This window comes from Myotis myotis, unplaced genomic scaffold (assembly GCF_014108235.1).
Source record: "Myotis myotis isolate mMyoMyo1 unplaced genomic scaffold, mMyoMyo1.p scaffold_m19_p_3, whole genome shotgun sequence".
In the NCBI taxonomy this organism is placed as follows: Eukaryota; Metazoa; Chordata; class Mammalia; order Chiroptera; family Vespertilionidae; genus Myotis; species Myotis myotis.
Genome location: NW_023416335.1, coordinates 8,838,401 through 8,910,489, shown reverse-complemented (window position 1 = coordinate 8,910,489; position 72,089 = coordinate 8,838,401). Strand labels below are relative to the sequence as shown.

General features: G+C 40.4%; 1 protein-coding gene across 3 annotated transcripts; it reads right to left on the bottom strand.

Annotated features, from left to right (window-relative positions):
* Positions 1–30,509: 30,509 nt before the first annotated feature.
* On the bottom strand, positions 30,510–39,199 carry ZFP42 (ZFP42 zinc finger protein). Of its 3 annotated transcripts, XR_004966308.1 has the most exons (4): positions 39,125–39,199; positions 36,886–36,956; positions 34,680–34,995; positions 30,510–30,688 (listed from the first exon to the last, which is right to left on the bottom strand). XR_004966308.1 is itself a non-coding variant. In XM_036300924.1 (3 exons), exon 3 carries the CDS (start codon positions 34,903–34,905, stop codon positions 33,991–33,993), a length of 915 nt encoding a protein of 304 aa, XP_036156817.1. In that variant the 5' UTR covers positions 34,906–34,998; positions 36,886–36,956; positions 39,125–39,199; the 3' UTR covers positions 33,759–33,990. The 3 variants fall into 3 exon arrangements, 2 of the variants coding, with proteins under 2 accessions (XP_036156817.1, XP_036156816.1); XM_036300924.1 differs by lacking the exon at positions 30,510–30,688 and having other exon boundaries at positions 33,759–34,998; XM_036300923.1 differs by lacking the exon at positions 30,510–30,688 and having other exon boundaries at positions 33,759–34,995.
* Between the last annotated feature and the right edge of the window lie 32,890 nt (positions 39,200–72,089).

Here is a 72,089-nt window from a genome sequence, read left to right as displayed (position 1 = left end):
ATATATTTAATATGCACCTCTAGCAGATAAGGAAAATATTTTCATTGCAATCATACCATTATATCATCCAACCAAATTATAATCATTCATTCCATATGATCTTTACGATAATGTGTTTTTTTTCTTTAAATAATTTTTTGTTCTTTGTGTTCTCATGTGTTCTTGGTGAGAGAACAAATTAGTAATTTTCTGGAGTTGTAAACCTATAAATAGACAAGCAGGGAGAGGAAGGCACAAAAGATACTTTACCAGGAAGCATTCTTTTCTGGTCTAGCCCTCAATGTTTTGAGCTAGTAGCATTCTTAGTCCTTGTAATGCAACACAGCTCTTAATTTTCAATTGTGGGCAATTAGGCCAGCAGGGGAAGGCAGTTGGGAGGGACCAGGCCTGAAAGGGAGGGCACTGGGGGGAACCAGGCCTGCAAGGGAGGGCAGTTAGGGGCAACCAGGCTGTCAGGGGAGAGCAGTTGTGGGCGATCAGGCCAGCAGGTGAGGGCAGTTGGGAGGGACCAGGCCTGAAAGGGAGGGCAGTTGGGGGGGAGGGGACATGCCTGCAGGGGAGGATAGTTAGGGGTTACCAGGCCGGAAGAGGAGGGCAGTCGGGGGCGACCAGGCCATCAAGGGAGGGCAGTTGGGGGCGACCGGGCCAGCAGGGGAGGGCAGTTGGGGGTTACTGGGCTGGCAGGGGAGAGAAGTTGGGGGCAACCGGGCCTGCAGGGGAGGGCAGTTAGGAGCAATCAGGCCAGCAAGGGAGCTGTTAGTCATCGATCAGGCTGGCAGGGGAGTGCTTAGGGCAGGGGTGGGAAAACTTTTTGACTCGAGGGCCACAATGGGTTCTTAAACTGGACCGGAGGGCTGGAACAAAAGCATGGATGGAGTGTTTGTGTGAACTAATATAAATTCAAAGTAAACATCATTACATAAAAGGGTATGGTCTTTTTTTTTTTTTTTCAGTTTTATTCATTTCAAACGGGCCGAATCCGGCCCACGGGCTGTAGTTTGCCCACGGCTGGCTTAGGGGGTGATCAGGCTGGCAGGCAAAAGCAGTTAGGAACAATCAGGCCGGCAAGGGAGCAGTTAGGCATCGATCAGGCTGGCAGGGGAGTGCTTAGGGGGTGATCAGGCTGGCAGGCAAAAGCAGTTAGGGGCAATCAGGCAGGCAGGCAGGCGAGCGGTTGGGAGCCAGCAGTCCTAGATTGTGAGAGGGACATCCCAGATTGGAGAGGGTGCAGGCTGGGCTGAGGGACACACACACGCACGCGCGTGCGCACACACACGCGCACACACCCACGTGCACGAATTTCGTGCACCAGGCCTCTAGTATGTACACAACAACAACAACATAAGAGGAATTGTGGAGATTGCTAGTTGATGACCAAAATTTATTTTCTCTTTTGTAAGAGACAGTGAGGGTCCAGGAAAGGCCTGACCCCACTCCAAGTCATGTAAAGGACATGAACTTGGCTTGCACCCCAGTTCTTGTGATCTAGGCAAGCAGACATTTGTCATAGCAACTGATTGTCATAGTAACTGTCAAACATAGATGGATCTAGACAAAGCTTGCCCAGTCTTGCCCAGCCTGTAACGATCTGCTACTTTCCTATGATAGGCCAAGCCCTAACAGTGATCTATGAAGCATGACCAGCCACAGCTTAGCTATAAAACAGTGTGTGTAAAAAATAAAGTTGCTGGTGCTTTGTGCTAGTCCTCCTAAACCCCGCTCTCTGGTGCTTTCATCCCACGCCGCCATTACTCCACGGGACCATTTGGGAGCGGGTCTCCACACTCTTCCTTCAGTTGTGATAGAGAAACTGCCTTCCTATTGGGTATGTATGTGCAGCTAATTACTTATAAGTGGAATGAGAGAGAAACTACTTTGTGGCACTGTTCGACTGAGTTTTAAGGCTCATTTCACCTGCCCATAGGCTATCACAGAGATACTGTGGCAACCCAGCCTTAGCCAGGTAGATGAAAACAGAGGGGATGGAAGAACTAAAGGAGGGAAGGATGTTGCATACCCGAGTGACCATGTGGAACAGAGATAGTACAAGAATCTGAGTAGCGCACATTGAGACTATAGAACAGAGAAATAATGTTTATATTTTATTTAAACCAGTGGGGGATGGAGATGAATATTCTTTTTTATTATCACTCTTTATATATATATATATCTACCCCTGTATAAAAACGAGTATATAAAAACATTCCTACAAAAATTTTCTGCAATCTTTAATATATAGGGAGCTTTAATTATTTTTATGTGTACTTACCTACATATTTGAGTACTTATGAATAAGAAGTCTTAAGTACTATTAATATTTAAAGTCCATTAATTACATAGGTTGTATGTAAAGCCTCTATTTTCACACCTATTTCCAAAGATATTTTAATGTATAACAATTTTTAAAATTTCTGTTTATGATAATATTTTGGTGGCATTATTTTGATATTCATTGGACATAGTGAACTTTCAATTTTTCAACAATGTAAATGAGCTTAGGATTTGAGTTACACGTACTTTGTTTTGATAAAACTCACTAGAAAATCTGAAGAAAGATATAAGGTTTTATTCATAAAACCTTTTATATTTTTGTGAAGTTTAGAGAAATATATGCAAAGTGTATTCTTAGTAGATAATCACACTTAAATGACAAATGTTTAACATGTTTTTTTTTTGGTACAGTAGGTAGTCACAAAAAGGATGATTTTAGAAAGAGGGGAAAACTTTAATTAAACATATAATTTCAATTATAGATTCTAATTAGCCTTTCAGCAATTATGTTGAAAATCTTTTTACATTTCCATATATAGAAAGTTGTTAGTTTTTTTCTGTCTTGATCTTAGTAGGAAACAGTTAACTGTATCACAGTGGATTCAAATGATAAATATATCTTGAATGGATGCTAATATTTTAAGTCAAGAAGATAGTTTTATTAGCTTTAATGAAACAGAAAGCTTGAATCTCTTTTCCTTGTGATCTCTGAATAAAATAATCTGAGAAGTCAGAAGTAAATATTTTATGGACATTAGGGGAAAGAGTGTGTGAACCCAAATGTCCATTGTAAGAATCTGCTAAAAAATTATAATATGTCCATAAAAATATACAGGAGGCAGCTGAACAGAGAATAGGATGCTCGCAAGGAACTAATAGAGAAGAACTCCAAGAAATATCATTAAGTGAAAAAAGTAAGAAGCAGAACAGAGTGCAGTGGCCTTCCATATCTGCAGATTCCACATCCTCAGATTCAACCAACTTGGGTGGAAAATATTTTCTAAAATTGTTACATTGTTGCTGACGTGCACTGTGTAGTTATAGGCCTGATATGTGCATCTGTACTGAACATGTACAGACATTTTTTCCTTATTATTTGCTAAACAATGAAGAATAACAAGTATTTGTACCTGTATACTATTTGACATTATATTAAGTATTATAAGTAATCTAGAGATGGTTTAAGGTATACAAGAGGATGAGTGTAGGTTATATGCAAATACTATGCCATTTTATATGAGACTTGAGAATTCTCAGCTTTCGGTATCGGTGAGTGTCCTGGAATCAATCCCCTAAGGATACCAAGGTGCAACTATAGATAATATGCTGTATTTACATTAAAAAGAATGGGAAGGATAATTTTTTTCTGGTGTTTGAACTACATGAGTAAATTATTGTATAGTTTTATAAAAATTTAAAAATTTTTAAATTGTGCTAAGACAACCACAAAAAGAAACAGTTAACAAAAGAGACCTATTTCAGTAAGTTATTAAATTCAGTTGATTTATTTTTTTAAATATTTTTTAATGTATTGTTATCTGTTTCAGAGAGGAAGGAAGAGGGAGAGAGTCTGCAATCTGGGCATGTACCCTGACTGGGAATCGAACCGTGACCTCCCAGTTCATAGGTCAATGCTCAACCTCTGAGCCACATCAGCTGGGCTAAACTCAGTTTATTTTACCAGAAGGTAACCTTTTAAATAAATTTAAAAAAAATAATACTGAACCTTTATTTCTTTTTAAAAAAATACATTTTCATTGATTCTAGAAATAAAGGAAGGGAGAGGGAGAGAGAAGAAAATAAACACATTGACTGGCTGCCCTCTCCCCAACACCCCCTCCCCCCCACACACACACACACACATGCACACACCCCAACGGGGGACAAAACTCAGAACCTGGACTGTGACCCAACAGGGAATGGAACTAGAGACCCTCGGGCACAGTGGATCATATGATGCTCAACCAACAGAGTCACACCTGCCCAGGGCAATATTGACCCTAAAGGAGTGAAAGATAGAGGGAGACAAGAAGAAACCTAACTTCATAGTATCCTAGTAACCCTGTTTTAGAAGAATATTTTAGGCCCTGGTGCAGTAGCTCGGAGCACTGTCCAGATATGTATGCCAAGGTGTCAGGTTCCCTGGTCAGGGCACATATAAGAATCAACCAATCTACACTAATAAAAGAGAAACATGGTAATTGGCGTACGACCGCTACCCTTTCCATTGGCTAATCAGGGCAATATGCAAATTAACTGTCAGCCAAGATGGCGGCCGGCAGCCAGGCAGCTTGAAACTAACATGAGGCTTGCTTGCTTCAGTGACGGAGGACTCCAACGTTCCCCGCAGGCCACTGCAGGTCTCTGAGCCTGCAGTTTCAAACATTGTAACAAATACAGACACTAAACAAAACCCCAGAAACCAGCTTTCAGCTGGCTGAGATCTCAGAGCTGGAGTTGATACAGAGTTTCGATTGTAGAACCTAAACAAACCAGATACCTGCTTTCAGGAGCAGAGGACTAAGAGCTGGAGCCTCAGAGCTAAAGTTGGCCCAGAATAAAAAGAAAAAGAAAAAAAGGAGCAGTTGGGAGCTTCAGTCACCTGCCAGCCTGAAAACAGCCCTCAGCCCCTCACCCAGACTGGCCAGGCTCCCCAGTGGGGACCCCCACCCTGAAGGGTGTGTGACCAGCTGCAAACAGCCATCATCCCCTCATCCAGGCTGGCCAGGCACCCCAGTGGGGGCCCCCACCCTGATCCAGGACACCCTTCAGGGCAAACCAGCCAGCCCCCACCCGTGCACCAGGCCTCTATTCTATATAGTAAAAGGGTAATATGCCTCCCAGCACTGGGATCAGCATGACAGGGGGCAGCGCCCAAACTCCCTGATCACCCTGCGGCTCTGTGTGTGACAGGGGGTGGGGCCACAACCTCCCTATCCACCCTGCTCTGTTCGTGTCAGGGTAAGGCGGCCCAACCCCCTGATCGGCCCTGCTCTGTGGGTGATAGAGGGCGGCGCCCCAACCCCCCTCCTCCACGGGCCCTGCTCTGTGTGTGATGGGGTAGAGCCATAACCTCCCCATTGGCCCTGCCCTGAGTGTGACAGTGGCGGTGCCCCAACCCCCTGATCCGCCCTGCTCTGTGTGTGACAAGGGGCGGTGTGCCAACTCCCCTATCGGCCCTACTCTGTGAGTGACATGGGGGAGCTCCCCAACCCCCTGATGGGCCCTGCTCTGTGCGTGATGGGGGGGAGCTCCCCAACCCCCTGATCGGCCCTGCTCTGTGTGTGACAGGGGGTGGTGCCACAACCTCCCCATCGACTCTGCCTTGAGTGTGACGGGGCGGTGCCCCAACCCCCCAATCGGCCCTACCCTGAGCGTGACATGGTGGCATCACAACCTCCCGATCCGCCCTGCTCTGTGCATGACAGGGGGCGGCGCCCCAACTCCCCAATTGGCCCTGCTCTGAGCCCAACCAGGGGCTGCACCTAGGGATTGGGCCTGCCCTCTGCCACCTGGGAGCAGACCTAAGCCAGCAGGTCATTATCTCCCAAGGGGTCCCAGACTTCGAGAGAGCACAGGCCTGGCTGAGGGACCCCCCTCCCCCCCGAGTGCACACATTTTTGTGCACCGAACCTCTAGTGAATGTATAAACAAGTGGAACAACAAATCAATGTTTCTCTCTCAATATCTCTCTCTCTCTCTCTCTCTCTCTCTCTCTCTCTCTCTCAAAATAAATTTTAAAAATTTAAAAGGACACTTCAGAAACTCTTCTTAAGAGTATTTCATTTCACTGTTACATCAATGTCACTCATACTTTTACATTATTATTACGGTGACTTTGCCTTTCAGCACTTTTTAAACCTCTTCACAGTTTCTGTTTTGACCAGTCCTCCCTGTGTGCTAATTATCCAGCAGGGTATGAAGGGCAGAAGGTTCAGGTTTCTTTATGACACAAACGCTCACCGATTGGAGGATTTTTGAAGTCAAAGCAATTCTCCTTCCTGGAGGAAACTAAGCTGGAAGCTTCAATCTATACAATTTTTCAGTTGTCTTGTCACGTCTTCCTAGAGAGACTTGTTCTTTCATTTGAAGTGCCCTCCTGACTTCTCAGATTATTAGACATGAACATATTCAATTCAGAATCAAAGACTCTTGAGGAAAGAGTCATTTTTTAATCTTTACAAACATATCCTATCCATTTTCATTCAGCTCAGCTCATGCAAGGAAATACTAGCAGGGTTGTTATAGTACATATGTGGAGGCTATTTTAACACTTTTTGTGGCCATAGATTTTCTGCAAGGATGTTTTCCTAGGGTTTTTTTGCTTTGTTTTTTCCCCACAAAGGAATTTGATTACCCAGATGATCACTCAGTTGATATTTGTCAAATACTGTTACTTGGGCTTTGCTTCTAGATACTATCTTTTTTCTAATTTGCCTTCATAAAAATACTTACAAATTTCTACCCAGCCACCGTAAATAAAATAACCAATTTCTTTTTCTTCAGCAATCTACTCTTGGCCCAGTCAAACTAAATGATTTCTACTAAAGAATCCTAAGCCAGTTGAGTAATAACATCTTCGATTTTTTTTTCAGCAAACCTTAAGAATGGAGATTATCAGCCAGTCTTCAGCATCAAAACTCATATTTTTAAAATTTTACACTTTTTATTAATCACTGAGCCATATTGACTTTTACCCACTCAGCCCCCATTGGAGCCACTATAATTAACTTGTGGCTGGTTTTATTGCCTCCAGCCTCACTCCATCCGATTCATTCTTATCAAATCCATCTTTTTGAAATTCTGCTTCCATCATGTCATTGTCTGCCGCAAAACCTTTCAATAAACCTTCATCCTAATTCTGATGACAGTTATTTTAAAAGGTTGAGCTGATGCCTGGCCAGCGTGGCTCAGTGGTTGAGTGTTGACCTATGAACCAGGAGGTCGATTCCCTGTCAGGGCACATGCCCAGTTGTGGGCTTGATCCCCAGTATGGGGCGTGCAGGAGGCAGCTGATCCATGGTTCTCTCTCATCATTGATGCTTCTGTCCCACTTCCCCTCTCCCTTCCTCTCTGAAATCAATAAAAATATATATTTAAAAAAATATAAAAAAAGGTTGAGCTGGTAAAACATCATGATGTATCCACAAGCAGGGGTTAGTTAAATAAGTTGAAGCATCAACGGCTTTTCTGAAACCAAAGCCTAGATTCTTTTCCTTTCCCCTCTCGCTAGAGTGAGCCTGTTGGCAGAATTAACTATTTGCTCAGTTTCCTTGCAATCATTTTAAAACATGTCCTCAGTTCTTTGACACTCTTTCCTTGCAAAGATGGAGCCAGATTCCCTGTGCTTGAAGGTGGGCTGGAGTCAGTGGCTCCCCGTTAGCCCACAGAACAGTGGAAGTCATGCTCTCCCACTCGGAGTGCAGGCCACGAAATGCAAGCTTCTCCTGGGCTCTTGCTCGTGCTCTGAGAGAACCCAGCCAAGTTGTTCCGAGGACCAGCTATCAGCCGCCTGGTAGCGAGGTCCCTGTGTGGAAAGGAATCAGCTTGCCAGGGCCTGCTTGCCAGTGCCGTGAGGGAGCCCCTGGGAGAGGATCCTGCAGCCTCAGTGATGCATTAGGCTGGGTTCAGCTCTCCAGTCCTGAGTCTCCCAGCTGAGGACCTGGATGTGGAGCCAAGACAAGCCACCACTCCGGGCCCTGTCTGAACTCCTGACCCACAGAAACTATGGCTAATAAATGATTATTACCATCTGTAGGTGATAAGTTTTAGTGCAATTTGTTACATCGCGATAAATAACTAATGCATTCCTCAAAACACACTGTGGCAGACAGTAAGGGCTCCAATATAATTAAGACAATTTTTCCCTTCAATGGTATCTGATCCTTTCCTTAATATTTTTTTCTTTTTACTGAAGGGCCTCTGGCTTTTGGCTTTGTTATAGTCATTTGTTAAATTACCCTGGGTAGGTAATTTAAAGCTCCTGGTTTTATAATTTTACTTTATGGCATATGTTTTATATATTATATATAAGTTCATTTTATGACTTTATTTTATATCTTCCTATATATGTGTGTATGTGTGTTTGTATATATATTTTGTAGTGACAAGTTATTTTTATGTTTGTTTTATTAATCCTCAACCAAGGATAATTTTTTACGTTGATTATTAGAGAAAGAGGAAGGGAGGGATGGGAGGAGGGAGGAGAGAGAGAGAAACATCAATATAAGAGAGGCACATTGATTGGTTGCCTCCTGCAGGCACCCTGACCAGGGCCAAGTATTGAAGCTGTCCAGGTACGTGCCCCTGACTGGAAATCGAACCTACAACCCTTCAGTGTGTGGGCCAATGCTCTAAGTGCTGAGCCACATCAGCCAGGGCTGAAAAGTTAATTTTAGAAGAAAGAAAATATAATATTTTCAAATTTTATACAATACTTTTTTAAAGTGATATTTTTTACATCTGTGCATGCTGTTCTAAGAAATGTAATTATGAAAAGATAAATTTTAAAAGAGGATGTAAACATGACTTTTATACAAATTAAAATGAAGGTTTTTTTAAACTTATTAATTGAAGGCTCTACTGATATTTTAATCATATTTACCGATATTTTGACATTAGGTTTATTATAAATATTATTTAATAAATATATCACAACAAAAGAGAAAAGAATACTAACCCAAGGTGACATCATCTCTTCTAAACAAAGGGGGAAAACAACTAGCATACTGCTATCTTTTTTTCAAAAAATCTTCACTCATGAATTTTGCATTTTTTTTCTATCCCTGAGTTGATATCCATATGTTCATAGGGCCCAGAGCAATGAATAATCTAAACTTTCATGAATTACTAATTTTGCTATACCTCAATCTCTTTGAATATTTATTCTTCAGTTTTCCTCAATCTTGAAGAAATGTTTTCATAACAGATGACTATTCTCTTACAAGATTCATTTTCATTGCGCATAGTACCAAATAACATAGAATATAGTCTCTTTATATCCTTGGGTATAAAAATTGTAACGTAAACTATTCTATTAAGAAGCTACAAATATTTTATCCATCAAATATTGTGTCTTATAAGATGCTAATATTCTTGAATCCTTTAAATATATAATAGCATTCAAAGAATTTTATGCATTTGTGTATACTTTGGTTCCAGTCTAAGAGCTCTATATTCACTTACAGAGAGTAAACAAATACAGATCTCACTTGTATTAGCTTGCTTGAACTACCATAATAAACCAACACAGCTTAACAGGAATTTATTTCTCATAGTGCTGGAGACTGGAAGTCCAGGATCAAGGTATGAGCACACCCTATTTTCAGTGGGAGCTCTCTTTCTGCCTGGAGACCAGCATCTTCTTGGCCTGTGCTTCTTGGCCTTTCCCGGCTGCCTGTGTAGAAAAGGGAGAGCTCTCTGGAGTCTCTTTTTATAAGGACACGGATCCTATCTGATCAAGGCCCTACCCTTATGACCTCAATTACCCTTAATTGCTTGCTCAGAGGCCTCATATCCAAATACAGCCACACTGGGGGGTTAAAGCTTCAATATATGAATTTGGGGGGATAAGATGGGTCTATAATACAAATATTTAAATAGGTTTTCAGCCATGGCCAGTGTTCTCATGGCCCACCCAATGAAGGGTCTCAGGTTAGATTCCCGGTCAAGGGCATGTAGTTGGGTTGCGATTCGCTTCCCACCCCAGGTCAGGTATATGCAGGAGGCAACCAGTTGATGTTTCTTTCTTTCCTTCCATCCCTCCCTCCCTGCCTCTTTACCTCCCTTTCTCTCTCTGAAAAGCAATAGGGAAAATAACCTCAGGTGAGGATTAAATGAATGAATGAATGAATAAATAAATAAATAAGTTTTCAAATACCTGAAGTCCATTCTTTGGGTGCTTTGGTAATGAAGGAAAAAAAATAAAAATTCATTTTGAGAGGGTTAAAAAGGGCAGCAGAGTAAGTAGATGCTGTGCGGATATGCTCCAAGGAACAAACTGGAATTACAACTAAATTTAACAGAAAAACTGAAAGGATGAGGACTACGCCCTCCACCTTGCCCCAAGGTAAGGGCTATGCCCTCTATCTTGCCCCAGGGTAAGGGCTATGCCCTCCATCTTACCTTGGCCAGGTGCCTCTGCTAGCCACACCCAGGACTTCTTTAAACTAACCAATGACAATATAGGGAAGTCGCCATAGATATGACCACATCCTGTGTAACAAGACACCGACTTGCGCCTGGCCAGTCAGCAGGGCCCACAGTCCTTTCTCCTCCCCTTACCTCAACCCCCTATAAAACCTCTCTCCACACAGAGTTTTCTCTTTTGGCCACTTGGCTTGCCATTGTGTCGGTGAGTGTGGTGGACAGGGAGCTCAAGCTAGCTTGAAATGAAGAACTCTTTGCTTTTGCATCGGACTCGCTGGCTCCCTGGTGGGCCCTTGGGAATCTTGAAATCTGGGCACAACAAAACTTCCTGAATAATCAATGGAAAACTCACAGGAGAGAAGCCTGACACTCGTGGACCGAAAGTGGAGAGCGCATATAGACTGATTTATTTTGTATATTGAAAAAAAAAATTCATTTTGAAATATTAGTGAGGTTTTATTAATTGTTCAAAATTCTAGACTAACACAAGAGTATACATTTACATCATTTGCAACATCAAAATTAACAACATCACATACCAGTGTTTATCATGGATGGCATATTTTTCTTCATATATAAGTTTTAAACAAAATAGAAAATGACACCATAAATACAGGGAGACTGATCTAGAATTTCTGAACTACTTTATTAGAAGGTAAAAAGAAGTGGTTCAAGCATACTTTGTTTTCTCAACACATTAAATATTCTTCTTAAAACTGCCTTTCCTCCGATAAATAAACACCCTCATGGTACAAACATGTACCTACCTTTCTTTTCCTCGTGAAACAGATGCTAAGCTTTGCCCTTGGCTTACACATGGAGCCACACAAAACCAGGGTGATATTTATACTTTCAGTGAAATAGCACTGAAACCAGCACAGTGAACACAAAGCAATGTACGTGGCTTTTGGTTTCCTCTTTATGATAAAAGAAATCTTTCTTTTGTTCTCTCATTTAATGAGCTTGACCTGAAGTACAGATGTGACTTGAAAATATTAATGCTTAACAGGAAAATCTAAATGATCCACCTATTTTCTCTAATTTTTAAAAGTTCAATAAATGAACAAAAACAAAAGAAATGGGCAATCAAAAAAAGGTTTCCTATCTGGAAAAGATAACTATATAAGAGGATTATTTTACTTTGCCAAAGTATTACCTGCTTTAACAAAACCATTAACTAAAGCATTTTTTTACATCACAATCCACCTATGATTAAAATGAAACATTGGAATGATAAACATTTTCAATTAAATGTGCCAAAAATCAACCTAACACACAAATTTTAATGAAAGAAAGGCAGCGCCGGCGATTCAGTGCATAAATGAAATGTAAAAGATAAAGGGAAGAATATCTGTGAGACCCAGAAAAACTAATTTACTCCGAATGGATCTCAAAATCAGGAACTCAGCAGAATCCCCCATTCAAAACTACATTATCATACAAATTAACGGATAATTTAAGAAGAGCTAAAATTTATATTCCTCCCTTTAGCTTTTTAAAAATTAAGTTTTCATTTTCTAGAGCAGTTTTAGGTTTACAGCGAAACTGTGGGGAAGTATGACATTTCCCATGTTCCTCCTTGCCCCCACACGTGCACAACTCCCCCTATCATCAACATTTCCCACCCGAGTGGTACATTTGTTTTTTTTTTTTTTTTTTTTTTTTTAGGTTTCCTTACAACTTTATTTTTTTTTAATTTTTTAATTTTTTTTTTTATTTTATTTTATTTTTTTATTTATTTTTTTTTAATTAAATCTTTATTGTTCAGATTATTACATTTGTTCCTCTTTTTTTCCCCCCATAACTCCCCTCCTCCCAGTTCCCGCCCCACCCTCCGCCCTCACTCCCCACCCACTGTCCTCATCCATAGGTGCACGATTTTTGTCCAGTCTCTTCCCGCATCTCCCACACCTTTTTTCCCCCCAGGAATAGTCAGTCCATTCCCTTTCTATGTTCCTGATTCTATTATAATCAACAGTTCATTCTGTTCATCAGATAATTTATTCACGTGATTCTTAGATTCACTTGTTGATAGATGCATATTTGTTGTTCATAATTTGTATCTTTACCTTTTTCTTCCTCTTCCTCTTCTTAAAGGATACCTTTCAGCATTTCATATAATCCTGGTTTGGTGGTGATGAACTCCTTTAGCTTTTCCTTATCTGTGAAGCTCTTTATCTGACCTTCAATTCTGAATGATAGCTTTGCTGGATAAAGTAATCTTGGTTGTAGGTTCTTGGTATTCATCACTTTGAATATTTCTTGCCACTCCCTTCTGGCCTGCAAAGTTTCTGTTGAGAAATCAGCTGACAGTCGTATGGGTATTCCCTTGTAGGTAACTGAGTTTCTTTCTCTTGCTGTTTTTAAGATTCTCTCTTTATCTTTTGCTCTTGGCATTTTAATGATGATGTGTCTTGGTGTGGTCCTCTTTGGATTCCTTTTGTTTGGGGTTCTCCGCGCTTCTTGGACCTGTAAGTCCATTTCTTTCACCAGGTGGGGGAAGTTTTCTGTCATTATTTCTTCAAATAGGTTTTCAATATCTTGCTCTCTCTCATCTTCTGGCACCCCTATACTTCTGATGTTGGCATGCTTGAAGCTGTCCCAGAGGCTCCTTACACTATGCTCGCATTTTTGGATTCTTTTTTCATTTTGCTTTTCCGGTTGGGTGTTTTTTGCTTCTTCGCATTTCAAATCATTGACTTGATTCTTGCGCTCCTCTGGTCTGCTGTCGGGAGTCTGTGTAATATTCGTTATTTCAGTCCGTGTATGCTTAATTTCTAGTTGGTTCCCCAATATAAGATCGAGGGTCTTATTAGTTTTCTTGTAGATCTCATTAAGTTTATCGGCGGCTTCTAAACAGTTCTTGAGAGACCTTAAAAGTGTGGTTCTGAACTCTATATCTTCCATTGACAATTTTGTCCTGTTTCTTTGTCTCCGCATTTTGTTATGCTTCCTTGGTGCACCCCCTAGTGGTCTTTGTTCGCAGTCTTATAGTTAAATCTTGATTGTTGTAGCTAATTCCAGGGAGGGTTTGACCTCCAGGCCAAGTGGCTATGAGAATCAGCTGTGGCAGCAGTGAGAGAACTTCTGTCCTCTAGGGAGGTGCTAATCTAGCCTTTGCCTGAGGCTATCCGGCAAAAGCCTCTGTGCAGGGCTTGGGCGGGGCGGGTCGCACAGGATCAACAGGGTGGGCCGGAGAGAGCAGTTATGGCGGCTCTCAGTCCTGTCCCCAGGGGCTCTGCCTCTCTGAGTCCCAGCACCCGCTGCAAAGCTCAGAGAGAAAGCTGCACTCGCTCTGACCGAAGCCAGACAGTCCCGCTTCTCCCGTTTGAGTCTGGGTCCCTAAAGACTCGCCCGGATCTGGAGCTCAGATTCTGCGACTCCCTCCCGATTGAAAACGCCAACCGCGCCCTCCGCCGCCAGCCCGCTCTGCGCACTCCGCACCTCAGAATTTGACTTCAGCACTGCGCCTCCTCTGAGTGTCCGTATGCGTTTCTCTTTCCTCCTAGTTGTAGGACTTCCACTCAGCCAGCGTTCCTGTGGTTCTGGGTGATGTCCCTTCCGTTTTTTGGTTTCACTTTTGAAGTAGTTGTTCAAAGCAGCAAACTCCGGCGTTAACCTATGCCGCCATCTTGGTTCCCAATTCCCGAGTGGTACATTTGTTACTATTGAAAAGCCTACATTGACATATCATAACCACCCAAAGTCCATAGTTTATATTATGGTTCACTCTAAGTGTTGTATATTCTGTGGGTTTAGATAAATTTATAAAGATATATGTTCATTATTATAACATCATGCAGAATATTTTCACTGCCCTGAAAATCCTCTGTATTCTTTTCATCTATCCCATTGGCAACCATTGATCCATTGTCTCATAGTTTTGCCTTTTCCAGAATGTCATATAGTTTATTATTATTACTAGAGGCCTGGTGCACAAAAATTCCCATTAATTATTGCTGGCATACAGAAAAGCAATCAAATTTATATGTTAACCTTGTATCCGGAAACCTTGCTATAATTGTATATTTACCTGCTTATATCTAATAGAAAGCTTGTATACACATATAAAATTGTGATATGTTAGCCATATCAGAAACAAATGCTTAAATTTTCAATGAATCTTAGCTTAGGAGTTACTTATATTGGGGAGTGTATTTTATTATTGAAAATGAAGCATAAAATTACCACTTTTGTATCATGACTATGTAGTCATGTACAAAAAAAATCTCACCAGGTTGGCTGGTGTGGCTCAGTGGTTGAGCGTTGACCTTATGAAGCAGAAGGTCACGGTTCATTCTGATCAGAGCACATGCCCAGGTTGCAGGCTCAATCCCCAGTGTGGGGAGTCAGGAGGCAGCTGATCAATGATTCTCTCTCATCATCGATATTTCTATCTCTCTCCCTTCCTCTCTGAAATCAATAAAAATGTCTTTAAAAAATATCTCATCAGATGAAATAGTGTCTTTTGTTCTTTATTATTATTATTGTTATAAGACGAATTTGTTTCTCATTGGGTTTTGCACCGAACCATGGAATTTCAGGACAGCTTTGGGATATATTTGAGAGAAAAAAATATGGGTAAAAGCATATTTGAAATACTGTCAGGAGAATTGGGTTGTATTCCCATGTTGGAGTCTGTCCGTGTGCCCATGAAGAAATCCCTTTATCTGTCTGAGCTTGGTGGAGTGAGGACACACAAAAATGGACAAGATGAGGTCCTCTGTTGTAGGTGCCATGTGACACTATTAATGATTATAATAAAGCTCACCATCACCTGCATGACAAATATCCATCTACATCTGAACATGTACAGGAGGGATTTATTTCTCTACAGGGTAGTCAAAAAATCTTTGGGAAGGGGTCAAAGGCTGAACTTAATCTTTGAAAATATGAATTTTGATAACTAATTTGCAATTTTAAATATTAGCCAGTAAGATACTATATCATGATTGTTTGAGAGCAAGGCGTTTCGTGGTAATTGAAATAAAAATGTAGATTGTATAGCTAGTTGTCTAACTAAATTTTTCATTACAGGCCAATCTTTCCAATTTCATGGTTCAGACTTTCCTATAATTAATAAACAAAAGTAATTGGGGTCACTTGCTATTGGTTTGGTAATCTAATTAATTCTCTTTCTATCAAATATCCATTTTCTGTCTGGTATGTGTTAGGTCAGATCAAATAATTGAATGGAATCCTCCACCCCTGGGAACTGATCTTTAGACCACTTGACATTCCCTTTTGCTAAGACCACATTTCACTTGCTAAGACCATTATCTTTCCCCTCAGGACCCACCCAGAGAATTCTCCACCCAGAAAAAGCCCACCTAGAGTCCTTTAAAACCTCTGACTGCCCGTGTTTCGGTGCTGGTGCCATTTTGGGGCTCAGCTCATCTGGGTTTCCAGATGACCTAATAAATTCATAATTCTTTACCCCTTTTGGCCTTGTGCGTGCCTTCCTCTTTCTGAGGAGGAAACTGGTCTTGCAAGGTGTGTCAGGCCATAAAAACTGTGAACAGGCCTAACCGGTTTGGCTCAGTGGATAGAGCATCGGCCTGTGGACTGAAAGGTCCCAGGTTTGATTCCGGTCAAGGGCATGTACCTTGGTTGCGGGCACATCCCCAGTTAGGGGGTGTGCAGGAAGCAGCTGATCAATGTTTCTCTCTCATCTATGTTTCTAACTCTCTATCCCCCTCCCTTCCTCTCTGTAAAAAATCAATAAAATATATATTTAAAAACAAAACAAAAAACTTGCTGTTTACTTGTCTGTCTTGCCTAGATTGTTAGAGAATCCATATTTATCATATTCTGTGTTATATGCCCAGTGCTTAATGCGATACCTGACACATGGTAGTAATTATTTGCTAACTAAATAAACCTCTGAAAGATTCTCTGTGTGATAAGAGATATAATTCTATTATTATAGAATTATAATAATAAAATAAGACACTGGGTATGAGTATGCTTATATATCACTATGCTTAGCAGGTAACAGGCATTCAACAAATGTCAATGAAATCTACATTTCTCTAAGTTACAGTACAACTGCTTTTAAATTTTGTTGTAGATTCAGTTCCAACTCTGCATGTTATATTCATTATCATTCCTTGTTCCCTTTATATAGTTGGTTCTTTTTTAGGGGGTGGAGGTTGTTAAATGGATTGGAAAATATGCTGAAAAATTAAATGCTCCTTTCTGTAGGGTGGGATAACTCTGATCTTTTACTTTTTTTAATATCTCAAATATATTTTGCTCAATAAACCCTCAAAACTCATTTTGTGAAGTACATTTTCCATGATATTCTAAGCAAACATATTTTACAGAAATTGAGGTCATACATTTCTGATTTGTTTACAGTTAGAATACAATTTACATTCTCTTCAAGAATTGCCTTAATACTCCTGGCCGGTCTGGTTCAGTGGTTGAGCATTGACCTATGAACCAGGAGGTCATGGTTCAATTCCCAGTCAGGGCATATGCCCAGGTTGCAGGCTCCATCCCCAGTGTGAGGTGTGCAGGAGGCAGCCAATCAATGGTTCTCTCTCATCACTGATGCTTCTCTCTCTCTCTCCTTCTCCTTTCCTCTCTAAAATCAATAAAAATATATTTAAAAACAAAGAATTGCCTTAATAGTTCACTGTCATTTTACGTATGTACAAACTGTTCCTTCTCTCATGAATGTATACTAAAACTACTGGGTGAAAGTCTGCTGAAGAATAGGATATACATACAGTCTCCGAGATTTCTCTAAGTTACTTAGGAATGGCAAGGGGAAAACAGTAACTTTCCGTCGAGAAACACAGCAGACACTATCTTAACCAAGTGCTCAAAAATAACTTGGCCTTGGAACACACTCACATTATGTAGCTTTTGATATAATGCACAGTGAAGGCCACACCATCACTATGATTATATTTCTGTCAGAAATGTACAACTTGAATCTAATCACAAGGAAACAATAAGTGGCCTGTACTCTTCAAAACCATCAAGGTCAAGAACCACAAAGAAAGGCTAAGAAACTTCTATATTAAAGAAAACCAAAAGGTCATGACAGTTGTCATGTAATATAATATATGGTTCTGGATTGGATCCTCAACCAGGGAGAGGGGACATGGTAGCTATGAATTTGAAAGAGATTATGGATAATAGTTTTTAGCAAAGTTATATTTGATCATTGTAATGTATATATGTAAGTAAATATTCTTGTTCTTAGAAATACCCATTGAAATATTCAGGGATAAAGGGATATGGCCTTTCTAACTTATTTTCAAATGGTAAGAGAACAATGACAGAGAAGGAAAGAGACAGAGATATATAATAATAGAGCAAATATAACTCAATATAAAGGAACTACGGAAATTTCTTGTTCTAATCTTGCAACTTTTCTATGAGTTTATAATTATATCATAACAAAACATTACCTCAAAAATGCCCCGCTCTTAAATAAACTTCAGGTAGTTTGGTATTAGACATCTAAATACAATGGTTGAGTGGTTGATTATTCATTGGTTACCTTTAAAAAGTTAAAGCCTCTATCAGTTGCTGAGTAATTTAAAAAATCCCAACTTTGTGGCCTAAAACTAAAACACTTTGTGATTTAAAAAAAGAAAAAAATTATGGTCCTGCAGGTAGACTGAGCTCAGCTGGGCAGTGCTTCTGCTCCATGTGCATGGGCTGGAGGCACTCCTGCTGCTGCATTCAGCTGGCAGCTCGACTGTGGCCGGTTCCACCATGGACTCTCATTCCCCAGACTTTTCTTTATTCAGTAGTTGGCCTGAGCCTCTTTATAATTAGAAGCTAGCTCCAAAAGGGAGACATAAAAGCTGCCAGTTCTCTCTAAACCTAGACTCAGAAGTCCTAAATGTCTCTTCCATGGAATTCAGGTAGAAACAAATTTCAGTACAGCCACATTCAGGAGGAGAGGAAACAGGCTCTACTCTTTTTTTTTTTTTTTAAATATGTTTTTATTGATTTCAGAGTTGAGGGGGGCGGGGGGAGAGAGAAACATCAGTGATGATAGAGAAGCATTGATCAGCTGCCTCTTGCACGTCCTACACTGGAGATCAAGCCTGCAACCCAGGCATATGTCCTGACCGATAATTGAACTGTGACCTCCTGGTTCATAGGTCATCACTCAACCACTGAGCCATACCAGCTGGGCAGGGTCTACTTGTGATGTTAGGAATGGCTTGTGTTTAAAAAGCTGTGAAGAAGTGTTTGCAGCCATATTGGAAGGCTATCTTCCACAGAGCCAAAATAAAGGCATTTACATTGCTTTGAAGGTACTTATCTTAGAAATATTAGCATATGAAATAAATGTCAAAAGAATTTAAATGTGAATGAAAGTTAGCATAATTCCTTGTATATCTGTATTCAGAACGATCTCTCATAATCATGGATTCAATACAATTTATTATAAATTATATTTTCATCATAAAAATGTCAGGGTGTTTTAGCTTGAGCCTCTCTTAGGATTTAAACTAATTTGGTTCATTCAGGCACCGGGTGGCCATTTGTATAATGGACTTTTGAATAAAAGGGAAAAAGCAGTGATCTCTGCCTCAGATATGGTCTCATTGCCCTGGAACAATAGACTTGTGTTGAGAAATTCATTCAATTTTCATTCATTCATTCCATTTTTCCCTCAGAACCGACCTATTAGAATCATCTGTATAATGCTCATCTGTCATTGCTCCCATCGTAGTCGCTGCTACAACCGATGAACAATGTCCTGCTAAATCTTCATCATCCTGTCACAGGACCTATTGAAACCTGTAATTTCCAAAAATGTTCTGCTCGCTCCACTTGGAATCATTGTATACTACCTGGTTGAGAGCGCCTTTCGAAGATCTTTGAGCTCCAAGCAATGAGCGTACCGTAATTTTCTGTCATTTAAATTTTCTGTCAATAAATATTACAGAATTTACATAAATGCCAAAGATGTGAGTGGCATTTCCTTCTTCATTCTAGAAGTCTTTGGCATTTTAATATTTCTTTATTATAGAAAACTTAAAACATACACAGAAGCAGAAAAAAGTAGTTTAACATGTTTACATACCTATAACCCAGCATCAACAAGTATCAACACATGACAAATCAAATTTTATCTCTACCCTTCACTACCTTTCCCAGACACCTGTTGGATTTTTTAAACAGCAAATTCCAGATACCATAATTTTTACCTATAAAAGCATCAGTGTGTATTAGTAAGACCTAAGGACTTTTATTTTATTTTTTTAAAATATATTTTATTGATTTTTTACAGAGACGAAGGGGGAAGGATAGAGAGTTAGAAACATCGATGAGAGAGGAACATTGATCAGCTGCCTCCTGAGGCACACCCCCCCCCACCGGGGATGTGCCCGCAACCAAGGTACATGCCCTTGACCAGAATTGAACCCGGGACCCTTCAGTCCACAGGCCGACGCTCTATCCACTGAGCCAAACAGGTCAGGGCAAGAACTAAGGACTTTTAAAGCATCACAACTACAATATATTCTTGTACTTTTGGAACAATTAATAATTTCTTTTTAAAAAAAAAACAAAACACACTTTTATTGATATCAGAGAGAGGAAGGGAGAGGGATAGAAACATCAAGGATGAAAATCATGGATCGGCTGCCTCCTGCACGCCCCCTACTGGGGTTGGTGCCGGCAACCCCTGAACATGCCCTTGACCCGGACCCTTCAGTCCGCGGGCCAAGGCTCTATCCACTGAGCCAAGTGGGCTGGGCGGTTGGACACTTTCATGCTTTCCGAGGTGATCCCACCTAACTCTAGTTCCCCGGCACCGTCCAGGTGCTGAGCATTGACTATTTCCCTTTGCTGTACTGGACATCTCCCTATTTTGTAACTGACACTTGTTACTTCTTACCCCCTTCAGCTTGTCCACCCAGCCCCCACCTGTCCCGGTTCCCCTCACCCCACCTATTTGTTTAGCTCTGCAGGGTCCCCTGTGCCCCTCTGCCTGGATGGACACCCTCTGGCCAGGGCCACGAGCAGGGCAGCAAGGCCTGTGGGCTTCACGCACAGCCTGACGCCCTTCACACCTCACCTGCAGGTTCTCCAGCGACTCCCGCTTCACCTGTGGGGCGGTGGGGTTTGGCCGGACTGGGGCGCTAGCCAGGTATACAGTAGGTGCTCAAACACTGAAAGGAATCCCTGAAGTACCTGCCCCCTGCTCATGTGGGGGGCGGATTCTGCCGCACCCTTTGCAGGCCGTCACTGGGGAGTTCGGAAAGGCGCTGCCACTGGCCCGGAAGCCAGCAGATCACCCCCTCCAGGCTGCACCACCCCCTCAACCTGCCCCAAATCCCTAGGGGCCACCCCTGCACTGGAGGCAAGAGAGGAGCAGCCTCCCTCTGCTGATGCAGGGCTTGGTGACAAAGCCTCACACCCAGCAGGCAACCCCAGGGTCCTGGCTGCAGCTCCCACACCTGCCCACCCAGCACTGCAGACATGGCCTGCCAGGGCAGGTGTGTTAAATAATAATTTCTTAATATCATGTACTCTCTAGTTAGTATTCAGTTTCAGAAACATATTTTTGGAGTCGGTGTGTTCCATTCTCTCCCCTTTGCTTCATCACCCCCTTTATTGATAACTTACCTGACTGGCCCTTGTAGTGTTCTTTAGTGTGTCCCTCTGGATCTAATCTTTTTGTTTGTTAGAGAGAGAGAGAGAGAGAGAGAGAGAGAGAGAGAGAGAGAGAGAGATTTGTGGACAATAACTAGACTGAACCTGACTGATGTGGCTCAATGATTGAGTGTCGCCCTATGAACCAGGAGGTCACGGTTCGATTCCCAATCAGGGCACATGCCCAGGTTGTGGGCTTGATCCCCAATGGGGAGTGGGGAGGGGGTGGCAGGAGGCAACCGACCAATGATTCTCTCTCATACCTGATGTTTCTATCTCTCCCTCTCCCTCTCTGAAATCAATAAAAATATATTTTAAAAAATTAAACTGGAAGGTTGTGAGTCATTTGACAAACTAGAAACTATGTAGTAGTGATAAGGTGACCAGAAGAAGAAAATGGAAGGCGATGTGTGTTATTGTTTTTGTTTTGTGTGTGTACGTGACAGTAAATGAGAATGATAATCTAAAATTAATCAATCAGTCAAAAAGCCTCATAGCATCATCTATTATACTACCACATGTACCTGCGATTTCAAAAAGTGTAATGGTTAAAGTGAGATCTTAGTGATCTTGTGATATTTTTATTATTGATTCTACCATCTGCATGCTCTCACCATCTCCACATAGCCATCTGTTCTACCCTACTTTCAAGTACAGTCCCAGACACTTCTAATGATTTGTGACAAATCACCAAGACTTGTCTTGGCGCTTCTGTAATAGAAGTTTCATTTACTTCTTTATACCACATTTGAATCTGAATGAAATTTTGTTTCTGATAGAACTAACCAAATTAAGAATTCTTATATATTTTTAAACTATATTAGATACATTTAAAGTGTAGATTTTGACCTTGGAAATCCTGGAATGATTATTGTGTTTTCTCTTTTTATTTTTAAATACATTTTATTGATTTTTTTACAGAGAGGGAGGGAGAGGGATAGAAAGTTAGAAACATCAATGAAAGAGAGAGAAACATTGATCAGCTGCCTCCTGCACACCCCCTACTGGGGATGTTGCCCGCAAACCAAGGTACATGCCCTTGACTGGAATTGAAGCTGGGACCTTTCAGTCCGCAGGCTGACACTCTGTCCACTGAGCCAAACCAGTCAGGGCATGTGTTTTCTCTTTTTAAAATAAAAAATGTCACTAAATAGATAGCTAGATTCTCATATCTGCTGCATTCAATCTGTTTTGATATGTTTATTTGAGTGATGTATATGAAGAAAATCCAGTCTCATATAGATGTGTGTTAAAAAATGAAGAATTTTAATGGCTATTTTAAATAATTGAAGCTATTCTTTGAATCTACACCAAAGGTCCATAGGTTTAGTTTTTTAAAAAAACATTTTTTGAATTACAGTTCACATGCAATTCACATGTAAGTTTTAAAAAATTATCTGTGTCCTGGAATCCAAAACTGTGGTAGTAAACTTCATCTATCTTACACTGTGCATAGATCTTTTCCTCATGCATAATTTTGTAATATGAAGAACTGGTCATTTGAAAAATATTGGTTCACTGAGTTATGCAGATCTTTCAAATGTTGACACATTTCATCAGACAATATAAAAAATCACCTTTATCAGTAGCACCATTAATCTCATCAGAAGATCTTGAAGTATAGGCAAACTGTCAAGTTCACAGTGATAGACACAAGGCTTCCAAAATTCGAATTTTCTTGTGAAACCCCAAATTTTACCATTGACAAACACTATTCAGTTGTTTTCCCTGCTGTGACAGGCTTACTTCATTCATATTTGAGGACAACTATAGCTTGTCTCTCAGTTGTTTTTGCTTTTTTTTCTTTCAGTTGTTTTTTTTCAAGTAAAATTTATGTTCCATAAGAAAACCAGCTAATTCAGCTTTCAAGTTAACTAATTCCACAGGTGTGTTTTTTTAAGACAAGCATTGTACTTAGGTATGCAATGGCAGTGCTTTATGCATACTTCCATTTCATAAGATAGAATAGTAAAATGTACACTACTGCCCTGGCTGGTTTGGCTCAGTGGATGGAGCGTCGGCCTGCGGACTGGGGGTCCCGGGTTCAGTTCCAGTCGGGGGCACATGTCCTGGTTGCATGCTCGATCCCCAGTGGGGTGTGTGCAGGAGGCAGTGATTCTCTCTCATCATTGATGTTTCTGTCTCTCTCTCCCTCTCCCTTCTTCTCTGAAATCAATAAAAATATATAAAATAAATAAAATAAAATGTACACTACTGAGATTTAATAAAATTGATTATTTTTGCTGTTCCATTTTATTTATTTATTTACTTATTTGTTTATAATATATTTTAATTGATTTCAGAGAGGAAGGAAAAGGGAGAGAGAGAGAAACATCAGTGATGAGAGAGAATCATTGATTGGCTGCCTCCTGCATGCCCCCCACTGGGGATCAAGCAGGCAACCTGGGCATGTGCTCTGACTGGGAATCGAACTATGACTCCTGGTTCATAGGTTGATGCTCAACCACTGAGCCACACCAGCCAGGCAGCTCTTTTCCTTTATACAGGAGTAGATGGTAGAGGAATTAAAACATAGTGAAAACTGATCTGATAACCCTTCATTAATCATGTATACCACTGTATCTGTACTTTGTTGTTTTGTTTTACAGTGAAAATATTCTTTTTCATTTCTCTCTTTACATTTCTAAATTTCTTTGAACATAGTAAATGCATGCCATATCTCATACATACTATACTTTTCTAAAATATGAAGAGAATTTGGTCTGATCTTTGTATAGTGTGTAAAGTTCTTCAATGTCTGTTTTGATTCAAGGAAGATAGTGAGAAAGGTTAAAACCCCAAAAGGTAATGAAAGTCTATAAATGAAACAAACATTTTAAGCTGTTTTGTGGAATCTATGAGAAGGCGTCACATTATATCGACAGAAGATTATTTTTGTGGGCTACTTGTAAGACTATATTTGTATTACATTTAATTTCAAACTATTCATTAATATATTGCAAAAAAATTTTAGTAAATTTATGCATTCACTCTGTATATGTTTTTTTTTTGGTGGGATACAGAGAAAAGATCAAAGCAAAGTTACTGAACTCATGAAGAATACAAAAGTGAAAAAGCATTTCTGCCTTCATAGAATTTACATTTCAGAGGAAGGAGATGGAGAATAAACCAAATAAGTAAGTAAAATCTATTGTAAGTTGATGAGTGCTTTGGAGAAGAATAAAGTGGAATGGGAGATAAGAGGTCCTGGCAGAGAAAGTGGGATAGGAGTCCCTTTTAAAGAGAGTAATCAGAAAAGAACTCGCTGAGGAGATTCCACCTGAGCAAAGACCTAAAGATTATGGGGTGACAGCCACTTGGGTGGATATTTGGAGTCTTCCAGGTAGAAGTAATAGGCAGCAGCAAGTGGCAAGCCCCTGAAGTGGGAACAGACCCTTAAGTTCAATGAGGAATAAGGAGATTCCTGCAAAGGAGAGTCTGGCAGTACAAGATCAGATAAGAACACAGTGGGAAGAGGGGGATTTGAGGTGGAGCGATGTGGACGTGTTGAGTTTGAGCTGCAGATAAGACATTTAAGTGGAGATGATGAGTAAGCAATATAGATTTGAGGAATTACTTCATCTACAGAAGATATTTAAAGGCATGCAACTGAATGAGATAACCGAGGGAAAGCAGACCAAGAACAGAATGTTCAAAGACTGAGTCCGGGTCAGGGATCTAATCAAAGGAGATGGGGAAGGACTATCCCAAGTGTTGTGATGCACACATCTGATAAAGGACTCCTGTCTGGCTCTTAAAAAAAAATCTCTGTAGAGCCCTACCTTGTGTGGCTCAGTGGATAGAGCGTCTAAAGCAGTGGTTCTCAACCTTCCGGATACCGCAACCCTTTAATACAGTTCCTCATGTTGTGGTTACCCCCAACCATAAAATTATTTTCGTTGCCTAGGCCTTCCTTCATTCTGCACCGCCTCCTGGTGGTCAGCGCACATCATAGTGAGTGGTCGAACTCCTGGTCTGTCAAACTTCCAAGGGGAAAATTTGCATATTAGCCTTTTATTATATAGGATACTCAGCTAATACTTCAATAAAGGTTTTGCATTGAAGAAAGAATTTGATGAATGAATGGTTCTTACTCTAAGAATACCTGCTACTTCTTGTCAATATATGTCCTAGAATTGACATTTTCAAATTTTATTTTTTTAACATATGGTCAGTTCCTGCCTACTTACTATGTGCTCCAGCCGTGGGCAAACTACGGCCCGTGGACCGGATCCGGCCCATTTGAAATGAATAAAACTAAAAAAAAAAAAGACCATACCCTTTTATGTAATGATGTTTACTTTGAATTTATATTAGTTCACACAAACACTCCATCCATGCTTTTGTTCCGGCCCTCCGGTCCAGTTCAAGAACCCATTGTGGCCCTCGAGTCAAAAAGTTTGCCCACCCCTGTGCTAAACAATATGTAGGTACAGGGAATACAGAAATGAGTATACTAGTATTTAGCTTTTCTCTCTTCATGAAGTTTGCAGTGTAGTTTATTTGTTTTGAGCAAAGAATATTACTGTCACCATTTCCATATGAGGCTGGACCAGAATTCATTGAAATGCTCTCTGGCCCAATTTATATCATTTTAATTCCTTTAAACTAGTCCCTGTAGCCATTCTTTATATATAAGAATGTCCTCCTCATCTCCAGAGGCTTAGGATGTCCAATTTTCTGGTTTCTAATAAGACATTGAAATTTGACCATATTTAAGCTCCACAAAAGGATAACATTTTATTGAGACCACATTTCATCAGGGCTTTTTCCTTAATGAGTGACTTACAAAAATGTGTGCTCTATATTTTCTCCCTTTAAGACTTATATGCGACACTATCAGTCCTTCATATTTCTTTTGGAAGGTCATTATCTCTCCATCTTTAAATGTGAGAAGCATATGTCCAATTCAATCTAGTGCCTCCTCAAAAGAAAAAGAAAATCTAGTGCTTCCTCTTCACTGTTCTACATGAGTAATTGACCTTTCCAAGTGCTGACATCAGGAGGGTCTGGGATCCCCCTTTCTTCCAAGGGGAAAATGAAATGAACAGAACTGACGCTTCTTTAGAATTTTCTTGTTAATCACTTTGAAAGATAGTCAATAATAATAAAATACACGTGTTAAAATTTAAGATGTTGATTCTGAAAATTTGTGTTGTTTATTCTCTGGTGATAATGATCTCATCATTAATGTGGGCTTCTCTAAGGTAATAATGTGCTCTAACGCAACCATTTAGGACAATATGATCACCAATCTACTTTCATTACTCACATGGGAACCTTATAAATCAATTTCTATGATCTTTGCAAATGAAGCTTGCTGGATGCCAGCTGTGGTAATATCTGTTCATTATCATCCTTTTAAACCTCATTCTTTCTGTAAGAAGATATGCACTTTATGACTTTTTTAAAAATAGTTTAAGTTGTTCTGCTCATCCTCCTATGGGTCTCCTACAAGATTTTTGCCCCTCTAAGTTGATTTATAATGTAACCTTGAAATAAGGAGAAGCATTAGTCGACTGCTGTTTTAATAAATGGCTTGTCAGCTATTTTACAATGAAGGGTATTTTTTTGACTAGAGAATTTTCTAGTTAGCAGACCTTTGAATTCTTAATTATTTAAAAAAATCTTGGCTGAGCATTCTTGATTATGTCTGTCTTCTGTGCAAACAGATACTGGACTGTTAGGGAGAAAATTGCTTTGATCTGTTTTGATTGTAGATATTTTGATTTTGTCATGAACTTGCTGGTGATTAGGGGAGCTGGAAATGTAATAAAACCACTTTACATTTAACCTGTCAAGTACTTTTTTTATTGGTTTCGTTTACTTGTTTTGCAACCAAGTTAAATTATCTTAAGAAATCAAAATTTTTTAATGTGAATCTGCATTACTCTTAGCTTCTACAGTCAAATTTGATTAAGCTCACTTTTCAGTGAGTTTTTTCCCAACATGCACAATTGTCATTTCAAAATAATTCTCATCTATGAAACTTATCATTTAGTCTCTCCTTGATTCTGTTTCCACCTCCTTAACGACATCACAGTCTAGCTACTCCACTAAGTAGAAAACTTCAGGTCCATTCAAGATGTTCCCTCTTCCTACATGTCACCATGGCCTGACATTTTACCTGAATATTTTCTCTCTCCTTTATTCCTGTATTTGCTGCCTTTCTTTCTTTTTTCTTTTTTTAAATATATTTTATTGATTTTTTACAGAGAGAAAGGGAGAGGGATAGAGAGTTAGAAACATTGATGAGAGAGAAACATCGATCAGCTGCTTCCTGCACACTCCCCACTGGGGATGTGCCCGCAACCAAGGTACATGCCCTTGACCAGAATCAAACCTGGGACCCTTGAGTCTGCAGGCCAATGCTCTATCCACTGAGCCAAACCGGTTAGGGCATTTGCTGCCTTTCTTAAGGTTTTCAGTATTTCTTGCTTCTTTCTCCAGTCTTTTCCCTGCTTCCCACAAACTCACATCCATAGGTTACACCATCGTGTTTGATATAACATGCAAATCTGAATTTATTGCTCTTCTGAGTAAACGCATTGATTTTTTTTTAAAGATGTCCTATTTTATATATTTTTTTAAACTATATTTTAGTGATTTTTTACAGAGAGGAAGGAAGAGGGATAGAGAGTTTGGCTCCACTGAGCCAAACTGGTTAGGGCTCACATTGATTTTTTTAAAAGAATGTATTCACCAACATGGTTTCTTTTAGTTGGGGAAATTTTTAGTGTGTTAATTTATTTTTAAAAAAATATGCATTTTTATTGATTTTAGAGAGGAAGAGAGAGAGATAGAGAGAGAGATAGAAACATCAATGATGAGAGAGAATCACTGATCAGCTGCCTCCTGCACGCCTCCTACTGGGGATCGAGCTTGCAACCCAGGCATGTGCCCTTGGCCAGAATCAAACCCAGGACCCTTTTGTCCACAGGCTGTCGCTCTATCCACTGAGCCAAACCAGCTAGGGCTAGTGTGTTTATCTTTTATTTACGCTTTATAATTTGCCACATTTCTTGAAAATGAACTGTTCTTGCAACAAAAACAATAAGCAACTACAAAACAAACTCTAAGTACACCGTCGATGACTAGGCTCTATAGATGAGAAATTAAAGCTCCTAACTAAGTACAGTATAAACATCCCATTAGCACCAGGCCCCCAGCCACCTCTCCAGTTTCTCCTCTTGCAGTTCCTCTTAGTCATTTGCTGCCTGTCTAGTGCTGACCCTCCCTATGCTCATTGTTTTTGTATTGGATTATTTGTCTTTTGATTCTTTTGTGTCAGTGATATTAAGTTTGGTGCATTGGTCACTTTTTTACTTTTACTACTACTATGACTAATCAAGCATTTATTCAAACACCCAATAATCATTTATTATGTTCTGTGCCTGTACTGGAAATATAAACTCCAATAAGACTTTATTTATGTATTTGTTTGTTTATTTATTTAAATTCTTTTGTTGAATTTATTGGAACTGCATTGGTTAATAAAATTATATATTTCAGGTGTACAATTCTATAGTACATCATCCATATATTGTATTATGTGTTCAACACCCAAAGTCAAGTTTTCTTCTGTCACCATTTAACCCTTTAGCCTCTACACCCCCTCCCCGCTTTCCCTCTGGTAATCACCATACTGTTGTGTCTATGAGTGTTTTTTTTTTTTTGCTTAATCCGTTCACCTTTTTCACCCCAAACTCCCCTCCCCTCTAACAGCTGTCAGTCTGTTTTCTGTACCTATGAGTCTGTTTCTATTTTGTTTGTTAGCTTATTTTGTTCATTAGATTCCACAAATAAGTGAGAGCATGTGATACTTGTCTTTCTCTGACTGGCTAATTTTGCTTAGCATAGCACTCTTCAGGTCCCTCCATGCTGTCTCAAAGGTAAAAGATCCTTTTTTTTTTTTTTATATATATAGCTGCATAGTATTCCACTGTATAAATGCACCACAGCTTTTTTATCCATTCATCTACTGATGGGCACTTGGGCTGCTTCCAAATCCTGGCTGTTGTAAATAATGCTGCAATGACCATAGGAGTGCTTATATTCTTTTGAATCAGTGTTTTGGGTTTCTTTAGATATATTCCCAGAAGTGGAAAGACTTTATTTTAATAAGGCAGATCATCTCAACAGTTGCTGTTTTCCTACTCCCCAATCCAGCCCTTATTCTGATTCCCAAATGATTTTTCTAAAAAAGTGAATCTAATCATGTCACTCCCTTAATCCCCTCAATGCTTCCATGATTGGCTACAAGGCAACATTCTAACACTTTAAAAGGGTTTACAAAGCCTTCAGAATTTGTCCCTCGCCCTTCTCTAGAAGGTTCTCTCTCTTGTATCCATCCGTACCTAAAGACTAAGTTTCAGGAAATAAGTGGGTCCTCAGCCAGAAATCTAAACCAGGTTTTTGGTGAAAATGAAAGAAATCCCGGGAGCTTTTTCTCCTAACTCTGGATCCTGAAAGTGATCTCTGAAACCTGGGACCTGAGAAAACAAGCTGTAGTGTGTTATCCTCTTGGCTTTAATGGGATCTTTAAATGTTCCAGCCTCACCTCATTTTTACTGCTAAGCAATAAAGGAAGAGCTATGCGCTCGTGTGCGGGTCGCTGTTAAAGTGGAGCGTGACCCTTTAAGGACAGCGGTGGCAGCAGCCGTAATGAATGGCATTCCTCCCCAGGAGGTGACCTGCTCAGGATGACAGAACCAGCTTGGTCCAGCGATATTGTTTCTCCCAGGTGGAGATGCTTCCTGCACCAGTCTTTACAGAGACTGTTTTCGTTTCATTAAAGGCAGCTGCAGTTTCCTTAGCCCACAGGTAGACCAGTCTCATCTGGTCTAGAAAGACAAACTCACTACCTCACTGTGATGACTCTTTTATTTTTGTTTATATTTTTATTGATTTCAGAGAGGAAGGGAGAGGGATAGAGAAATAGAAACATCAATGATGAGAGAATCATTGATCAGCTGCCTCTCGCACATGCCCTACTGGGGATTGAGCCTGCAACCTAGGCATGTGTCCTTGACTGGAATCAAACCCAGGACCCTTCAGTCTGCAGGCCAATTCTATACCCACTGAGCCAGACCAGCTAGGGCTGCAGCCATCATTAATCTGCTATAAGTGTAACACCTATTAGGCAAATGTACCTGGTAAAATGCAAGATTTCACTTATCCATCCCCACACAAATATTAGTACTACGCCAAGTCCTTAGCAATTTACAATTGGTTGCCTTAAAGATGAGGTACTATTACTCATATTGTGTATAACTGTAACAATGTTTTGTATATTTAATGGTTGATAATCAAAGTTCTCTAGTTTTATTACTTCTTTGATTTGTACATGTGCATTTTATCACCAACATTTTGAGTTACAGGAAGCATGTACTATGCTTTTTATGACGCACATCGGAGATCTTAAGAGTATTAAAAACTTTATTAATGCCCAGGGTATCATTGAGCCTACCTAATACCTTTGATTTACTAAAGTCACAAAAGTTATGTTGGCCTGGTATGTGGATATAACTTTAGCCACATGGCGAAGCATGCCTTTGTACAGGTGTTTTCATATGTCTGGTCCACTGACATCTCAGAAATTCAACCCCGAGGTCAGAGAGAAGCAGCAGAAGACCTAATAAAAACCACATGTTAATCGTTAATGTTCATTTACCAAATCCTACTTAAACTCTTGTACTCTCAAAGCTAATTTCAGCCAATTGCCTTTTAATTATAGTCTCTTGCTCAGAGTTGCAAATATAACGGCTTTTTAATGTAACGTGCACTGTTCTGTGTCCAATGTAGGATGTAATCATGCAATTTATTCAGTCAGAGTTAGTGCATTAGGTAATTAAAACATAAGCACATACAAATTTCTATGCATGCATATTCAGTAGGAAAGTAATATATGATAAACATGCTTCGGATAGAATTCTTTGGGGATAGAAATTCTATGTCTACCAATATGCTATACCATTGTATATTATATAGCGAAATGCAAAAATCAAGTATAACTCCTTGGGAGACCCGTGCACATATCACACAGAATAAAAGAAACTAGTGTAAAGTAAGAATGTAAGTGGTTTGACACACTTTTTACTATCTTATCAGTCTTGGTTCATATACTTAATCAATGCAGGATAGTTCTCCATTATCTAAAATGTTAGGATGTGAGCAGACCCTCAGCCTTCTATCTCAGAAATGTAGAAATGACCAAAAGGGTAATGAGATTTAAGATAATTTTCACTAATAAAAATAAACAATGTAACTATTTTTAAAAATTTTTTTAAGAGAGGTGATTGCTTTTGAGTAAGAATTGACATATGCATGGGTAATAGTTCTGTTTTTTTGTTTAGCGAGCATGTATTACTTTAGTCAATTTATCCACCTTTATTTCTCAGTAACCAGATTTTATGTAAAAAAAAAAAACACAAAAAACATGCTTCTTTTATTAGCTGTTTTTAAATTATAATTTTGATAACTATGTTTTAAAAATTATATTAAGCTATTTTCCCTATTTATACCATAATGTATTAATTGCCATCTATGCCCTATGTGTTTGTGGTACTGAGAAAGCAATGAGCATTTCTCTATTGTTATTGTCCTATTTGTCTTAATTTTTTTTTTTTCAGTTTACTTCCTGTATTAGTTTGTATTGGTTTCAGGTGTATAGCATAGTGATTCGACAATTATATACTTTAAAAAGTGTTCCCCCTGATATTTTCAGTACCCACCTCGTCCCATTCATGGTTATCACAGTATTATTGACTATATTCCCTATGTTGTACCTTACATCCCCATGACTATTCTGTAACTACTAATCTGTTACCTTCTGACAATTAATGTTTGGGCCATAAAAAAAGGCGGGGGGGGGGGGGGATATTTGCGATGAATTCAAATACCAGCATGACATCAAAAATACTCGTTCGTTCATTAGGATTTGTAAAATGCCAGTATCTGACACATGTAGAAGTCTAGAAGGAATGATTTCCTTTTTCAGTTTTCTCTGGATATGTGCTCACACATTTTGTGCTCACTCTTCTTACTTAAAATACAAATGTAGAAAGTATATGTACATTTCTTTTGCAAAACATTAAGACCTCAGCTGACATATTCTAATCCTCTTTCCCCACCCCCGTTAAACTTACATTCTGAACAGTTTTAGGGTTGGTTCCTCTTTGGAAAAGAAAAACAAACAAAAGAACATCCAGGAGGCTAGCCAAGTAGCAACTTATTCCTAATTCAGAGCTTGACTAAGCCTTGGAATCCACACACAAGCTCTTTCTCAGATTGATGTTCCTTATGCATTTAAGCTTCAGGGTTGTAAATACTTCGCTTCTGTCCCCTCCAGTTCCAGAAAAAGTGCTCTATAGAAATAGACCAGCTGTCACACAGAGGAAGCCAACCTTGATCCTTCTTGATGCCCTGAGTCCCAGGTCTTAAGATTCCAGCCTAAACCCTGCCATTGATTTTATCTAGTCTCAGCTGCTCTCTATCTAATCCTTCCCTTTGCTTGGTCTTCTGAGGTGCTATGTCCTAATTCAACTCTCAAGTAAAAATCTATAGAGTAAAGCAAATACTGCTGTCAAAGCAAAAACCAGACAAATATATATGCTCCATCATCTCGGTCAAATTCCCATCCTAAATTCTATACTTGGGTGTTTTATTCAGAGGAAATTCCAAATGTATGAATAGATTATTTATCCAATGTTCTTTTCAGTTTGAGATTCAGGACCCATATTCCTATAGAAAGCCATACATGTGTTTATATTGTGGCATTTCTAAAATCAAGATTAACCTTAAAGTTTGTTTGGTGTGCTGGTTCCCCCCCACCCCCTCCTGAAAGCTGTTACATTCATGGTATATATCACCATTATCTCCAACGAAGTCTTAAATCTGAAAATCAAAGACATATGGATATTCTAACTATATGATTATCTATAATATTGACTCTGGGGAAAAATGCATTCCAAGTCTAATGGCTGCATATTTTCTGTTCATTATAAGGTGATTCCAATGAGGGATTCAGTTTGTAAGCACAAAAATAAGTTAATCTTTATATTACGGCTATAGTTTTATTTTTACCAGCTATTCCTGAATGATCAATTTTCCCCTTTAATAAGATTAGTTAACCATTTTCTCTAAATTTTCATTCCAAAGCATGTAAGTACCCCATATTCTGACCCATCTATTAAAAACAACTTTCTCTTCCTGGTCAGGTAGCTCAATTGGTTAGAGCATCACCCTGATACACCAAGGTTGCAGGTTTGATCCCTGCTAAGGGCAAGAATCAACCAATCCTATGTAATAAAGGCCTAAGTGGCATCACGCCCTTGAATGACGTCATCATAAGATGGCCGCATGCACAGCAGAGGTGGGGCCTGGTGGCCGCTTTGCGCAGTGAGGCCTGGAGATCCCGCATACCACGGCTCTGTGCGTTGCAGAGGAGACAGGTCATGGCAGGGGAGGGCAGTTGTGGGCAATCAGGCTGGCAGGGGAGCAGTTAGGGGCAATCAGGCAGGCAAGTGGTTAGGAGCCAGAGGCCAGATTGTGAGAGGGATCCCAGATTGGAGAGGGTAGAGGCCAGACTGAGGGACCCCCCCTCCCCCACGAATTTTGTGCATTGGCCTCTAGTGTGAAAATAAGCCCCTTATTCAACAATTTAACTCATAACATTAAGAATTACTCTTTTGACGTAAATTTATTACTGACCTTCCTGTTGGAAGCACATTCTGTACACAATGTTCTTAGAATGATTTCACAATGAATAGGAGCATCTTAGTAACATTTAAAAATATGCCTCACAGGGTTGCAACATTGATTCAAATATTCTTTCCTGAAAATAATCAATGAGGCATATTTGTCCCCAGTCACCCTTTTGTTAAAATGCTTCCCTTCTTTACATCTTTAAAGATTTTTTTCCCCATCTTCTTCTTCTTATTTTTTATTTGCATGAGTTAAGATGTGAGCTTTCAGGTTATTTGACTGGACAAAGCTCCTGTGACAGCCTTCATAGGAACACACAAAAGCCCGCTCCCCAGTGTGGATGCGCACATGTGTACGCAAGTTGAAGTCCAGGGAAAAGCGTTTTCCGCACCCTTTAAAGGTGCACAGAAAAGGCCTCTCTCCAGTATGAGCCATGAAATGTCTTTTTAGTTTGCAGCGCTCAGGAAACGCTTTCCCACACTCCGCACACACGTGGTTGCGGGGGCCATGAACGAGTTGGAGATGCTTTCTCAGGGCACGTCTCGTCTTCAGCTCTTTTGTGCATCCACTCTGAGGACAAACGAATTTTCCTGGAGCACCACATTCTCCATTTTCTCTTGGCTTATTTCTAGCAAATTCTGCAGGCCGGGTGGGATCTAGCAGGCTAGCGTTGGGTGTGTCTCCAGGAGGAGGCTTCTTGCCTGCCATGTGCTCAGAATGCTCAACAAGTGATTTCTCTCCCACATTCTGTGGAGGAAATTCTTGTTTTGCCTCCTTTTCCACGGACGGCGAGGAACATTCAGAAAGGGGGTTTGCACCAACAAAAGCCTGTTGAGAAAACCCTCGTTCTGGTCCTCCTCCCAGGCAGCTGAAGGACTTAAGAAATAAGTTCTCTTCCGGGTTAGGTTCGGAAAACTCACCTCGTATGACGCACTCTATGTAACAGTCAGAGAAGGGGTCCTCTTCACCAACCTCATAGCTGATCTCGTGGCCCCCGACTTCATCCCACAAGGCCCTCATCACGGTGAGGGGCTCCTGCTGGGCTGGCTCTGGTGTGGCTGGATTTGGCTTATTCCCACCGAGGGCCCTTCTGCCCTGGCCTTTCCATCCACGTGTCTTTGCCCTTGTATTCAGTTGCTGCTCCATGTCGTCCCGTGGTTCCTCCTCAAAGATTTGCACCAGGATGTATCAGCCACTTCCAGGTAGCAGTGATCTGGGTAAGTCTTCAGCAGGTATCTGCTTTGAAATAATAACGATGAGGTAAAACATTAGAGCCATTGTCAGAAAATGACCTAAAAAATTAGCCTAGAACTTTCTTCACTAATGGAATGACTACATTTAACCACGTCTTCCTTGACAAACTCCACCAGAGAGTAAGACAATGAGCTCTGATGTAAGATACGGGTCATAGCCCGATCTTACCTGGACACCCCCACTGGGGGTCCCTTTGTTTATTGGGCACTCACTCTATGCTAGCCCAGGTCTAAGCTGCTCATGGGTGGAAACACATCTGTAAGTAACACATGAACACACTCATAGAGTACACTTTCTCATAAGCATATGAAATAAGTCTGTATGACATCTGTTATAAGATAAAGTGCTATAGGATAATACAAGGGGCGGGTAGAAAACAGGAGTTTGCAATTTTGAACAGGGTGTTCAAGGTAGTGGCAGTTGACTAAAAACTTGAAAAAGGTAAGAGAGCAAGGCATGCCTATTTTCTTATGTAACACTGTTAGGAAATTCAAACTAAATCATGCATATGAAGTGTTTAGCACAGTTCATGGCACAGAGCAAATGCTGAATGCTTCTGTGAGCCAGTGTTATTTGATCAGCTCTGTATTCACTCTGTAAGTATAGGTGGAACCCTGCTATGTGCCACACGCTATTCTAGACCAAGAGCAGTGAATGTCTTCTGTAAAGAGCCAGATTTAAGCTTCGCAGGCCCTATGATCTCTGTGGCAACTATTCAGTTCTGCCATTGTAGTAGGAGCAGCCATAGATAATACACAGAGGATGAGCTTGACTGTGTCCCATAGTTTTCTGTCACTTCCTAAAAAATGTAAGAGTTATGGAATGAATTTATTATATCCTTTCTAAAAGCCCTTTGCTTAATGTTACAATTGTGTGCCTTATAAAAGATCTCTTACTTTTATTGTCCTAACATCCTGCTGTAGGAACAAAAATGAAATGCTTTTAAAAAGGGGGCATATATGAAAGTACTGGAGTGAAAATGAACCGCTTGAGATTATTCTTTTGAGATGGTATTTTAATTCTTTTAATTTTTTTTTTTTTTAAATTCAGTAATGGCTGACATACAATATTATATTAGTTTCAGGTGTAAAACGAAGTGACTACCTTTGCATAACTTGCAAAGTAGTCACCCCAAACAATAAGTCTCATCCCGTCCGACATTGAGGTGGTATTTTAAAATATAGATATTTAAAATTATTTTCAAGCTGTTAATATATAATTTATTTTATATGTAATATTATACACATAAGATGTAATGTTTACATACATATTTTACATATACATATAAAATGTATAAAGTTACAAGTGTTTTTATTTATTCTGTCATTTAGAAAAGTAAAATAAACCAGGGAGACTGTGTCCAGGAGTATTTATCAAAGGAAACCTTGTTCTTGTAGATAAAAATAATTTTGTATTAACGAATATAGCACCTCTGGAGTGAAATCACTGGGAACGGGTCTAAGTCTGAGTAGGACAGAGCACAAAATCCCCCTCCCCCAACTCGTCTATTTAAAATAACTGTCATTTGATTTGATTTCAGTTTTGCTCTTCATATTATCTCTTGCCATCTCCAGCTCTATTTCATTTTCAGTAATAATTAACTTTGCCTCCAATGAAGTGCCATGCTCTTCCCACTCTATAAAAACGCTACCTACCCTTACTCCCCCCCCCCCCCGCCCACTTCCCTATCAGTACTCATACACATACACACTTATTTCCAGTCCATACTTTAGATCCCTGCTTAAACATCACTTCCTCAGGCAAGTTTCCCTTGATTTTTAGGCTCAAAATGGTCCACAAGCTAAATGTTTCCCTATATCTTACATGGATTAGAGTCCCAGGTACTGACTAATTAAGGTCTGTCTTACTTACCAGACTGTCAGAATATGAGAGCAAGATCCTCTTCTGTCCTAGTCACAGGTCCCAACACTTAGTACAGTTGTCTAATGAAATGAATTTATAGATATGCATCAGTCATCATATTGGTGATATCTGATATAGCAATTCTAGAACATTAATTTATTAGAAAATTATTTGGGACTTTAGACACACAATGTAGAAGTTTCAAAATGTTAGCTAAAAATGACGCTGAGGCATTATCTATCTACGAAGACATCACCTCTGAGAGTGGGGTTGAAAGAGGTATTTTCCTGATGAATGTACCAGGGTCCAAGGATAGCCCTTACGTTTCTAAGCTAGATCCTTATTGATCATATTTCTCAGCCTTATGCCATTTCTCACACAATAGCAAGCTTGTGAGGATGGTGTATAAAACTGAAGTGGTAATTTATAATGGGAACATTCCTGTTTACATAAGTACATTCTCTGATGGTGTTAATAACTACAAGGAAAATGTACTAGGTAGACATGGTATGGAGAAAAAAACCTGGATGTTCAGAAAGGAGTGGGAAGGGGGCCTGGTGAAAAGGTGAAGGGATTAACCAAAAATCCCCAAAGGAACTCTCAGACCGACAATAGTATGGTGATTACCTGAGGAAAGGGGGGTGGAGGGAGTAGGGAGTAGGAAGGGGCAAAGGGGGATACATGGTGATGGAGGGAGACCTGCCTTGGGGAGGTGAACATACACTATGCAGTTGATGTATTGTAGAACTGTACCCTGAGACCTATATAATTTTATTAGCCAGTGCCACCCCAGTAAATTCAGTTAAACAACAAACAACAACAACACTGCCTAGATGTTAACGGCATGCGATTAACCTACTTTTATATTTCTCAAACTGGAGGAGAAATACTAAAGTGGTGCATCCTGGACCTATTCAGTCACTTGAAGATATTTAGTTCCACACATCGTTCTGTGTGCCTACCCCAGACCAGTGAAAAGGACATGAAGTCCCAGGTTCGCGGGGGTGGGGAGGGGGTGGGGGTGGGGGTGGGGCGTGCGGGCGGGATGGAGAAAGTGCGTGGGGAGCCATCTTTAAAAAGTCTGGAAAGGCCGCCATGGAGGGGGCATTAGACTGAGCCCTGAAAAAGAGGAGTATCAGGTGGGGGAGGCGTGTTCTTTCCAGGCTGCAGCTTGGAGTGCGCAGGGGTGGGCAGGCTGGAGGACAAAGGAAGCCATGCTTATTCCAAAATATGGCGGCGAGGGCGGAAGTGGCCCGAGAGAAGGTAAGGGGGAGCCATTTGCATTGCTTTCCCAAACCGGTGGGAACCATTACCGGCTCCCTTACAAGCACAAGAGAAAAGAAAAACTAGCACTCTCTGGCTTAGGTTAAAAGATGAAAAGATCAGGGCTGATGTGTGGGGAATGGGTTGAGGGAGGGAAGAGTGAAAGCAAAAAAAAATAAAAAATCACACAGGCTGGCTCTTCTCCTGGGAGCACAGCAGCACCTTACTCTCCCCACCCCCCACCCCCTTCTTCCCTCTCAGACCTGCATCTCCTAAACTCTAAGGATCCCCCGGAGACTTGAAATGGGAGCACTGGGGCAGCGTCTGGGGCTGATCCCCTGAGCCTGTCCCCAAGGCCTTTTCTCTGACTTCCCAGTGAGCGCATAGCCCGTCTGGGCTCATTTCTTTCTCCTAACTTTCCTAGAGCAAAGCAGCCCCGCCTCTAGCGTCTTCTCTCCTAAGACCGTCCTGTTTCACTGTCCCCAGCGTGTGGTCCAGGTTTGTTTTGTTTTGCTGGAGTAATTGAGTGGATGATCGTACCATTTGCAGACATAAATGAAAAGGGGGAGAAAGGGAAGACAGGCCTCGTCTCTTGATAATAAATAATGTAAACATTTTAATATAAAACAGACCCAGCTGAATGTTGTAACGCAATATACTTACATGATTTTTTGCAAACAAAAAAAATGCAACTTCAAGGAAATTGCAATCCGGCATCTGCTTTCTTGAAAGAGTATTTACTTTCCACCCTTATCTGTTTTAAAAGTCGGACCTTAGTGGCCCAAGACAGCCTAGGTCAGCGCAGTCTACACACTAGAAGTTTGCTGGCCAAGATCACCCCCCACCTGCTGTATACGTCCCATCGGTGGTTGTCAAAACTTTATAATAGGGATCCACGGTTAAAAACACATTCTAACTGGTAAACTCAACACACACGTCCTCCTGCATTTCTGAACAAAGTTAAGTTCCATGAAACAAGACTTACCCCTTGATACCGTGTCACTCACTCTTCTTCCTACTCCATTTCCTTTCAGAGCAAAGACAAGGAAGAAGGTCCTTGTGCTCCCAAGGGCATTTAAGCCCCCCCTCCCCCCTGCTTTACATCCGGCCAGTTAGACCCACCCTCCTTTTGATGGACATATTCTAATCAGGCTGCACCTTCATTTCAACTCAACACAGATTGGATTTTCAAGGAAAGGCTCTACCAATCTCTGCAAGGAAAGTTGCCTTGGGAGTGGTGCTGGGTGTGGCCCTGCTCGGGTCTCTGGTTGGGGTTTGGCGTCCTGGCCCTTGCCTGCTGCATGGTCACCTTCTCCTAAGGCAACGGTTCTCAACCTGTGGGTCGCCACCCCTTTGGGGGTCGAACGACCCTTTCACAGGGGTCACCCTCGGAAAACACATATATAATTACATATTGTTTTTGTGATTAATCATTGCTTTAATTATGTTCAATTTATAACAATGAAAATACATCTTGCATATCAGATATTTACATTACGATTCATAACAGTAGCAAAATTACAGTTATGAAGTAGCAACGAAAATAATTTTATGGTTGGGGGTCACCACAACATGAGGAACTGTATTAAAGGGTCGCAGCATTAGGAAGGTTGAGAACCACTATCCTAAGGGGTGGCAACCAGAGGTGACACCCAGGCAAGTGCTGCGGCTGCGTCATGTGGACAAACCTCTTTGAATCCGAATTGCCTAGCTTCGCTTCAGCACGTACCAGGCACTCAGTAGATGTCCATTGCACGAATGAACGTAGGCATCATCAAATTGAAGTAGTTACCTATCAGCCAAATGAAAATCACCACCCCTTCTCCTGCTCTCTCTCTTACCCTCCCCCAATCCCCATTCCCAGCCCCACCCTACGCCGCCCAGTTGCAGAAAAACGATGGTTGCCTTTTCTTGTTCAGGCATTAACCTGACTGCTTAGATCCCTCAAAGGAACACAGCCTACTTTGAAAGCAGTGGTCAATCCACACTCACCATTGGCCGTGGTCTAGTGAAGTCTCATAGTTGGCAAAACATTAAAAACAAACCAATGTTTAAAAACCTCTTACATTTTGACTGGACCCTTGCCTGCAATTCACATATATATCTGGAAGCAGTGCTCTCCACTCTTGTGTGTGTGTGTGTCTGTTTTAGAATAAATGCCAGTTGTGAGATTGGAAATTAAAAAAAAAAATTAAAAGACAATTTCCAATGGAGAAAATATTTAACCTATTTTTGAAATGTATTGTTCCCTGTCCTGTAGGCATACCAGGTCCTGATCCATTTGAAATTGAAGTCAGATCAAGCTTCCTTAGCTCCTTGCAGTGGTTCTCAACCTTCTGGCCCTTTAAATACAGTTCCTCATGTTGTGACCCAACCATAAAATTATTTTCGTTGCTTCTTCATAGCTAGAATGTTGCTACTGTTATGAATCATAATGTAAATATCTGATATGCAGGATGGTCATAGGCGACCCCTGTGAAAGGGTCGTTCAACTGCCAAAGGGGTCACGACCCACAGGCTGAGAACCGCTGCCTTACAGCATACTATTTGTAGGTGAGTTTCTGTAGGCAGAAATGACAAGAAGTAACTTCTCTCCTACTCCCTGTGGTGGCGCATCGCTGTGGTGTCTAAAAACTACCGCACAGGCAGGCTCTCAGAGCAGCTCGGCACCACCCATCTGTGTGTCTGTGATAGCGACGTAAATGTTTTGGGTTTCAGTGAGCCAAAGAATCCTGAGTAGAACATTCTTTTCAAGCCTTTAAATGGCAATGCCATTAGTCATTGGAAGTCCCTTTCCTCAAGGCAGGTGTCTCTCTCTTTTGGTTTCTCTCTCTCTCTCTGTCTCTCTCTCTGTCTCTCTCTCTCTCTCTCTCTCTCTCTCTCTCTCTCTCTCTCTCTCTATATATATATATATATATGTGTGTGTGTGTGTGTGTGTGTATAAATATATATATGACATATATATGTCATCATATTTATATATGATTTATGTGTTACATATATTTATGTATTTTCTATGTATAGAGAGAAGGGAGAAACATCATAAAGCCAAAGCTCATTCCTTTCATTTAATCCTTTCACATAACTCACCAGACCACACCCACTTGTTATCACTCATTTACCCTTTGAGATAACGCATACAATCACCTAGATAATGTATAATCTCGATCCCCATTGCTGACTCGAACAGGTTTGTGTCAGTGTGACTGGGAACTGGAGACCACATCTTTGGAAGATGTAAATTTGCATTTCACTTTCCAACTCCCACAGGAATTATTCTGTTCCCACTTCGGTTTAGTTTTCCTTTCCACGGCCCAAAAGGAAGGAACTCATCTGTTGTTATATGAACCCAGCTCAAGGGAAATTGAATTTCTCCAAAACAAGTTAGGGAACCAATTAAACAGTGAAATAGAAGTGAGCTGCCTGTTGAAATTGACACAAAGAGTAATTTTTTTTTGGGTTGCTGGGATTTTAGTCATAGTAATTATTTTATCAATAACAACATAGCCAGTTTTTAAGAATGGTATTTTGATCATTTATTTCAGTGTTACAAACCAACATTTTTCTTTAAAAACTTACAATGCGAAAGCTATAACTATGCTTTAATTCACTCTATTTAGACTCTTTCTCCCAGATAGGCCTTGTTCCAGGCCCTGGGGTTCTGTAACCCAGGCCTCCTGGAGTTCTAGGCTGAGGTTGCCAGGCTGGAACTAGCATGAGTCCAGAAACTCGCTGGTATCCCACAGCAAAATTTAAGGGGAACCAAAAATTCAGATGAACAGATATTTAATCTAATTAAGATTAGCAATATTGTATGCATATTATAAATAAAATTAGAGCCACAATTCATGATAAACAAATTATCAAAAATGTAAATACAGATAACCAAATCATCACGCTTTCTAAATGTCCAAATGCAGCTATTAGTAGGACAATGAAGGGTGGGTGTTGGGTGTTCTGAAGGCTCTCACGGAATCCAGAAGTTCAGGGAAGGTTTCTCTAGAGCTGCTGTGATCTGAAGGCAGGGTCAGCTTGGAGGGCACACCAATGCCCCTGACCTTTCGGGGAGCAGTGACAGAAGGAGGGGTTGCAGGAGGGGATGTGCAGTGCCAGACCCCAGGACTTGTATGTTGTGGTAAGAGTTAGACCTTCATCTGAAGAGCAATGGTAATGGAATATTACAGGAAAGCATGCTTTATTTATAAATGCTTATTAACCTTAAACTTCTAAACCATTGTTTCATTGAGCTTCAGTCCATCTTTTTATTTGATTCAACTAATGTTAATTGACTGCTTTGCATGCATTGACTCATTTTTTTGGTATGTGTTTGCTTTTACTCTTTTTCTTTTTCTTTATTCTCTTTGATGTGTATGCTAATGATTGACCACACAGACAAAAAGTAAGCATTGCCTTTATTAGTGCATTGACTCATTTTATCTTGTAATCAAATTTATAAAATGATTCTTACTACTATTGTTATTTTATTTGTATTTTTTAATGATAACTTGGAGACACAAAGAAAGCTTACACGCTAGTAAGGTGCTAAACTTAGAACTCAAGTGTACTTCACAGTTTACATTATATTACGGTATTTTACCAACTCCATATTTTTCATAAAATGTCTCTTGAATTATTATTTTCTGTAATTTATAATGCCTTTCCACATACTTATTTGATCTTGATAGCACCCTTATGAATTGTTATTACTCATTTTATGGGTACGGAAATGGAAAATCAGTATGACAAATGCCAATTCAAAGCCATACAGGTACTAGCTTATGGGCCCAGGAACAAATTTCAATTGCCCACTTAGAAGCGTGGTCGGTGAGCAGCAAAGGGCAGAGCAGAAGAGAAGCAGGTTTTCTGTGGGGCACTCGTCCTGTTGCTTCACTTCAGCCGGGGCTTTGGGCTTGGATGAATACAGATATAACATCAACCGTCAACTGTCATTGAAAAACAAAATTAAAAAGACTAATGGCAGAGGTTTCTGGGTATATCTTCACTCTTTTCTATGGAGGGAGCCAAGAAACCACTGCCATGATAGGATTCTGAAAGTGTTTCTTGTGGCCTGATCCAGGAGTGCTCTGGGCCTGGGATGAGTCTCAGATGTGCCTGGCTAGGTAAGGGTGGTGGGTAGCCTCAAGGATGGGATGTCTCCTTTCCCCAGCCCCTAGGGTTTCACCAGAAAGGTCAGTCATAAAGTTCAAGAGAGAAAAGTATTTCAAGAATTGTTATAGGAATATAACAATTCTCAAACCGCAAGAGAAAGTAATTTTATCTCTGGTACCTGCTGGGACCATACTCCTTTTATTTTTTATTTTTATTTTTTTTTCCTGCAAAAAGCTTTATTGTTTCATTCAGTCTAATGCACGGGAGAGGGCTCCAGGGTGGTTAAAAGAATGGCTAGTAGTTTGGGGGAGAGGCTCAGGGAAAAGCCAGACACCCGGGCATGCAGAGGGGCCCCTCCAGGGCCTCTGGCTCCAAAGGCTCCTAGTGGTGCTTGAGGTGAGCCTTTGGAGAGAGACTCGCCCAGCCCAGCCCGGGGCCGGCAGCCTGCGGAGGTGAGTCAGGTGTGGCCCATCTTCTTGATGAGTTTCACCTGCTCACCCGGAAGTGGTTCTGCAGGAAGTCACAGAGACCAGGTCTGTGCGGGTAGAAGCAGGGCCTGCAGCTCCCAAAGGGCCTGGGTCGGGTTCCTCTCCAAGGCCAGGGCGGCCTCCATGGCGCCCTGAGTTTTGCCCACTCGTCCTGGGGGGGCTTCAGCACGTCCTGGAAGGGGATGCGGCCACCGCGCTGGTTTTGCAGCTTTAAGAGCCGCTCAGCGCCCTCAGCTTCTTCTCCACCAACTCCAGGAAGAAGCGGCCCAGGCCCTCGAGAGCCGCATCCTCGCGGTGGAAATAGAAGCCCAGGGAAGGTGGGTGTGGAGCCCGCAGAGGCAGGTTGGCCAGGCGGGGGCCGCAGCCTCCACCTGGGTGGAATAATGGATGAATTTGGGAGCTCACGGTTGTTGGGCAACAAGGAGTTAAGGTGGAAAACACCCGGTGTGTTGGCTGGTCCCGGAGGTGGTTCTGAAGGTGGTGGCTGGATGAGACGCAGGAGAGAGGCCGGAGGCTGGAGGAAGGGCGGCCCTGGGTCTGTTCGGTCCAAACGCTGTTGAAGCAGGAGACAGAGCCGGGACCGCCGAGACCACACTCTTGGATTTCCGTTTCTGAACCCTGTCCCTATGTGTAGTGCCTCCCCACTCCTCACTCCCCTCCACCCTCCACACCTCCCACCTCCGCCATTTTTATACCAGCATCATATTCTTGCCCTCTGAGTCCAGAGGATTCAATCTCTTTAATGCCCCTAAATATTCTTGTCCTTTTTGCTTCTGTCCCTTGCACGTGTTTCCTCTGCGTGGAATCGTTTTCACGGTTCCATTTCAGGATATCGGTTTGCTTTTTTGTTCATTTTTTTTCCTTTGTTTCTTCCTTCCTTCCTTCCTTCCTTCCTTCCTTCCTTCCTTCCTTCCTTCCTTCCTTTCTTTTTTATTTGTTTTTGATGCCTTTCTCCTTACAGTATGTTCAGAGAGAAAGTAAATTGTATATTTAACATACTTTCAATGTTGCCACTCTAATTATTTCTAATGACATTGAATGACTTATACTTTCTCAAACAAAGGGGTACTTGGGAATTTATGTCAAGTAACAGAAAGATTCTCGCCAGGGGTAATATCGCCCCCTAGAGGGCATTAAGTGTTTTTGTGCAGATGTTTTTGGTCTCCCAGTGTACTCAGGCTTGAGAATTTACATATGGAAAAGCATGTTATTTTATTATGAATTATTTTTCTTTTATTTCTTTGTATTATGGTGAGGGTGTCATATGGACTTAAAATATATATGTAGGTAGGTTAAAGTAATTATTCCTTTGTTTTTAATGGTAGCAAGGGTGTGAAAAATGTCTTCTAAAAGGGGTCATTGGTCTGATAGGATTGAGAACAACTTCCCTAGTCAATTTACTTTCTTATGATCATTTACTTATTTACTTACTTATTTATATAATAGACTTTATTTTTTAGAGCAGTTTTAGGCCTACAGCAAAAGTGAGTGAAGGTACAGGGATTTCATTTCCCATGTGCCCTTTGCCCCTACTCATGCATAGCTTCCCCACCATCAACATCCTTTACCAGAGTGCTACATTTGTTACATTCAATGAACCTACATCCACACATTATCACTCAAGGTCCATAGTTTACCTTAGGGCTCACTCTTGGTGTTGTACATTCTGTGGGTCTGGACAAATGTAAAATGGCATATATCCAATGTTATAGTATCAAATAATGTAGTTTTTTGCCTTAAAAATCCTCTCCATTTTGCCTATTCAGCCCCTCCCCCAGCTCATGATTCCTTCACATTGTCCTCTTTCCTCAAGCCTATCTTTTCCCTAGTCCTATCAGCTGACTATCTTATTCCGATGAGAAATAGAAACAACTAGAGGGGAACCTCTGTGCACTCCACCACACATTCATCTGCATCTGTACCCAGGCGCTTGGCATTCCTTCTTGGTAATATAGTTGAAGTGTCTTTCCCTTCATTCACTCATTGTCTCCATTTTCTCCTGACTATTCAAGGACTTTGTTCAAATAATTACTCCCTCTATCCTCCATCTTCAGTTTATCTCTCTCACATCTGGATCATTCCATGGGCATTCAAGCACACTTACTGTGATAATGAGAATCCTAAAAATAGTCCCCTTGACCCCATATCCTCCCAGTTACTTTGCTCTTCCACCCCATTTCATTGCTCCCTTTTATAGAAAACTTCTGAAAGGTCCTCTTCTTTTGCTATGATCCATCAATAACGTCAGTATCATCTAGGATCTTGGTAGAAATACAAACTCTCAGGTCCCACTCTGAATCTGTTGAATCAGAAATTATATTTTGCCTGGCCAGTGTGGCTCAGTGGTTGAGCATAGTGGTTAAACTATGAACCAGGAGGTCACAATTCGATTCCTGGTCAGGTCACATGCCCAGATTTCAGGCTTGATCTCCAGTGTGGAGTGTGCAGGAAGCAGCCAATCAATGATTCTCTCTCATTGATGTTTCTCTTTCTCTCCCTCTCCCTTCCTCTTTGAAATCAATAAAAATATATTAAAAAAAAAAAAGAAATTTTAACAGGGTCTCCAAGGGTTCATAAGTCATAAAAGTTTGAGAAGCACTGATCTGTGGTGCTGATTTTCAATTCTTCTCTTTACATTCTCTTTGAATCCAAGTCAGTAAATCATTCCTTTCTACTCTCCACTGAAACAGCTCTTTTTGGGGTCACTAATGACCTCCAAAATGCTAAATCCAAAGGTCAATTTTCACTGCTCATCTTCCTGGATCCATGCAGCATTTGACATGGTTGAAATCTCCATTTATTGTGCTTCCCATCTTCAAGGCCATTAACATCATTGTGCAGGCGTCAGTCCCTGGCCTTTTTTTCTTCCCTCCACTTGAACAGACCTCACCCAGTTCACTGGCCTTTCATGCTCCTCATTGTTGTGGTGCCGCCTATTCATATTTCAAGGCTGAGGTCAAATACTAACTTTTCACAGGAACATGTACAGATTCTCCAGCAGAAATTAATCACCCTTTCTTCAAAGTGATAATTCCCATCGCTTTGTATTTCTCGTTTCTCACTTTTTCTATTTTACTTTATAGTTTTTTTTTTCCTGTAAGCTCCTTGATTACAGGATGTGTGTCATATGCATCTCTATATACCTACATTTTATTTCTTTATTTAAAAAAAACATTTTTTTTCTCATGTAACAGGTGCTCAATACATGTTTCTCCCCCCAGGAATGTCTAATGGGCTTAAATGTCCTATGTGTAGCTTGTTCGTGGATCATGGAATTCTGTACCTACATCCATTCCACCTTTTATTTTCAAGTCAATCCTCTGCAGGCGGTCTTACATCAGTCTTGTAAAAAGCTAAAAAAATGTAGGCAAAGAAGACATAACTGAGCACCAAGTGGATTTGCAAATTGGCTTTTCAGACACACTCAGCGAAACCCATGGAATATTGCATGTACAACTACTACTTGGATGGACACGGTCTACAGAATAAATTATGGAAATTAGACCATTAAAATGCTCTTCTTTAAGATCTTTCCATGGTTGGCTCCTTCTCATCGTTTAAGTCTCAGCTCTAATGGGATCGCCACAGAAAGGCTTTTTCTAATCATCCGTTCTGTAGTACTTGCCAGTCACACTCTACCCTATTATGTTGTTTTATTTTAGTTATTTCCTTATGACTGTTTGAAATTATTTATATTTGTATGTTTTATCGTTCATCTCCTACCCCTATGGAAGGTGAGCATCATGGACTGCAGGAACTTGGCTGGTCTGTGTCTGTGGTTATCAGTAAGCAGTATGGAGCATAGTAGGTGCTCAGTAAATACTAGTGTTTGTTGAATGAATGAATAAATACATTCTAGGGACATTGGGAAACCTCTTTGATCCCACAAAGAACCTGGTATTACTATAACTTGGTGATGAGGAGATCAGGAGAAATGAGATGAGTATTAATTACTTTGATGGGCTGCTGACAGCCTTTCAAAGGCCTCAGCAGAAGTCTTTCAAGTTTTGAAATGGCAAAGGCTTTAGAAAATACCTACTAAGCTAAGCTGAAGATACTTTACTGAGGACTTTGAAGTAGGTATTAAACAAATATTCTCTGATGGACTGAGCTGGGCCATTTGGCAGAAATGATACTTAAGTAGGAAGTGAAATTTATTCTCCAGCACTCTTTAGAAACCCCCACACCTTATAGAGCAGCGGTTCTCAACCTATGGGTCGCGACCCCTTTGGCTGTCGAACGACCCTTTCACAGGGGTTGCCTAAGACCATCCTGCATATCAGATATTTACATTATGATTCATAACAGTAGAAACATTACAGTTATGAAGTAGCAACAAAAATAATTTTATGGTTGGGTCACAACATGAGGAACTGTATTTAAAGGGCCAGAAGGTTGAGAACCACTGTTATAGAGGGTTATAGTAGAACATTTAAAGCAATGTGTGATCTCTGATCAGCAGCACTGATGTCACCTGGTAGCTTGTCAGGAATGAAAATTGTTAGGTCTCATTCCAGACCTACTGAAAGAGAATCTAAATTTTAACAAAATACCCGAGTTATTCCTGTGCTCATTTAAGTTTGAAGGCCAGTGCAATAGAAACCATCTCCAAAAATGCTTAAGCTGGATCCAATGAAGAAGCAACTAGCAACTGTTTCAAAAAATAGATAAGAAGGGTGGGTATAAGGCAGAGATTGAAGCTGGTGGTGGGGGTGTCTGAATAGAGTCAAAGGGAGCAAGTTAGCCAAATATGGTGTAAGCAATATATTCATTTTCACCCCATGGCCAAAATAAGCAACTGGGATGAACACACACGTCACTCAGTCTAGTAACTAGTCTAAGATAGCACAGGTGTTTGGCATTACATAGAGAATGGAGGACAAATCTATTTTCTGATGTGATTATAATGAAACACTTTTTTAGTCTCCTGAGAGTTTTAACTCAGTGCTTACTGATGCTTTGTGAATTTCCTCCAGGCTTTTCAGTACCTTTGAGGGAGAGGGTGAGTCAGAAGGTGATAGATTTGGTTCTATGCAATAGGTCAACATTAGCCACAAAGGAGACAGAAGGAAGGAGACAGCCTGGAGGAATGGAGAAAAAAGTTTGCCTGTATTGAGGCTGTAGGAATATGGGCTGTTGAAGTAGTTGGATTCCTATATGTATTTATATGTAAGAAGGGATTTGCTTTTTCCCCTGGTGAGAAGGAACATAAATCACTTTACAGATGTTATTTGGGAAAGAAGAAAAGAACTCAAATTGTGTTCAAATAGACCTTTGAAGTGGACAGGGGATTCATGTCCTGAAATAAAGATTCAAGTAGAAATAGATCTATTCGTACTCGCTTAGATCTGGGGAATTCTGAAGATTTACTAAGGCACTATATTGCCGTGACATCTTTATGAAGTCACTTTAAGCTTTCCTATATTTTTAATTAGAAGTCATTTAGCCAATGCTTCTGCTCCCTGGCAGCAATGGACTTAAATGACTATGAAATAAAAAATGAATCATGAGTGTTGCTCTTCCCTCTAAACATCCCAAATTGACGGAGGAGAGAGAATCACTCCTTGCATGTCAAAGATTCTTCTGAGGCAGAGTTTGGAGGAAGGAAGTTTCACTCTCCATTTCCCAATATTCCTTCTGTTTTAATAGTCTACCTGACAAAGGACCCAGTACAGGGCTTTGCACTTAGTAAAGCATTTACTCAATCACTAAGCCACACTGGCCGGGCATGGTACATTTTTCCTTTATAATCTCCACAAACCTTTACCTCTGACTTGTGGTTTATATTAATAGGAATATTTAGTTTAGATTAATTTATTTCATATTGGGTGCTCTTTTTGTTAATTTGAATAATCCTATAATAAATGTAAGTAAATTAAAAAGTATATGATAGTGAGTTAGTTTCCACTTATCAGATGCAATCGAGCGCAGTGAATATAACATGGGCCACTGTAGGTCTTGGGCCTTTGCAGCTCGAAAGATTGCTTATGTATAAATGAGTAAATACATATATATTCTTTTTTCTCCCTTTTTCATAAATGGGAGCATAAGCAATGCATGGGTACCTGCAGCCTATTCTACACATTTGCATATCTTCTCTCTTGTTTCAACCTCAAGGACTAACTGGGCAGCATCTCAATTGTGCAGCAGGGTCAGGCACAGAAGCTTTATTTAGCGTGACTTTGAGCTTCTCCAGAGCCATCTGGTGAGATTCCCTCCCCCGCCCTCAGGTATGAATATGATACAAACTGTGAGAGGAAATAGGGGGGGACCAGGACAGAAAGTCTCTTTCCCGCTCCTGACCTCTAGCCACCCAGTTTTCGTGCCTAGGACAGCGAATGTGACTTTGTCTTCTGCAGCTTCTGAAGTCCCTCACTGTCCAGCTCTTTCTTGCTTTGGCTTCTGAGAAGGTAATTTATTCTAAAGAGCAATCGTTGCATTAAGTGGCCCCTTTTTCATGGTTAATATTTGATCCAGAGGCAATCTTCATGGCGTCCCAGGCTTACCTAGGAGATAATTTCTGCCATTTGGTTTTTTAGGAATAAAGGAACTTCCAGAGACCCTGGGCCCCGGTTGCTTCTATATAGAATCACTACTGCAAATATTCACCTCTAAAATTCCTTGGTTTCTTATTGAGGTAGTCATTCTGAAACAGAACGAGGGAAAATGGGGTTCATGAACTCGGTAATCCTGTTTTCTTTCCCTTTGTATGGCCCCTTTATGCTACTAATAAAAAAAAGGCTCACGAAATATTTCTCATTCTTCACAGTGATGCCTAAATTTGTTGTTAGCTGTATCGTCTAAGTTTCTGATCCCAAATTAGATTGGGTACATAGAGAGAAACTAGAAGAATTTTGTGAAGCTAGATGATTAATGTGATTTAATAGATTAGAGTTTTAAATATTTGCACTTATATGAAAATTAACAGTGACAAATTGTGCATTTAAACAAAATTTATATGGATTTTTAAGATAAATTAGAAGCCTTCAAAGAAAAGTTAAGCGTGTGGGTGGCATATTTTCTCTACCACTAAAGGAAATCCTTGGAAAAGTTTGAAAAGCATTATAAATAGGTACATCTTTGTGGAAGTTAAATGATGAATTAAACTTGGCATATACAAAATGAAGAGAAAAGAGTAGGTGTAAAAATTGGAATGTAGGAGGTTAATGCTTTTTCAATGGCTCAGTCAAATCAACACAATTTAATTAAGCCTCCATGATTAAAATAAGAAAACATTGATAGAACCCAACTTCAGCTAAGAATATGTCCTACGTTAATAGGACATTTTTTTATATGTATGGTACAATGAGAATATTTTCCTTACAGTTCTAAAAATAAAATAATTAAATTCTACTATCAAACAAATGTTTATTTTATTTATTTATTTATTTATTTATTTATTTATTTATTTATTTATTTATTTATAAATGTAGTGCTATTGATTTCAGAGAAGGGAGAAGGAGAGATATATTGAAACATCAATGATGAGAGAGAATCATTGATTGACTCCTTCCTGCATGCCCCCTACTGGGAACTGAGTACACAACCCGGGCATGTGCCCTGACCAGGAATCAAACCTTGACCTCCTGACTCATAGGTTGAGCCACACCAGCAGGGCACAAATGTTGATTGTTACTTTTATAAACGGACAGCCATTTTTTTCATTGTTTTCAGAAGAACTGGAGTGGTAATTAAAGAAGTCGTTAACAGATGATAAAAAAATAATGTCAAAAGCAGTTTTTTTTTTCCTCTAATGTTGGTTCACTTAAAATCCTATGATTTCCTTTTGGCGTCATTACTGCTGTGAGTCTCTCACCCCCAATCTATTGTGAGATTTGTTTTTATGTTTTGGTAATTTTATTTTAAACTAGAGGCCTGATGGATGGAAGTTAGTGCAAGGGGCTTGGCCTCTGCAACCTCCATGGCTGCCTCTGCCCCCTCTGCCCATGGCAGCTGCTTCTGCCTCTGCCTGGGCTCCTGCTGCTGCAGCTTTGTCCCGAAGGTCATCTGGAAGGATGTCCAGTAATAAAAACGTAATAAGCTAATTAGACTGGACAGCCGAACGACCTTCCGGATGTCCTTTCAGACAAAGCCGCTGTGGTGGGGGCTGAGGCAGAGGTGGTTACAGGTGATCAGGCAGGCGGAGAGTGGTTAGGGGTGATCAAGGTGGCAGGTGAATAGTTAGGGGCAATCAGGCAGGCAGAGAAGTTAGGGGCGATTAGGCAGGCAGGCAGAGTGGTTAGGGGTGATCAGACAGGCAGGCAGGCCAGCAGTTAGGAGCCAGAGGTTCTGGATTGCAAGAGGGATGTCTGACTACTGGTTTAGGCCCAATTGCGCAGTCCAACATCCCCCGAGGGGTCCCGGATTGTGAGAGGGTGCAGGCTGGGCTGAGGGACCCCCCTCCTGTGCACAAATTTTATGCACTGAGCCTCTAGTTATAGATATTTTAGTATATTTTTAGTATTTATATGCTGAATGATTTATGTACTATTGGGTCATATGACTAAATATATTTATTTGTAATTATTGTAGAGTGTGATATATATTAAGTATAATTTAATGTTAATCTGCATCTTAGGGGCAGCTTATTAGCCATTGAATGCCTCAATTAGCAATGTATGCCTGCAAGATGGACATGGCAGGTTTTCAATACTAATAATTAAGCCAGAGGGATTTTTGATTAACACAAGGAATATAAGAAAAACTATTTCATTGGTGAATTGAGCAGTGTTCATGATGTGTGGTAGACAAGAACAATTTTGCGGCTCTGTTGCCCTTGAGAAAAGGAAGTATAAGTACTGTGTCTCATAAGACAGGAATTCCAATCTGTAAGAGTAGTTCTCTCGGCCTATGCCTCTCTTTGATCCTCTGAACTCACCGTCACAGGTAATGACTGAAACCTGATAATTAAGGTTGCTGAACCCATACACAAAATCCTGCATCTGGTTTGTGTGAACCTTCTGTACAGTGTGCTTGTCGGTGCATCCACGGATTGAGGGTGGCTAGAGGTTATATGGCTGTTTTTCTGCCTACTTGCTATTAGAGGACTATAGGGTTGACAGGAGGAAGTCTGGGACTTGCTTTCCTTTAATAGACCAGTTGGAAACCAGGAAGTAAGGGGCACAATGGATAGACCCACTGGAATCCCGCTATTTTCATCATCAGTTGCTGACAATTGTCCAATGCATTGACACATTTTTTCATCAGTATTGAACATTTTATGTTTAAATACTCAACCAAAGTTGGAGAGGATCTACTAGTCCATCTTGGTGAATGTTCTATGTGCATTTGAAAAACAATGTGTTTTTGGTTGGATGGAGTCTACTTAGAACAAGTGGTAGATGCTGCTGTTCAAGTCTTCTATATTCTCACTCATTTTCTGTCCTGTCAATTACGAGACAAGTGTTGAAGTCTCCAATAGCAACTGTGCATTTGTCTACTTCTCCTATCATATCTATCTACTTTTGCTTTGTGTATTTTGACGCTCAAAATTAGCACACATTTAGGGTTGTTACCATGTCTTCATGAATTGACATTTTTATAATTATGTAATGCCCCTTTTAATCCTTGCTAATGTTACTTGTTCTAAAGTCTACTTTGTGTGATATTAATATAGTTACTCTAATTGGTTATGGTTAATGTTTACATGAAATATCTGTTTTTTCTCACATAAAAGCCCCGTAAACCTTTAGATTCTCTGCAATAAATGAATATCTCTAATAGGAAATGGGTAGTGTTTGGGAGGAATTTAATTTCCAGATGCTCTACTGTGACTAAACTGCATATTACCTAGTAAGTAATAGATGACTTAACAGAACTATTTCAGAATCCAATTCTGAGATGGATTTTGTAAGTGTAAATGTGAACCCTCTCTCCTCTAAATGCAATAACTCTAAATATTAGAGCTCTAGGAAAAACGATACCTTTAAATGCATCTCTTAAAAATAAATAACTTATTTTGAATATTTTAGAAATGAATCTTATTACAAAAGATAGAGCTATGATACAGGAAGAATTTTTTTTTTTTTTTACACAAACCTATGAAACCTAATATCGATCCTCTTTGCTAAAACTATTGAATGGCCTTTGCTATGCTTTTATGTGTTCAATAATGTATCTGCCCAGTCTGATGAAATATTGTGCCTCAATTTGTTCAGGGATAATAGTACAATAAAATGTAGGCTTTAAGCATGAAAACCTTGTCAATACAATTTACTATGTTGTGCTTTTTTTTGTTTTTTTTTGGTAGGTTTACAGTGCCGCAAAAAATTATGACGCATTATAAGGCTTTTCCCATAAAGCATCCAACACATAACTCTTCTCCTTTCTATGCTAAGGAGGTTATTAAAGAAAAAAAAATACTAACACTAATTATGGCAAATATTTTATTTTTTAGAATAATGTTATTCCCTTGTTAATTAAAACATCCTTGCTTTCATTTTTTTATGAAAGCAACATTTCATCTTGTTTTACATGCCAAAGTAAAACAAATACAATTATTGCCTTTTTCTCTCTCCCAAGTCCTTAAAGAGATTACTATCATTCTCACTTAATCTAGACTTACAAGTAAACAGCTGTGGATTTGTTTCTTCTCTAAGGATTTTTGATCTCAGGACTTAGAATTTTTCAATCTAATAGCTGAAGGCAACACAAACAGATTAAAAAACACAAAATGCAAGGATATGTTGTCATAAGTGTGTTTTTAATGAGATTGTTGAGGTAGCTAGTACTAGGCTTTGGAGGGAGGATGATGCATATCTTTGATCTCTGCTTCAAGGAGAGAAACACAAAACAAAAACTCACTTGCTTTCTGGGTTTATCAGGAGCTTAGCTCTGTTAGGAAAGCTACAGTGGGGAAGTTCAGCTAGAGAGTCATAGAATGGCAATGATAAACTGGTGGGGACTGGATGCTGGTGGTGGACTGGAGATCCATAATGCTATGAGGCATGTAGGTCAAGTCTCTGGAAGGCAGTGGAGGATCAGCAGGCCCATAGAGCAGGGCAGATTTGAGAGCTGCAATGAGAGAAGTCATCTCCAGCATTCTGAGATAGAATAACACAATACAGAATGCCCTGGAGAGACTGTCTCATAAGAACATTGCATTTTGTATCAAGTATTCATTGAGAAGTTGATAACACCAAATAAATAGCCACAAAAGAGATTTTACATTAAATCTCAGGGTAACCCACAAGATAGTGGACATGAAGGGTTTGAGTACTAATGTCCCGAGTTACTATTACTGGAAGAATGTGTGCTCTGCACATCATGGTGTTAGACATGAAGTGCTGCACAAAAAGGGGATTAAATTTCAGTTCTAATGTATAGCAGGAAGTGACAATGAGTTGTAAAAGCCCTCATGCACCATTTCAAGTTGCCAAATATGTTCATCTCTATGGAAAGGATGCAGACCACCAGAATTCAATTTTGAAGAGACAAAGTTGCAATAACCTATGACCAATGGCAGATATGTTAAAGAATACATTGCAGGGACTCTAGCCAATTTGGCTCAGTGGATAGAGTGTCAACCTGGGGACTGAGGGTCCCCAGTTCAATTCCAGTCAAAGGCACATACCCGGGTTGCGGGTTTGATCCCCAGTAGGGGGCATGAATCATCTTTGATGTTTCTATCTCTCTCCCTCTCCCTTCCTTTCTAAAATCAATAAAAATAGCCTATCTACACTAATAAAAGAGAAAGATGCAAATTGACCATACCTTTGCGATGCCTACCAGCCAATCAGGAGTGAGTATGCAAATTAACTCAACAAAGATGGTGGGTTAATTTGCATACGCAGGTGCCGAGCGGCCGGGGGCGGGGCAGGATGCTTCTGTCATCACCATGGCGACGATGCAGGCGTTCCACACCGCCCCAGCCACTCTGGGCCTCTGGGTAGCGTGGGGAGGCGACTCCAGGCCAGAACAAAGACAAAAAGGGGAAGGAAGGCCCATTCTTGCACGAATCTTCATGCATCGGGCCTCTGGTATACTAATAAAAGCATAATATGCAAATTGACAGAGTGGCTGAATGACAGCTTGATGGGGGGTGGGGCCAGTGAGCAGGTGGCACCAGGCCAGCCAAGGCACATGCCACTTGGTAGAGGGAGGGTATGGCAATCAGGGGTTGGTGGTGGCCAGTGGTGGCAGAGGTCGTGATGGGGGGGCAAGGGCCAGCCACTCCCCTGATCGGCCCATCTGGTTGCCTCCCGCAGAGGGGCCTGGGGCCTAAGCCATCAGTCAGACATCCCCTGAGGGCTTCCGGACTGCAAGAGGCGCAGGCCTGGCTGAGGGACCCTCCGCCCCTCCCCCACCCCCCAGTGCACAAATTTTAGTGTACTGGGGCTCTAGTATCCTATCTAATAAAAGACAAAAAGGGTAATTGACCATACCTTTGCTATGCTTCCCATGGGCTAATCAGGGCGATATGCAAATTAACTTCCAACAAAGATGGCGGCCGGCAGCCACGCAGCTGAAGCGAGCAGGAGGCTTGCTTGCTCCAGTGATGGAGGAAGCCAAGGTTCCCCGCCTGCCAAGGCCCGACTCTGAGCTCCGAAAACAGCAAAGTTTCAATTATAGAAGCTAAACAAACCCAGATACCTGCTTTCAGCAGGCCGTGGCCTTAGAGCTGGAGCGATTAAGAGCCAGCTCTCAGCTCCAGTGACAGCAACAAAGTTTCAATTATAGAAGGTAAATAAATCCCAGAATAAAAAAGAAAAAGAAAAAAAGGAGAGGCTGGGAGCTTCAGTCGCTGGCCAGCCTGAAAACGGCCCTTGGCCCCTTGCCCAGACTGGCCAGGCACCCCAGTGGGGACCCCCACCCTAAAGGGGGTGTGGCCAGCCTGAAAACAGCCATCATCCCCTCATCCAGGCTGGCCAGTCACCCCAGTGGGGACCCCCACCCTGAAGGGGGTGTGACCAGTTGCAAACAGCCATCAGCCCCTCACCCAGGCTGGCCAGGCACCCAAGCGGGACCCCCACCCTGATCCAGGACACCCTTCAGGGCAAACCAGCCGTCCCCCACCCGTGCACCAGGCCTCTATCCTATATAGTAAAAGGGTAATATGCAAACTGACCCTAACAGCAGAAAGACTGGGAATGACTGGTCACTATGACACACACTGACCACCAGGGGGCAGATGCTCAATGCAGGAGCTTCCCTCTGGTGGTCAGTGCGCTCCCACATGGGGGAGCTCTGCTCAGCCACAAGCCGGGTTGATTGCTGCCAGTACAGCGGTGGTGGTGGGAGCCTCTCCTGCCTCCTCAGCAGTGCTAAGGATGTCCGACTGCAGCTCAGGTCTGCTCCCTGCTGGCAAGTGGACATCCCCTGAGGGCTGCTGGGCTGCCAGAGGGATGTCTGATTGTCATCTTAGGCCCAATCCCCTGGGGAGCAGGCCTAAGCCAGCAGGTGGTCATCCCTCGAAGGGTCCCAGACTGCAAGAGGGCACAGGCCAGGCTGAGGGAACATCCCCCCCCCCCCGAGTGCACAGATTTTTGTGCACCGGGCCTCTAGTTAAAAATAAAAGTATATTGCAGGAAAGATTTCTGCAGAAGCCAATGGATCAAATCTCTGTACACAATATTGTGAGCAAGTATCACAGGGCCAATATGGTGGCTCCTCAACTACCTTAATGTACTGATCCGAATTTGCCTATAGAATATGCATTCTTCCCTAGAAGATTTTATCCCCTGACAACAAAATAGCTTAGTAATAGTATTGCATCCCACTGACTCAATCATTGACTTAAGGGGTGAGCTAACTTTTCAAGATGCAGATTTGGAATCACTTCCTCCAAGTTTTTATGTGTTTTTTTTTTTTTTTTTTTTTTTTTAACCACTGTTTACCTCTCACATTATTATATCTTCTCCTAACATCCTGTACATATTTCTTTTATATTGTTTACTACAGTCATGCAATTACATATTTATATGTTGGTTTCCAGCTTATCACCAGACTTATGAGAACCCTAAAAAAACAGAAAAGATTTAAAAAAGAGATTGTACCTTATTTGTCTATCTCTAGCCCCTAATACAAGCCTGAAACTAAATATTCAATAAATAGTTATTGAATGAACACTTTTCCTTGCAATACTCTTCTAGAAAATTGTTGTCTCTAATTAGAATTCTTATTATTCTAAGTCTTTAACTAAAATACCACTTTTGCAATAAGGAACTTAGCTATTAAAAAGACAAATCCCATTTGAATTCAATATCTCTTTAAGTATTATGCTTTTACAGCATTATTTCTACATTTGCCTAATTTTATAGGTGAATATTTTAGTTCAGATATTCATGTTTATGAGTATTATTGCAAAGGATAAATGGATTCATACTTTGATGCTGGAAAATAATAATGGAAATGGTAGTATAAAAGCACAGTTTCATTTAAATTCCAGGAAAAAGAAATTTTCAGAAAAAAAAACACCTACAAATATTTTTTCTTTCAGGATTGTTATTTAATAGAAATTCATAGTAAATTAGAGAACAAAGAACCATTTAGTGAACTGAAGCAGCAAAGTGAGTCAGGTTGTTTTCCTGAGCAGGATTCAGGGGTGATTTCTTCCCCCGGTTCTTGTCCAGATGAATTCTAAGATGAAGCCACAGACAAAAGGTGGTAGATGAAAAGGGTGGAGGAAATTTATTGGAAGCAAGTACAGACTCCCCAGTAGGGAGGGGGTCCCAGGGTGGTAACCCACTAAGCCCCTTTTCTAAGGTTTATAAAAGCTGCAGTTTTTTGTTCCTTCACATTCCCTTCTGATTGGTCACTATATCACCTTCAAAGCTCAAACCTCATGTGGTGCCCCTTCAGTGGTAGAATTCTCCTGTGAAAATTTGTTTTCCTCTTTCTTCCATTTGTCGGCATTTTTCTATCCTATGTGAAAGTTTGTTTCCTTTTTCTCCCCATACCCTGTGGCTTTTCCCTATCTTTTGTGAATAGATGTCTTCCTCTCTTCCTCTCCCCTTATCCTGTGGCAACCGCCGCCCCCTCTCCCCCCCCCCCCCCCCTGCTTTTTTCTCTCTCTATGAATGTATGCCTTTTGGCAGCCCTAACCCCTCACCTATGCAATCTTCCCCCATGGACCCTCTTTATTCCTAAATCTCTGTAAACCTGCTTATTTTATCCCCAAAACACCTTTCCAAAGCAATTCCCATGCTGGATAATTGAGGAAGTAGGAATAATCGAAAGGGAATATATTATATTTAGCATTTTTCTGCCTTTGCTGTTATTTCACTGACTTAAACTATGAAACAAGGGGTTATTCAGAGTATGAAATATTTTTTTAAAAATATATAATGAACATATTACTCTATTAGGAGGGTTGCCTATCCTATATAATAAAAGGCCAGCGGCCATAAGCATAATGACCAGAATGACCACTTGATCAGTTGCCCTGAGGTACGTTGACCACCTTTCGGTCCCTCCCTCGCCCCCCTTTCGGCCTGCAGGCTTTGATCACAGCGTGGCAAACGGGGAACCAAGGTGAACTCAGGTGAGTGATGGCCGGGCAGGACTGGTGAGCGGGCGGAACAGCTGACCTCTTGGTCCCTCCCCCTGGCCTGCAGGCTCCAGGGAAGTGGAGCCATGCTGTGATCGGAGAACCACAGCGAACCGGGGGTGGGGTGGGTGGTGGTGGAGCGGGACTGGGGACTGCTGAGTGGGAAGAAGATGGCCCTGATCGCAAGCTAGGCCTAGGGACCCTACCCATGCACGATTTTGTGCCCTGGGCCTCTAGTTTTTATATATTCTTGCAGTAAAATGTAAAGAGATTTGGGGTCAAATGTTTTTAAGTTTTAGAATTTTATACAAAGTTAAATACTTACATTTTGAAAAAGAAAAAAATATTCTGGAAGATGAAGCCAGCCCCAGTGTTACCTTGCTATAAAGACCATGCAACTGGGAGCCCATGGGACTCTTCATTCAAGAAAGCCAGAACGCCCCTCTGAAGTTGCATGCCATGGACATCTTAGTAGTTATTTCAGTTAGAGTTCACGTCTCCTCATGTCACTATCAATGTCATGAAGAGTGAGACATAATACCTAATAATCAGGATGATTAAAATGAGTTTTGATGGTTGTCAATATCATTGCTTGAAAAGGCAGGGGAATGTATATTATATTTTAGAAAGAATACACATTAAAAAGAGGTAAATGTTTTAGCTTATGACACAATTTTTTTAACTCTTAGGTAGCTATAACACAATTGTTTCTCCTGTGGAAGTTTTACCAAATAGGATATGCTAACAAAATTTGTTTTTATAGAAATATACTAGGAGTAAAATCTAAGATAGCAAAAGTTACTGTTCATCCATTTTAGGGCTTTCTAGTTGTCAAACATGTAATTGAAGTCTCAATTTATACCGTGCTGAACAGGGGGTGGTTCTTAGAGCTTCCCACGGAGAGCTTGAAACTCCTTCCTATCTTGAGGAGGAATAAGATGGACGTGAGGTCTGAACCAAGCGTTCTGTTGAGGCTGTGGTGGAACTTCTAGTGGGTCCAGGCTTTTATTATTGTAGGGTTTCCTGTTTTGGAGTATCTCTTGTTGCTTCCTGTTCTTTTCTGTCTCCTGAATTTCCTGTGTGTGGTATCACATGAAAAGCCTGCATATCCTTATGCTAGGTTGCTCATCTCCTATCCTCTTAGAAGATCAAACAGACACCCAGGTGAAGGTCAAGGAAAAGAGGGAAGAGGTGGGGTGGTGAAGCCATCTGCTTAGCAGAGAAAGGGTGTTGTCCCTTTCTGCTCATGGCTTTCCAAGCTCTCTGCCTGTGGGAGCACCTCTCTTGGCTTCCAAGCTGTTTGTATGCCTCGGGGACCTATGGGTGGCAATGCTCTGGTGAGCATTGTCTTCCTTGGAGCAGACACTAACATTATTTCTCATTGCTAATAATACTCTTTATTCTGGGAAGAGTACACAAGTTAATCTTTGCATAAGGAAGATTCTTTAAAGAGGTAAATAATAATTTTAGTTTTTAGTTTGTCTGTTAATTCATATGCAAGTTCCCTTATCCATAAGTCCCAAGGGTATCGATATGTCCCAAGGGTTTTTCAGTACTAGTGGTATGACTGCAGTTTCTGGGTGTGGGGCTTTGAACTATAGCTCAAAAGCCTAGAGCAGTGGTTCTCAACCTTCCTAATGCCACAACCCTTTAATACAGTTCCTCATGTTGTGGTTACCCCCAATTTCATTGTTACAAATTGAACATAATTAAAGCATAGTGATTAATCACAAAAACAATATGTAATTATATATGTGTTTTCCGATGGTCTTAGGCAAGCCCTGTGAAAGGGTCGTTTGACCCCAAAAGGGGTCGCGAGCCACAGGTTGAGAACTGCTGACCTAGAGGAATTTGAAATAGTCATGCCTGACATTCACACAAGCAGCAGACTTTTGTGTAAAAGTGATAAGATTTTAGGACAAGCTTAAGGGATGAATTTGGCAGGGTTATTTCTTTTAGGGAACAAATTGGCTGAGGGTGACATGTCACAGACAGTTCTGCCGAAGGCTTGTTCGGTTGAGTTTAGGTTCCTAGTTCTCAGCTGACTTAGCTCAATCTAACTGAGTTTTAGGAAAAGCTGGGAGAATATAAGGATTGCTTCATGACAGTGGCATTTGAGAGACAAAGTAGAAACTTGATAAAAGCAGATCAAGGGAATAATATGAGCAAAGGGGGAGAGATTATTTGGTTGGAGAAAGGTAAGTCGTTCAATTTGGTGCGAACAGTGGTTCTCAGCACACAATATACGTTAGAATCACCTGGAAAGTTTTACTCCTAGAGATTCTGATTTCATCAGTCTGTGCTGGGTCCTGGGCATAATTTTTACTTTTATTTATTTCAGAGAGAGGAAGGGAGAAGGAGGGAGAGAGAAACATAGAGGAACAACACTGATCTGCAATGATGAGAATCACCCTTAGCGCTGGTGTATTTCCTCCAAATTTTACAATTTGTTTTTTCAGTAATCACCATTTTCCTTTTTTATTTCAGGTGTGCCAAATTGTCCTTTTAGAATATACACTTTCTCCTCTGTTGTCACCTTCACAGGAACTAACGTTACTTCTGAGACTTGCTATTTGTTTCCTTCGCCAGCAGCCACACACAGCCTTCTGCATTATTCCATCCAGAGTCCAGCCAGCAGCTGTAGTGCATAGGTGATAGAATTACAAAATATTTCAGGTAAAACAATCACATGATTTTCTTGAGTTCTTTTAACCATATTTTGAAAAGAAATGTGATGTCCAATAATCAATCATCCAGACACAGCAGGAGCACTCTTGCCAATTTTAGTGAAATTTGTGTCTCATGAGTTTACTAATGAAAATGGATGGGACCACTTCTGTGTTCCCACAAACTCTCCAAAATCATTGCTCCTTCTCAATAGATAGCAGCTATAATTGAATAGAATGCTGAGATTGATGTTAGGATTAAAGGTTATGAGCTATGAAGACAGCTGAAAACTTAGATCCACAAAGTCTATGAAAGACAGGCTATTGACATGGAATTTTGTGAGCTTTTTTGTTTTCCCCCTTTGTTTATTGTGTGTCCAAAGCTCATTATACTAATTAGATTAGAAAGCATGAATGGAAAGTAAAGAAAAAGCCATTCAGGAAAAGCATAATAAAGCATCAGGAATTGCTTTGTTAGGTGATTACTAAGGGGAAGGAACTGAAGAGTGGTTTCATCCTTCACCAAACCCCATGGGTATGTCCTATAGGAATGGAATTCTTTTGAGCGGAAGTCATCTTCAGTGTTCATGCCGTTACGTTATCTTGGTCATTGAATTTGAGGGGTAAAGATGAAGTACAGTAAGCTGATAAAAAAAAAAAAGTAGCCCTAGCTGGTTTGGCTCAGTGGATAGAGCATCGGCCTGTGGACTGAAGGATCCCGAGTTCAATTCTGGTCAAGGGCACATGCCCGGGTTGTGGGCTCGATCCCTAGTAAGGGAAGTGCAGGAGACAGCCAATCAATGATTCTCTTATCATTTATGTTTCTATTTTTCTCTCTCTCCCGTCCTCTGTGAAATCAATACAAATATATTAAAAAATAAAATAAATAAAATGTAGTACATGAAGGATCAGAAAATCCATAAAATAGAATGAAATCATCTCTGAGTTGAATGTTTGTTGAAAATTTCTGCAACATCAATAATCCCACAAAAGTAAGAAACTTACCTGCTGAAGTACCCCCTAAAGCCATGATAAAAACATCCAGTGGGATAACAGGTGCCTGTGTATTTTGAAAATTATTCTGTTATGGGCAAAGAAGGGTTGTCATACCAGTGTCATGCAATGGCATTTAGCCCAATTACCGGGCACAACAAAAACAAGTGTTGAAGAAAGATAAATCGCAGGCCCTTTTCACTGGCTGCTTTTGGGGGAGGGGGGTGGTGAATTTATTTCTTTATTGAGTGAAGGTTTGTTTTAGTACCTTCTATGTCTCAGAATTGTGTTGGAAACTAGTTGGAGAACATAGTGCTAGGATGTGGCAAACACAAGCAGTCATGAGAACCCAGACAACCCTTATTCAGTCCTTGGATTAAGGAAGTTTTTGGAAGAAAGTGAAGTAAAAACTTAGAATATAATCAAAGGATTGAGGAGGCATTAGTAGAGTGAAATGTTTTAGGCAAAGAAAGTAGCATATTTAAAAGCCCAAAGGCAAGAAAAAGAATGGCAAATCCCGGTATAGTTTAAGTGTCTAGTGAGAGGGAATTGTGTCAAAGAGGAGTCTAGATAATCAGCAGAAATGTGCTTAGGAAGGACTTTGTTAGTCACTCTGAGGAGACCCGGCTTCATCCCGAGGCAGAAAGATGCCAAGGCAGGTTTCAAGCCTCCAAAAGTGCATGTCACACTCAAAGGCTACTCGGACAGGCTACCCTGCTGCAGTGGAGAAAACAAATCGGAGATACGAAGAATCTGCTCTTTAACCTAATGCGACTTCTAGAATTACTACAGAAATTGCAATCAGGTTTAAACATAAATTCTGTCAGTGTGTGATACATTCCCAATAACATGAATGTGTTCTTTTCTATGTTTTGAGGAAACTAATTGGTATGTGAGGCAGACAATAACACACCACCTTAAAAACGGCAAGCTGACCGTGGTCTGGTTTGAGAGAAGGAAAATCCTATATTCTTGGAATGTTACTCATGTGCGACTGTGTGATATTGTCATAAGTTTGGTGTGATTTGTACTAAAAAATCATAAGCCAACAGTAATAAATACTGTCAAGTGTCCACTCTGTGTTAGGCACAGTTCTAAGTACTTAGGATACGTCAACATGTACCCCCGTGCTCATGGGACTTGTAATCTAACAGGGGCTGTTTAATTTCAATAAATAAAAATGATAAATATCATAAACAAATAAATGATACGATAACATTTGAGGTGATATGTGATATGGAAGGAGAAAAAATAGAACATGGTAAGAGAAGTCAGGAGTTTAGGATGAGTTTTGCCATTTTAAGTAGAATGGTCAGGTTGAGTCTCATAGAGACGCTGATATTTGAGCAAAAATTTGAAAGAACTGAAGGGGTTTGCTGGGGTGAGGGGCTTCCAGGCAATGCACAGGTCCCACAGGGCAGGCTGTGCTGACCAATGAGCAGCTGAGCAGCAGAAGATTAAGTCAGCCAAAGATGGGGGAGGGAGAGTTTGTGGGGCTTTGTGTGAACTTTGGCTGTTACTGTGAGTGAAAGAGCTGATCTGATTTAGGTCATCTCTGGATTTCCCCTGGCTTCTTTGTTGAGAGCAGGTTGGAGGGGAATAAGGAAAGAAGCAGTGATGAAGGCAGAAGGGATAGGGTAGAAGGGAAGGAGGTCAGAGGTGGAACACATTGTACGCTCCAGGTAAACAGGGCTTCCTGATAGATTGGGTGTGGGGACGGAACTAGAGGAGTCATGAGGACCCCCGGGAATTTCAGTGTGAACCACTGAGGACATGCACTTATCAACAGGAGCGGGGAAGTGCAGAGGGAACAGGTTTTTGGGCAGAGGGGAATCCAGAACTAATTTTTGGATACTTTACATGGGAGATTTCTTTTAGACAGCCTAATGGAAATGATACCAGGCAACTGAGTATATAAAACTTGGGACAGAAGTTATCTCTGAAGATATGCATTTGTGAGTTGTTGGTGAGTAGATGATATCGAAAGCCATGAATCTAAATCAATTATGCATTTTACACATTATAAATGGGAGTTAATAGGCTTTCATTTTAATTGGCCCAGTGATCCTTAACGTTAAAGTTACATAAAGTGCCAAATATAGAGGGATTCTTTTTCATACAAAATTTTAACACTTTGGCTTTGATTCTCTTAAATCTTTTAATCTAGTTCTTAATCTTCCTCATGTGGAACAATGATTGTACTGAGGAAAGTTTAACATTGCCATGAAGGGAGGTTGTCTAGAATACAGGTTACATAAATTTAACCTGATGGGATGCCAAGACATGTAAATATCTTTTCCATGTAATTTTAAAGATTTTTTAAAACTTACTATACGCTTTCATGTGTGGGAACAAATTTTTTATGGCTATTTAAATGATAACACATTTGTTGAATTAGAAATGCTGGACAAAGTCGGGAATTTTCTTCTGAATATGACTGATTCAAGATGCCTATCAAATATTTCAAGTGAGCGTTGGATTTAAAAGAAAAAGTCTGCATCTTTGTGCTCTCTTCGGCAGCACATATGCTAAAATTGGAACAATACAGACTTTTCCACATGTCAAAATATTAAATGTCTTTAAAATATGGAATTTATGTATTTTCCTCCATGCTTTTGATATTTTAACAATAAATCTTGGGAATATTTAATAAGGGAAACATTTATTTCTTCCTTTCTTCTGTTTCTGGAAAAATTCAAATTTTGCTCTAAAAATATTTTTATTTTATTACACTTTAATGTTAGCCTTGATATATTTACTATTCTGTATTTTTTATTTTATATTTTTATTGATTTTCTTAGAGGAAGTGAGAGGGAGAGATAGAAACATCAATGATGAGAAAGAATCATCGTTCAGCTGCCTCCTACATGCCCCCTACTGGATATTGAGCCCACAATCGTGGCATGTGTCCTGACCAGGAATCGAACCATGACCTCCTGGTTCATAGGTCGACACTCAACTGCAGAGCCACACCAACCAGACCATTTCATATATTTTGAGGTTCAGAGTGAATGGGGAATAGAAATTGCTTCAAATGATCAAAACTACTGACTCTCTCTCTCTCTCTCTCTCTCACTCACACACACACACACACACACACGCTGCTATATCCCCCACATTTTAGCTCAGAGTGTCTAAAACTTTGTCCTCACCTATCATAACATAAGATTAAAATATCAACCAGATAACTCTCTCTCTTCTCCCGTGTCTTTTCTGGCTGTCGCCTATAGTGAATGAGAAGGCAAGTTTCACACTTAAGTTCTTTTGAGATGACTCTGACAATAGATATCAAAATCCCTCCGGATAGGATTACCATGTAATTTATCAACCAAACTGGGACATTTTTGAGTAAAGGGTGAGCGTGGGGTGATACTAATTATTAATGCTTAAACTGGACCGTCCTATGCAAACCAAGTTATTCAGGCACTTCCGTTCTAGAGGGTGTTTTCAGATGGCAGTCTATTTTTTTTTTGTCCCAAATTTCTTTCCAACTTTCCTTCATAATATTTGGTTACCTCTGAAAAAGGAGGGTTTCTTTATTTTGTTAAATAGCCATCAAAACACTTATATGAGGGGAATCGTGAAGGTCTATCAATCAATTCTCTCATCTTTCCTTTCTGCAGAATCGATCTGCTCTGACCTAGTCCATGCTGTAGCTTTTGGTTCGGCTGAATATCTGTACCTCATTGCACACTTGAATAGCTAGTTAATCTTGCACAAACACCTATATTGTGAGGCCTGGCACAAGAGATAAAGAGAAGTAATTACTATCCACACTTAACATTTTATCTTCTTGCCATTTAAAAGCCTTTTGTAGAAGTGCTGATAATCTGGGTGATTAAATGGCTAGGTTCTCCATTCCTCTGATGTATTTTTATGGCCTGGACTCAACAAAAAATGTATGTTTTAAAAAGTTATAGTCGTAATCTTATCTAAAACCTGAAGGTAGTTTATCATACCTGCAGAAAAATGCACTCATATAAAACAAAAAATGTGGAGTAACATTGCAGACTGAGCACTTGACTTTATTAAATATAGACTCTGCTCACAAAATGGATATGCTAAGAGGAGACATAAACTAGTTTGAAAAATGGCCAACTATGCCACAATAATACATCTTTACTCTCTTCCTCTAGTAAAATTATTGTAATAAATATGTTTAAAATACCCTCTTTAATAATCATTTTGGAATACTTTGGAATACATTTTGGAATACATTGAACTTCCATCAGAAGTTCAATGTATGAGTGAAAATTGTATTAAATATGTAGGTAAGACATTGTGTCACAATTCTGATTCTGACATTGATTAGTGTTATGATCTTTAAACTAAAATTATAAAAGTAATCTCCTGCTTGCCTCTTTGTATATGCTATTAATCCTCAAAATGTTGCATCTGGGAGGAATTAACCATAATAAAGGGGCTTTGATTACTGACAAGCTAGCCCATTAACATGCACTTTCCCTTCTCACGTCTCAGTCCTAGAACCCAGAGGGAGGGAGATTAATGTCAAATTTATATAACAATTATGGAAACTCCGTGGGAAAAAGAAGTTGTTTTGGCTCTTGGTAAACTGTAGGCTGACACCACAGATCTGCCTGGCTTTGAAGAGGTCGGGGAGGACGTGGTGTCCATGTGACATCTTCTAAGCTCCCACCCGTTTTTTCTCAGAACTCGGACCAGAGTTTCCCTCTTTCTCCAAATGGCACTGAGTCCCATTGCATCTTAAACTGCAGTGTGGCTGTAGTTCTCTCTGACGTTTCTGATCATGCTTAATCATTCACGGGGGAGGTTGGCTCTTGGCACTTTAAGGCAGGCAGGTCCCACAATTTTGTTTATTTGTTTTCATTGTTGCCTCCTGCACAGCACTTGGTGGGCAGACAAGGTGAACACATGACTGAAATGTAAGGTGGCTCATTTATGGTTTTCTGATGACTGTCCTCTATGACAGTGGCTAATCCTACATACACATTAAAATATATGATGATGCGATGAAAACGTTCCTCTGAAAATGACCTGGGCACAGTGCCCACACTTTCACACCAACACTGGTCTTTACATTCATCAGAAACTTAAGATGTATGTATGTAGCTTAATAAACACCAGCATTAAGACAAATGGAAGAGGTTGTTTTTACCTACTACCAGCAAGAAGCAGAGAGGCACATGATATGGAGCGTATCTAGGCTATGCTTACTATTGGTGTTATTCCTGTAGGGAAAGGGTCATGGGGTCCCCAGGTGTTCTTTTTCTCTTTCAATGGCAACCGGGCTTCGTCCAGCAGGCTGGAAACTGCTTTGCACAGGTAATGGCAAAGAAGGCAGATTGATACTTCTTCTTTTCTTTTTTAAATATATTTGTTATTGATTTCAGAGAGGAAGGGAGGGAGGGAGAGAGAGAGGGAGAGAAAGATCAATGATGAGAGAGAATCATTGATAGGCTGCCTCCTGCACACCCCACACTGGGGATCGAGCCTGCAACCCAGGCATATGCCCTGAGCAGGAATCAAATCGTGACCTCACTGAGCCACCAGCCGGTCTTCTGTTTTGTTTTTTACTTCTCCTTTTTCTCTTCTTTTAGTGTTTTCTGATACAACTCCACACAGGCTCCCTGGTCTCCTGTGGCCAGGTCTGTGTTGCATTCGTCAGTATTGGCAGAGGGATTACTGATCTCGACAATCTCCACATCCTTAGAGTGTGCGGTAGCCCAAACGTGTCCTTTGATGAGAGTGCGGTGTCTTAAGCGCACCACATATTCAGAAGGTAGTTTTGACAGTCATAGTCCTTGGCATGTCCTTTTATTGACTTACATGATTTATTCATCAACTTCAGTTTTGTAGGTTCTCAGTGGGAAAAAACGTTTTAGACTCCTTGTTTTAAGGAAAACAGTGTCTTTGCCCTTGAAATGGGAGCTATCATGTCTCAAACAAAATTTCTCCAGCATAAGTCCTTTCACTTAGATTTATTCCCACATGGATGTAAGAGTTCTCTCCACATTATTGTTTGGGATTAAAATTTCAACCTAACTTGACAATTAATCGAATCCTAGGTATTGAATCTTGCAGTTCAGGAAAGTGATTCTATCTTGTAAGTCAAAATTCTATTCAGGTCTTTTCAACACTATTATCAAATTTAGCTGTCCTCCCATCTTCCCTGTTTTTGGCCCTTTTCCTTCTGAAAACTTTTACATCCTCTATTAATTTTCCTAAGGCTAATTCATGTAGGGCCTTCTGGGCTTTCCATCTGCCAGATCCGTTTTTGCATGTTCTTTTGCAGTCTTCATGAATTTATCTAAATTTGAGCCCTTCCATCATCCTTCTTTCTATCACAAACATCAAATGAGAGGAGACACATTCATCTGCTCTTCCATTAATGCCAGGAAATGTTGCTGTAACTTATTTAGCACTCTCAGAATCATTTTTCATTTCTGCATCACGCCTCAAAACTTTCTGTTAGCTAATAGAAACTACATAGACTTTCGTGGTTATAATCTTGGTGCTTTAAAGTAGTTTTTCCACTGGATCAATAAACAATGTCCCAAAGGACATGCGATGGTGATAGAAGACTTTATCTTTTTGTCCCTTCATTTTCTATTCCATTTCCAAGGGGGCATTAGCCACCCATTTCCAGCAATCTTGTAGCAGTCCTTTTGTTTTTCTGATCCTCTCAGCTGTCTTTTTTAAAAAAATATTTTTTTATTGATTTCAGAGAGAAAGGGAGAGAGAGAAACATCAATGATGATCCCCCCTACTGGGGATCGAGCCTGCAACCCGGGCATGTGCCCTTGGCCAGAATCGAACCTGGGACCCTTCAGTCCACAGGCAGACACTCTATCCACTGAGCCAAACCAGTTAGGGCTCAGCTGTCTTTTTCAAACCCATGTCACTGCACCTGACAGAGATAGCATTTATTGCCTCCATTTTACTTGGCTAACTCCTCTAAAGTATCAGCCATCAGATAAGCCCTCAGAAGACAGGAAAATACCAGCCCCTCCTTACCCTGCCCCTGGGGAATGTTTACCTCCTGCTGGTCACCTGCTTAGGGTAGCCAGACTTAGCAAATAGAAACCTAAGATGCCCAGTTGAATTTGAATTTCAGATAAATGATGATTTTTAGTATAATGTTTCCAAATATTACATGGTTACTGAAATTCAAGTTTAATTGGCTATATTGTGTTTAACCCGCGCCTTCGTCCTCCTCCTCTATGACTTGAGTTCCCACATGGTGACAGTCATAATAATGTCCTTGGGTTACTACTAGGACCAATCTGTGCAATTTCTGCTCAGATCATCAAAGGGACATTTAGCATCAAAGACCCTGTGATTGTGTATTAGTTTCCTAGGATTTTCATAACAAAGTACCACAAAGTGGGTGACTTTGAGTAACAGAGATGTATTATCTCATAGTTCTGGAAGCTAGAAGTCCGGGAACAAGGTGCCCACAGGGCCATGCTTCCTCCAAGGGTGTTAGAGAAAGGTCTGTTCCGGGACTCTCTCCTGGTCTCTTGTTGTTGTACTGAGTTAGCACAACTCCAGTCTTCACGGAGTTGTCCCTGAGTGCATATCTATCTCTGTCTCCTTGGCCCTGTTTTTTATAAGGACACCAGCTAATTGGATTAGGAGCCCTCCTGACCTTATCGTAATTTATTACATCTGCAGTGATCCTATTTCCCCAAAGGATCACAAGCTCCTGGGGCTTAGAACTTTAACATACTTTTGGGGGGACATAATTCAACCCATAACAGATTAGACTTTTTATTGAAGTTTTCATTACTTTTATTGGGGTGACATTGGTTAATAATATTATATAGGTTTTAAGTGTACATTTCTATGACATATAATCTATATATTGCATTGTGTGCTCACCACCCAAAGTCAAATCATCTTCTGTCACCATAATTTCAACCCTATTTACCCTTTACTACTCCCTTACCCCCCTTTTATTTGATAACCACCATACTGTTGTGTGTGTCTATGAATTTTTGTTTTTTTGTTTGTTCATTTGTTGCTCTCTATTTTATGCCTCACATATGAGTGAAATCATATGGTTCCTAACTTATTCTGTCTGACATATTTTGCTGGCATGATATTCTCACGGTCTATACATGTTGTCACAAATGGCAGTATATCATCTTTTCTTTTGGCTGAGTAGTATTCCATCTACCTCATCCAATCATCTATCAAAGAACACTTCAGTTGTTTCCACATTTTGGCCACCATGAATAAAGTTGCAATGAACATACGGGTGCATGTATCTTTGCTAATAAATGAAGTTGTGGAGAAAAAGGAACCCTGTGCACTGTTGGTGGGAATATAAGCTGGTATAGCCACTATGAAAAGTAGTATGGAGATTCCTAAAAAAATTAAGAAGAGACTTTTTGACACTTAATTTCAATATTATTTATACTGAGGAAAGACAGAAGCCCAGGGGCCTGAATATGCCCAAGTAATTTAAAGATTTAAGCAAATAGGAATATTTTTATGTAAAATAGTATGTTCTTAAAACTTGGAGCATCTTAATTAGTCAATGATTAGGTATTGCAGCTATCAAAAAAGTATAGAGCAGAGAAGTTTTAATGATATGGGAAATATTTATATTGTGTTACATGAATAAAGGTTACATGATTATTATGTTAATTAATTCAGTGACAATATTTTCTGGCTTCTTAGCTATCCACTGAGAGTTGATCCACCTAATCTGCACACATGAGTTTATCAACAAGAAAAAAGGTAAGCTGATAGTTATCCAAATGACTAATTTGTTACAACTATAGTTATGATTGATATGATAAAGAAAAACAGGGTATTATAAAAACATGTACTTAAGAATATTAGAGGTTAAAGTATCTGTTACATTTACACAGAAATAAAAACTAGAGCTATTCCATTTTGGAAAATTATACTAGAGCATGAATTTATTTATGTAAAAATGAATGGTGGATATGCAAAATATGAATTCTTGTTTCACAAGCCCTTGGCACAATATATTCTTTTAAAAATTCTCAGTTAATTACTTCAGCATCCCTTGTTGTCAATGCCTTCTCATGGCACTTAGCATAAAATCAAAACCCCTTGCTAGACTTGTAAGTCCTCCCTTTCAAGTTCTTGTCTCCATCTTCACCCTAATCTCCTGTCAGTCCTTCCTCTTTCTAGTAGCTTGCTCCTTTTCAGCCACACTGGTTTTCTCTCTGTTCCCCAGAAATACCAAGC

Bases quoted from the DNA above. Each gene is read 5' to 3' on its own strand.
- ZFP42 (XM_036300924.1), bottom strand. From the start codon at position 34,905: ATGGAGCAGCAACTGAATACAAGGGCAAAGACACGTGGATGGAAAGGC.